Raw genomic sequence first — 70,881 nt, 5'->3', positions numbered from 1 at the left:
GACCTAACTGCATCATGTGGGGAAACCCACTTCACATTCCCAAGACCTAGACCAAGATTCCTGTTATAAAGTGATGCCTAAGAGATGCTTCTGTGGTCGGAGAGATAGTACACTGTGTAGGGTGTTCACCTTGTACGCTACTGACCCGGGTCCATTTCCCTATATCCCATATGCTCCCCACGAGCAATGCCAGGAGGAATTCCTGAATACAAGGCCAGGAGTAACCCCTGTGCATCACAGGTGTGACAAAAAAAGCAAATAAATAAATAAGAAGTTAAAAAAGAAAGTAAGCTTCTGCTCAACTCCTCAGACCCCAGAGACTCGCTGCTCAGACAGATAATTCTGGGCGACCTGCAGGATTTCCTGAAGGCCTGGGGAGATCCTGCTGTCTGTCAATGTAGCATCAAGGGGCCTAACAAAGGCCTCCAGGAAGACTTGCTTATGGGGCAGGAGCAATGGCAGAGTGGGAAGGGCGCTGGCATTGCAATGCTCCAACCAGGTTCTATCTCCAACATCCCATTAAGTCCCCCAGGACCCCCTGCCGAGATCCCTGAGCTCAGAGTCAGGTGTCATTCTGATGTAGGTGGGCAGGCAGATAGGGAAGGCCCCTCCCCAGGTGATGACAGTAACTTTCCTGGGAAGTAATAGCTTTGAAGTTGCAAAGGCAAACCTTGCAGAGAAAAAGAACTAAGGCTTGATAAGACCCTCACCTATCTATATCAACAGACCCAGAGAAGGCCTGAAAGACACAAAAAGCCAGGAAAGGAATTTGAAATAAGACCACCATCACTCCCAAGTCCTTGGCAAATTTCTTAGCAATGGACTTTTACCTAGGTTGAAGCCCCACCTGGGGACAGTTTGGAAAATCTCCATAGAGGCCACCTTGTACAAAGGAAGAGAGTTCATAGGATGCCAGAGCCCACGTGCTGCCTGCCCCCACTTGCCCAAGCACACTCGGTGCCTGAGCACATGTGTCACCAGCATCTCCCCTCTTGAGATGTGGATTTTCATGCTTTTCTGTGTAATGCTGGGATGTGTGTAGGGGCTCTCTCTGTCTTTGGAGAAGCCCGGGTTCTCTCTTGAGCGCTGTTTCTCTCGCTCTCTCCCACTTTCTCTCCCTCCTCCCTTTAGAAACCTCCAAATAAAAACTGTAATTTCACTGAACTGCTACTTTTGAAATTCCTCTCTACAAGATGAGACAGGAATCCCGAAACCCTGGGTCCCGGGTAGCAAACGGGGATGGGGGAAATAGTGACCGTCTTTCTTCTCCCCACTTCACATAAGTCACCCGTGGGGCACACCAACAGCAATCCCTAAAGACTTCTTTGGCTAAATTTACATAACCACAAAACACTAATGATTCGACCTTTCTGTCTGCATCATTAAAGTCCCCATAAGAACACCCAAGGCAGGGCAGGAACAACTTCTGGGTAAAATCTCTGGACTTAACCTTGAGAACAGACTCCACCTACTGTCCTCAGGCTTATTCTCTCTTGCCTCTTTCTCCTCAGCTGCCTGCCATCACACCTTAGGAGCAGAACTCAAGGGGTTCAAATTGTGGTGGGGGGGTCACTACAGAGGTGAAACCCACCCATAGGCTGACTGGCATGGAAATCTCAGCCACTAACCAGTATAAAAGCTGGGAAAAGAGAGGAAGGGCAGATAGGACAGAGGGGATGCGCTTACCTTGCATGAGGCCAAACCAAGTTCCATATCTGCCATCCCATATAGGCACTTGGACCCCCCAGAGGTGATCCCTGATCACAGAGCCTGGAGTCAGCCCTGAGCACTCACCGTATGAGGCCCAAAAGACACAATTATCATCATCATTATCATCATCATAATAAAAAAGAAATAAGCCCAAACTCACCATCTTACTTGAGAAGGTCCCAAGTCAGGGGACAGTGGATCTGGGCATATGAAGAAGCTACATGGGGAAGCTTCCAGACTTGCTGCAAGACAAATAACGAGTATGTTAGTACCATGGGGGTTCACTCCAGAGTGGGTGGGTTCTTCAGAACTGATCTGCAGACAAAATTCAGATGCTTAAAAGTTCATCAATTTTGGGCTGGAGCAATAGCATAGAGGATAGGGTGTTTGCATTGCACGCATCCAACCCAGGTTCAATTCCCAGCATCCCATATAATCCCCCTGCACTGCCAGGAGTAATTCCTGACTGCAGTACCAGAAGTAACACCTGTGCATCCTCAGGTGTAACCCTACAAGGAAAAACAAAAGTTCATCAGGCCTGAGCCAGAGTAGAGCGAGGAGGGTGTGGTCACCGGTTTGATTCCCACATCCTATAGGTCACCTGAGCACCACCAGGAGTAATTCCTGAGTACAGACCCAGGAGTAACCTCTAAGCATTACCAAGTGTGGCCGAAGCAAAATGAAACAATCCAAAAGAAGTTGTTTACTCTTAAGTACCCTGAAACAGGTTAATGGTATTGTCTTGCAGACAAATGGGGAGCGTTCGATTCCCATCACCCTACTGGGTTCCCATAGCCCTGCCAGAAGTGATCCCGGACTACAGAGTCAGAAAGAAGTTCTGAGCATTGCTGGTGTGACCTCCCCCGACTCCCCCACCCCCGTGCCCCAAAGTATGAAAGTTCATTAGGGTGCCGGAGCAACATCACAGTGGGTAGGGCGTTTGCTTTGCGTGCGGCTGACCCAGGTTCAATCCGCAGCATCCCAGAGGTCCCCCAAGCACCGCAAGGAGTAATTTCTGAGTAATGCCTAAGCATCGCTGGGCGTGAGCCCCCACCCCCAAAAAGTAACTTCATTAAACTGTTCAGTTGTTGGGTTCAGAAGCCTCGGCTATGACGTCACTCATCCCTCCCTTTCCCCGTTTCCCACTCCAAGACTCCACTCTCCCTCACCTGGTCCTGATTGCTTCTTCCTGACCGCCTGGTCTAATACGTAGGCCGTGTTCGCGATCCGGGAAGTGCTTCTGGATCTGGAATCTATTTGCCTTATCGCTCCTCCCCAGGAGCTTGGGAACCCACGGGTCCAGCGCCACGCTTGGCCGAGTTCAGGGAGCCTAGGGTCCGTTCAGTGCTGGGGCCTCTTCAGCAGCGGTTATTTCCCCGCCCCCGTCGCCGATTCTCTACCTCTGATTGGATGACGGTGAGAGCGGCTGAGATAGGAAGGGCCAATCAGATGCATTTTAGATTACCTGGCGCCCCGCCTTTCCGCTTTCACAGGCTCACATCCTTCCAAGTCCTTTCAGATATAAGGTAGGATAAGGCTTAAGGAGTAATGCTTAAGGTCCAGAAAAAGATCCAAACAGGCTGTCCTAGATGCTGCTGAGATCCCACACCACAGCCAGGGGGCCTTTCCCCTTGTTGGACACGGAGCAGGGCAGGAGCAACTCCATCGTGCCTGGTTCCTGTTTCACGTTTTATTTTACTTAAACCTTTTTGTTTTTCTTAAAACCTCTCCTCAACCCCAGCTCCCATCTTCAAGAGAAGTAGAACAAATGGCCTGCAAACTCTCCTTGGCAAATAGTTTATAACCGCTATTCACTGTCTATGGAAGCCAGCAAGACACAAGCAGGGTGGGTAGCTGCCAGAATGTTCTGAAAACGTGTCTAGATCACCTATCTGTAACTCCTTGTTTGTACTATTTGAAAGTAGGTTTTCTTCTGAATTATGAAATTTACATTTTCATTTATGTTTTTGAAAAAATTTATCAGTGTAGGCTATGATATAAGCACTGACTAAAATATGCGACTTTTTCCTTGTTCAGGGTCTTGCTCGGGCCTGCGTGCCTAAATCTTGACCTCAGCTAGCCGACTTAATAAACTCCGCTTCTGTGTTACATTACTCACTGAACTCTTTGTGTGGGTTCCCAGTGTTAGGGCACGGTCTGGATCTCCAACCACCGAGAAGGACCATGCAGGAATGCAATCAGCAAGCGGGTGTGAGGAATTGGCCAGAACAGACCGTAGGAATTAGTTTAGCTTTCTCAATGTGAAGGAGTGGCCCAGGACAGACCACAGGACTCTTTTTACAGGAGCCCGCCTTGCAGAATAACTTGTTTTTCTGCCCCTGAGCAAGGAATTCGGATACAGCTGCCCCGGGTAGCAAGAAGGGTGGTGGTCAGACCAGATAACCAGATGCCTGTCACAAGACCATGTCACTAGACCCATGACTGCCCCCAGAGCCAGGACATTCTTGAATATTGGCGCAAAAGCAGATCTCTAAAACCATAGGCTAAGGAGTTATGTCTTTTTAAATGGATTGGTTAAGAGTATGTATTATTACAAATCTATTGGGTATGAAAGGTGCGGGCTCTGCTGTAATGGCCGGTGAAGGCCTAAATAAGATCTCTTAGAGAAGCTCGGGGTCTTGCCTCGCACACAGGACCTGCATGTCGCTGTGTGAGTATGCACAATCCTGGCTAACCACCTTAATAAGCTATTGATGTAGGCAGGTAGATAAGGAAAGGCCCTTAGCAATGAACAGATTAACAAAGTCTCTGGAAGAAGAATCCTGAGACTGACCCACCCTGTGGATACAGAAAACAGACCTGATAAGACCTTCAGCGGACCCTGAGGAGGTTGGACCCCTCCCCAAGAAGTTCCCGAATTCTACGGACCTCTCCCTTAATCTGATTAAAATGTGATCCAGCCTAAAGAAGACCCAGCCTCCCTGGTAACCTCCTCAGCAACGGACTTTTACCTGGGAAGAAGCCCCATGTGGGGGGCATGTTGAAGAAACCCTATAAAGGCCACCTTGAACAAAGGAAGAGCGCGCATATGCTACCTGAGCCCATGTGCTGCTTGTGCCCACGTGGCCGAGCACATGTGGTGTCCGAGCACATGTGTCACCCGCATCTCCCCCCTTGAGATGTGTATTTTCATGCTTTCATGTCCAGTGCTAGGATGTGTGTAGAGCTTCCTCCACCCTTGGAGAAGCCCACGTTCTCTCTTGAGCGCGTTACTCCTACTGTTTTTTCTTTTCCACTTATCCCTCCCTCCTTCCCTCAGAAACCTCTGAATAAAATCTGTTACTTCACTGCTTGTCTACTCTGAAATTCTTTTCCAAGAGCCAAGACAAGAACCCAGTAACTCTGGGTCCCGAGTGGTAGAGGCAGCTGGGAAGAAAGTGACGTCTTTCTCCTCCCCGCTTCACGGAAGTCACCTGTGGCGCCCACCGACATCACTACCTGCTTGCTAATTGCATTCCTGGGTGGTCCTTGTCTGTGGTTGGAGATCCAGAAACGTGCCCTAACAGTGAAGAATCAGTTTCCTCACACATTGTTCTGGGATGGGAGCTGGGTCAAGTGGGAACCTAAGACACTTCTCAGAATTCTCTGGGGGAGAGGGGGTCACACTAGGCAGTGCTCAGGGTTTACTCCTAGCTCTGCTCTCAGGAATCACTCTAGGACCAAGGGACTAGATGGGATTCCACGCATTAAAACCAGGTCCGCTGCCTTCAGGGCAAGCACCCCGTCTCCCCCAAGTCACTATTACTCCAGCCCTGAATTTTAAATCACTGGGAGCAAAGGGTTGCTTGCAGAGAATACAGTAGCACACTCCTCTTCACCATAAACTGTTGCATGAAGGTTCCTGCAGTCGCAGGTGCTGAGACAAGGAACGCGGGAGAAATGTATGTCATGGTGGGTCCAGGTTCTCTCTGACTCTGTGACCAAGGTAGAGAGCTCAGTAATCTCCTTTTATTGATCATGGTACCTCTAAATGGCGCAATACAGTGATGTCATCAATGGCATCAAGAGAAGTTACAGAAAGGACATTGAGGCAGCAAAACATGCCTTGTTTCCTTGCATCTGCAGGCCAGTAATTTTGGCCTCTGGAAAGAAGATACAAAACCAAAACCTTTCTTGGGGGATAAGCACTTGGATTTACATCCCAAATACAAGGCTGGGCAGGCACCTGAAATCTACATCTCAAACACTAGGCTGGGCCAGAACCAGCAACCTACAATGTCAAGGATTAGGCCTAGGTGATCAGGTCAAAGATCAGGCAGGAGATCTGCATGTCAAAGACCAGCCAGGCTTCTCTGAGAAAAGGAAAACTGCCCCTTTCAATGTACTGAAATTATTTTCTGAAGGCAGCTTGAAGGGTGAAAATGTTCAGCTTCATGCAAACCAGTCAGGACACAGGAGAAATCTTGCCCATTTTTATGGGTCCCTCTGTTCCTGTCCATAGTATGGTACAGTCTACATGGGCTCGCCCTGATAGCTCAGTCCAGCCCCAACGTCTCCCCCTTTTTGTTTAGGACAGATTTTAACCATCATTGTGTAAACATAAAGAAGGGGCACAGGGCAAAGGCGCTCTATCTCTCTCACTGCTGCCACCCACATTCGGGAGTCTCACGCAGCTTCTCGCACCCCGGGAAGGCCAATGATGATGGTCAGGCGAAGGAAGGAATGAGGGCCAGGCTGGTTGGTCTCAGTTGCAGTTTATTCCATTCCCATCTCCATTATCCTCTGCTTCTCTCCTGCTTCTTCCTCCTCCATGCTACTTCATTCTCCTTGGTCCAACAAGCACACATTTATAATATTAGTCATTTTGTACAGACACAGTAAGAGATACATTAGCTTATAGAATTGCTCTCCTGGGGCCATCTCGATCTCAGACTACAGTGCTCAGGCAAGATTAGTCTTTCCTATCCCTAGCAGGGTCCTAGTCTCGTCGTTGGTTTTGGGTCATGACAGCACTTGTCCATGATCAAGCTCTTCACTTATAATTAAGAATCGTGGCACTTTGGCCTGGCCCATATTGATGCCAGGGTAGCTCACAGCTTGTCCTGAGTCCCTTCAGTCCTCATCGGGACCCTGCTTTTGGGGTACTAGGAGCTAAGGGCAACTGAGGCTTAAGTCGAGAAAGCAGATGCCCGGGAGTGAATAATATTCAAAGTCAATTAAACAACCCCAAATTATAAAGCATAATATTAAATGTCTTCCTTTGTCCATACAAAAAGGACATTGCTTTAAACTAAACTATTCAGGGGGCTGGAGAGATAGCACAGCGGGTAGGGCGTTTGCCTTGCACGCGGCCGACCTGGGTTCAAATCCCAGCATCCCACATGGCCCCCTGAGCACGGCCGGGGTTAATTCCTGAATGCAGAGCCAGGAGTAACCCCTGTGCATCGCCAGGTATGACCCAAAAAGCAAAAAAAAAAATAAAAAATAAATAAATAAAAATAAACTAAACTATTCAAAAGACATAAAGGTAGAAGAAAGACAATATTTCACTCATGCATATGAAATCATAGATTTCTGAGGAATCTGACCAAAGAAGTTAACAGCGTCTGATCAGGGGAAAGGTGATAGACTGGTTGGGGAAGAAAGCATGGAGAGGAGTTTACAGATAAACTCAGTGGAGTGGAAGTGCCTCAGGTGCACTGTGATTGTTAGGACCGCGACCACCCCTCAGTATTCAGAGAGACAGAGTCCAGCAGGACTGCAAAACGCACACCGAGACTTTATTATTCGAGCTAGCTGGGGCCGAGCTGTCCTGCCGAAGCAGGAGGCCAGAGCTCAACCCCGAGGGCTTACAGCAGAGGGTTTATATAGCCATCCTGGGCACACAGGCTGCAGGAGTTGGCACAAAGTTAAACAACTCCAGAGGCAGAAATGGCTTTAAACATCTCATAAGTGAACAAAAGCATACAGGAACAATATATCAAGAAGACATTCCCAATTAGGGGGTCATTCCCAATTCCCATATATCAGCTAAGCATCTTATCAGTTAGATACTTATTAGTTAGACACAGGATACAAGACACAGATGTCTTAACCTTCCAGCTCCCTGTCGGCGTAAACACAAGTTAGTACCTTTAGTTCAATTCTATCTAGTTGAGCCTTATTTACAATTTTCTCAATTCATTCCAATTCGCCTTCAGCTGCAGAGCTGAGTTGCCTCGGGCTCTTAGGAGAAGAATCACCTTCCAATGTATGGACCAAGTTTTGTAAGGCATAGGTCGGCATGCCTAGAGCAGGCCATAGCCAATTTATATTTCCAAATAGTTCCTGAAAATCATTTAAGGTGTTGAACTTATCGCTCCAAATTTCGACCTTTGAGGCATCAATTTACTCTCCATATTACTTGTCCTAAAAATTCCCAACGAACTTGGCGTTGAATTTTATCCTGTGCAACTTTTAAACCCATGACTCTAATTCATAAATTACAGCTTCATAATCCTTCTGCAAATTTGTCTGAGGTGCAGCAGTAATTAGAATATCATCCATATGATGGATATTTTTAATCTCAGGGTACTGTGTCCTTACGGCATCCAATGGTTGATTAACAAAATATTGGCACATTGTCGGTCTGTTCATCACCCCTTGTGGCACAACAGTTCACTGACATCTTTCTCAGTAGGATGCTCATTATTTAAAGAAGGCACAGTAAAAGCAAATTTCTCTCTATCCTCTTCCCTTAAAGGGATGTTAGAGAAACAATCTTTGAAATCAATTATAATAATATTCCACTGTAAGAAACATCTGCCAGGGGGCGACCTGGGGAAGAGCCCCGGCGGCTCTCGGCATCGGCCGCCCCCGGGTGTTCAGGGGGTTTGGTCCTGGGTCGCTCGCCCAGCCGGAGCGGTCCGGGTCATGGGACAGACAGAAGAGGAAACGAGGGCCAAGCCGGTTGATTGATCAGTTGCTGTTTACTCCATTCTCTCCAGTCTCTCCAGTCTCTCTCCTTCTCTCCCGGCTCACGATCTCTCCTCTCTCTGGATTCTACTGCTCAATTCTCCTTCACTCCTCTCTCCCCCTACTTGTCTCTCCCACCTGGCCCTCTGGGCTACACGCAGTCAGGTAGCAAAAGCAACACAAGAAAGCCCTTCCTGAGAGCCGGGCATTCCAAAGCCCTTCCTGACTGTCAGCAGGAAAATACCTCTTAAGGTTTTTCTCCTTTCCTTAGTCCAAGAACTTATTCACTTCTTAATACTAGTTATTTTTGTATGGACACATTTAAGAAATACATTGAGGCTTGTAGGCCAGCTCTCCTGTTAACATCTTGCAGACTCAGACTGTAGCACTCAGGCCAGAGTAATCATTCCTCACCCTAGCAGGGTCCGAATCTCGTTATTACTTTTTGGATCATGACAGCATTTGTCCATGACCAAGCTCTTAACTTAGAGTTAAGCATAAGGCACTTTGGCCAGGCCCATCTCGATGCCAGGGTAGCACATAACTCACCACTTGCCCTGGGTCCTTCCCATCCCTTGTCGGGACCCTGCTTTTGGGGGTGCTAGGAAGTAAGGGCAGCTTAGGTTTAGGTCTAGAGAACAGATGCCCAGGAGGAAAACATCACGTAGAGTCAAATTACTCCCAGGTTACCAAAGAATAACATTTGTTACAGTTTTCCTGTGCCCATACAAAAGGACTTGGCTTTGGATAAACTAGGTAAAGGACTCAAGTAGAAGAGAAAAACAGTATTTACAAGTCAACAGAACAGAGGGCTGGAGCGATAGCACAGCGGGTAGGGCGTTTGCCTTACACGCGGCCGACCCGGGTTCGAAGCATCCCATATGGTCCCCTGAGCACCGCCAGGGGTGATTCCTGAGTGCATGAGCCAGGAGTGACCCCTGTGCATCGCCGGGTGTGACCCAAAAAGCAAAAAAAAAAAAAAAAAAAAAAAAAACCCAAGTCAACAGAACACAAAGAAAGAAGTACAAATAAACACAGAGGAATGGGAGCACTGGGATGGGAGTAATCCAATAAACCTAAACTACCTGAGCCTATGTTATCCTACACTCACCAGTCCTTTGTCACTTTTTGTTTTTGGGGTCACAACCAACTATATACAGGGGTTACTCCTGGCTCTGCACTCAGGTGGTACTCAGGGGACCATATACGAAGCTGGGAATCGAACCCGGGTCAGCTTGTGTGCAAGGCAAATGCCCTACCCGCTGTGGTATTGCTCCAGCCCCACCTTTGTCACTGTTTTCGGGGCAGAAGGCCTGTTCCCAGTTGTCCACAGGTGTCTGGGTGGGGTGTGTCTGGGAGGTGGGGATATGGCTCCCTGCACTTGCCACTGTAATATTCCCATGGACCCGGGGGTGGGGGGGTTGAGCTATATTCCATGGCACTACTTTTGCCCCCCCGAGTGCCTCTGCCGCCTGTGGATGTAGAGGGGGCCTGCTTATTGGCATCTGTGTGTGTCTCAGGAGTCGGTATCCTTTGAGGACGTGGCTGTGAAATTCACCCGGGCTGAGTGGGCTTTGCTGGACCCTGCCCAGAGGCGCCTGTACAGAGACGTGATCCTGGAGGCCTGCAGGCACCTGGCCTTCGTGGGTGAGGCTCAGGCTTGACCTCTCCCTGGGGCTGAGGACACGGAGCCCGCTGCCCACTTTCTCATGGGGGCCACGAAATGGGGCTGCCAGGAAGGTGGGGCCTGTCTCTGGGCACCCTGGCCCAGGCTCGGGGCTTAGCCGGGCAGGCAGACGGGTCCATGGTTAAATGCCTTTTCCCTGATTTGGGGCCACACCTGGATAAAGCTGGGTGTGAGGGCCACTGCCAGCACCTCTAGCTCTAGCTGTGACCCTCACAGTTCCGGTTGTTCCCCCCAGTGTTCGAGGCCCCAGGCTGCACCCAGCAGTGCAGGGTGAGGGAGGAGGTTCCCAGGATTATATTCTGGGCCACAAGCATGCCAGGCACTGTGCTACCTTGGAGCTTCTTCATGAGGGCCCGGGGCCCACATCTGAAGGTGCTCGGGGCTGACTCCTGACTCTGTGCTCAGGGCATGCCATGAGGTGCAGGAATCTGACCTGCCTCGTTCAAGGCAGCTGCTTTCGTTTCTGTTGAAGCAAACCAGCAGCATAAGGCCTATTCCAGTTCTGTTTTGGTCCCGCAGAGAATCTGTTTTCTTTGGTTTACACACCTGGCGATGCTTAGGGCTGATGCCTGGCATTGTTCAGAAGGGCCTGTAGGGTCCCGGGGAGTGACCCGGGTCAGCTGTGTCCAAGGCAAGTGCCCTTGCTCCCGTACTATTACTCAGCTCCGCCCGAGTCTCACTCTGGGACTGAATTGTCTTCCTGCTTATTCCAGAAGGTGTTTCTCAACAAAAAGCGAGTGGTGCTCTTGGATGTGTCTTGGAGAATAAGTTGTTCAGTGAAGACAGCACTGTGAGATTCATAAGCAATGATTCCTGGAATGGATTTGGAGAGAAACAAATGTTCCCTGATGCTAGTGACCAGCAGCCACTGCAGAAGCGACGACAGAAGTGAGTGACCTGGCCAGGGGTGGGCGGGAGGAGGGTGGTGCTGGGGGAAATTTCGGGAGTCTGAATATCTTCAGAATGAAAACCAGTGTGTCAAACTAGTGCAGGACTGAGTAGTGTCGCCTTCACACTCTCTCTCTTGGGCGTCCTTCATTTACCACACCCGTGATGCTCATGGTGACTTATGGCTCTGCACTCAGAAATTCCTCCTGGCTGGCCTATGGGGTTCGAAATGACCCTGAGTCAGCATCATGCAAGGTGAGGGTCCTGCGGGCAAGGCGCTGGCTTCTTCTTTTTTTTTTCTTGCTGGGTCACACCCAGCGATTCTCAGGGCTTACTCCTGGCTCTGAACTCAGGAATTACTCCTGGTGCTCAGGGGACCATATGGGATGCTGGGAATCTAACCCGGGTCGGCAGCGTGCAAGGCAAACGCCCCACCTGCTGTGCTATTGCTCCAGCCCCGGTGCTGATTTCTTAAGTGGCTTCCAATCAGGACCCTCCTTGGTGAGAAGTCCCTTCTCCAGGCCCCCCCACCATGCCACCCCACCTTTTGTAGTCTTAAAACAGGGGCCTTCGTGTAAGTCTGACGAATGATGAATCAAGCATTTATTAAGAGGAATATTAAAAAAGCCCCACAGTCAGGACTGAGGGTATCGAGCAGTGCTTAGTGTCTAATCTCCAGCATGGTTTTGGGCTTCCAAAGCCTCGCTTCTGAGTGATTCCTGAGTCCACAGCCAGGTGTAAACCCTGAGCACTTCAAGTGTGGCCCCAAAGTAGGAGGGAAAAAAATCAAACCCAAACCAAAAAAACAAAACAAAACATGATCAAGGGTGCTGATTGATTGTTGATATTCATTTATTATTTTTTGTTTGAACATCATCTAGTCCTGATTCCTGGTCCTATGCGCAGAGATCGCCCCTGGGGGGACTCAGGGGACCTGATGGGGTGCAGGGGATGGATGCTGGGCTGCCTCATGAATGGTCCCCGCCCTCCCGCTGTCCTGTGGCGGCAGTAGTTGGGCTGATCTTGCTTTATCTGCTCAGTGTGTCTTATCATTTTTTTTTTTGCTTTTGGGTCACTCCCGGCATTGCACAGGGGTTACTCCTGCCTCATGCTCTCAGGAATTACTCGTGGCAGTGCTCGGGGGACCATATGGGATGCTGGGATTTGAACCTGGGTCGACAGCGTGCAAGGCAAACGCCCTACCTACTGTGCTATCGCTCCAGCCCCAAAGTGTGTCATATCTTTGGTAGATGCCTCCTGCTGGACAGTCTCGGAGATGGTCACAGAGCTCCCACAGGAGCCAGAGGAACCCCGAGGCGGACTCGAAGCCTCCCTACACCCCAAAGTCCTGTTGCTGCCTCTTATGCGGAATGTTCTTCCCTTCAGCACCCCCAGCACTTCCCCACAGCTCTCCTCCAGGTGACCTGGCTCAAGGGCTTCTTGGCTGCCCAGCCGCCCAGAGAACCTCCTCTCTCAACCCGGGTTCCCTCAGGCGATGCCCTCAGCGGACCGCTGTCACCTGGAGCCCAACATCCCAAGAACCAAAGTGTGTGGGGAGACCTTCAGTGCCGCCAACCTGCTGACGCGTCACATCAGGGAGCATCACGAGGAGACGCCGTACGTGTGCGAGCTCTTCGGGAAGGGCTTCCGCATCCCCTCGTACCTGCAGGCTCACGCAAAGACCCACTCTGACCTCGGGGAGCCCTTTAAGTGCCCCAAGTGCCCCCTGAGGTTCAGGTACGCCTGTAAGCTGCGCGCCCACGCTCAGGTGCACTCGGGAGTCAGGCCTTTCGCCTGCGAACAGTGTGGGGAAAGTTTCAGGACTCGCTCAGAGTTGTGTCAGCACAGCCGGACCCACACCAGGGAGACTGCCCCGAGTATGACTGCCCCGAGTGCGGGAAGGCGTTCCGGGAGAGCAGCGCAAGGACCAAGCACATGCACATTCCACACGGACGAGCAGCCCTACACGTGCCCACAGTGCAGGAAAGGTTTCCGAAGCCCGGACACCCTCCAGGTCCACCTGGTGACCCACACAACCCAGAGTCCCTTCCAGTGTCCTGAGTGTGGCAAGGCCTACCGCTTCCACTCCTACTTCAGAAGCCACCTGCAGACTCACCAGACGACCCAGCCCCTCACCTGCGGGGAGTGTGGCAGAGTCTTCAGTCATCCCCAGAACTTCTGCCGACATGTCAGGAGGCATTTTGAGGAGCAGCCGTTCGTGTGCCACTGTGCGCAGAAGTTTGGCCAGGATTCAGCCCTTCATGAGCACGTCCGCCAAACCCACGCCAGGGAGAAGCGCTAAACCCATCTCCCGCCCTATTCTGGGATAGTCACCTGGTCTTCTACCAACTTGTAGGGAAAGAAACCTCGGGGTTTCAAGACTGTGTGGGGTGCAACCCCGTGCCTCTATTTCCTATCTCCTCAAAACTCAGTTCAAAGCCATTTCTTTCTCTTCTTTTCCCCTTTTTTTTTTGCTTTTTGGCTCACACCCGGTGATGCACAGGGGTTACTCCTGGCGCTGCACTCAGAAATTACTCCTGGCGGTGCTCAGGGTACCATATGGGATGCTGGGAATCGAACCCTGGTCCGCAGCATGCAAGGCAAACGCACTGCCCTCTGTGCTATCACTCCAGCCCAAACCATTTGTTTCTTAAATCATACTGGGGCTACAACTGATGATTCTAAGGAAGAATGTGAGGTTCTGCTCCCAGGAATCAGTCCTGGTGGTTCTCAGGGGATCCTGTGGGATGCCCGAATCAAACCTGGGTCAGCCACATGTAAAGCTAGTGTCCTACCTGCTGTGCTATTGTGATAGCCCCCGGAAACTGTAATCTCGGCTACTGTGAGATCATTTGTGACTTGTGGATCCTCAGGAGAGAGCCTAGTGGGGAATTATATTTGAGTGACCTTATGTTACTTGTGTTTATATTTGTTTGGAGCCAACATCCAGTGCTGCTCCAGGTGGATTCCTGGCTCTGCTCTCAGGGATAAATCCTGCGGACCACGGGGGACCCTGTGATATGTCCCAGGTCCCATTCGGGTCAGCTGCTGCATGGCCAGCGCTTTCCTCTTTACTATGGCTCCGGCTCTGAAATTCTATTTTATTTTAGCTGCTGTGTGATTTCCATGACTATTTCAGGTAGCGTTTACAATCATCAAGTAATTCAGGGATTTTCCTTCTTCCTTCCTTCCTTCCTTCCTTCCTTCCTTCCTTCCTTCCTTCCTTCCTTCCTTCCTTTCTTTCTTTCTTTCTTTCTTTCTTTCTTTCTTTCTTTCTTTCCTTTATTATTATTATTATTTTTTTTATTGGCATGGGTTGATATTCAGGGCTTCCTACTGGGTCTGCAGTCCGGGATCACTCTGACGGTGCTTGGGGATCCTACAGGGTGCTGCGTATCGAAATTCGGTTGGCTGTGTACAAGCTTGGCTTCCTGCCCCTGTCTTATTGCTCTGGCAACACTAATCAAGGCAAAACCGGCACTGACCACAATGACGATGCCCGCGGCACAGCCGACCATAAAGCAGCCCTGAGAGGCCAGGATGATGTTCTGCCGTGGGACCCAGATAAGGAGAAATGCTGGCAGCAGAGGCAGACAGACAGATCGTGCAGATTGGTGTTGATTCCACAACCTGAGTGCGATCTCTTCACAGATCGGGGCTTCGAAGAAGCTTGTTTTTCTTCGATCACAATCTTTGTTAAGTCAGAGTGTCCTATTAGCTTTGGTCACTGTGGTAAACATTGGTGGCTGGTCAATTGGACAATAATCTCTTAGCTGCTTAGACCTGTGCATCTGCTTAACCTACTGTGTGAACATTTAGAGACCTTAGTAACTCTACAATAAATGTCCGTTCATAATGAATGTTGAGGAATCGAAAGAGCTATGCTGGGAATATCATGTCTCACTCAAGTGAGAGAAGGAATCTGCAGTTCTGACCTCCGTTGACGGTCAAAAATCAGGGATGCTGTCTCGTTTGCCAAGGCATCAAAAATCAGATGGGCCGGTCATGTAATGCGATTCAGAGACGACCACTGGACTAGAGCTGTTACCGACTGGATTCCACGGGATGTCAGAAGACCTTGTGGCCGCCCACCAACTAGATGGTCAGATTTCTTCATCAAATCTCTGAATGAACGATTTGAGGCTCTTCCTGTTCCTGGAGCTAGCAGATATCATTGGGCTGCACTAGCACTCGACAGGGACAAATGGAGACGTTACTGGCGCCACTGGAGCAAATCAAAGATCAACGGGACTACAAGTGATACAAGTGAAGAATGAATATCAGTGTTTTCATTTCCCAGGGGAAACATCTTTGTTTATTCTCCCACCCCTGGTTACAGGAGAAGAGAATCTCTCTCCCTCCGGAGCTAGAGAGACCCCTTCATTGCGCTATGTGTGTTGAACCCAGCGAAGGTTCCATGTGTGAGAAATGGAGTGGGTCGCTGTGCCATGGGGATAACCTGCCCTCTTGGCAAGAGTAGTAGGAGTTTCTTCATTGGGCAGAAGAGTAGGGAGGGTGCTGGCCTGGCAGGCGGCACCTCGTTTCTGATCCATGGAATTTCATGGGACCCACCCTGAGCAACTGGATGTGACCCAAAATCAAAACGCAGAGTTGGGGGCTGGAGCGATAGCACAGCAGGTAGGGTGTTTGCCTTGCACGCGGCCGACCCGGGTTCAATTCCCAGCATCCCATGTGGTCCCCTGAGCAGCGCCAAAAGTAATTCCTGAGTGCAGAGCCAGGAGTAACCCCTGTGCATTCCCGGGTGTGACCTAAAAAGCAAAAAAAAAAACCAAAAAAAACCCAAAAAATGCAGAGTCCCCCAGCTTCTGTTCTCTGTGGGTCTCCACGAAAGAACTTGCTTCCTGTTCCATATTCCATGTAGCGCTCGGAACTGTGGTTAAACCCCTTTCAGTGTTTCCTGGATGCTGGCTAATTCAGGTGAGTGTTGCAGTGAAATGATGGCCACATTGAGTTACACATAGGTTTGTGGGGTCGGAGGTCCTAGGAAAACATGAGCCCAGACCTTCTGATTAGGGTGGGGTGGCCTGATTGAGTGCTGGGGTTTCTTTTCTTTTTTTTTTTTTTGGAGGGGCGGGAGTTTCACACCCACTGTTTTCAGGGCTAACTCCTGGTTTGAGTTCAAGGATCACTCTAGGTGGAATGGGGGTGCTTTATGGGATACCAGGGATTAAATTGGGGTCAGCCACATGCAGGATAGGTTCCCTAACCACTGTACTATCATCCCAGCTCCCTGGGGTTTCTAAAAACAACTTTGAGGGTTTTTTTTAATCAGGGGTTGTGGGGGACCCACACCTGGCGATGCTCAGGGATCACTCCTGACAGTGGTCAGGGAACCCTATGGGTGCCGGGGATCTACCTTAGAATGGCCGCCTGCCAGGCCAGTGCTCCTCCACTGCTCTTTCCCGATTCCTGTTGTGCCTAGTGAGGGGTGACTCTGGGTTGTTAAAATGCCTCATCTCACACCTGGGTCCTGATGCTGCTATTTCTGTTTCTTGTGGGGAGTGGTTGCTGGAGGTCAGGCCTTCCAGCACTTTCTAATCTGCATTCATTTGGTCAAAGCCAGAGTAACTTAGTCTAACAAACATGTTTGTTTAGTTTTAGGTTACACCCAGAGTGCTCAGGTATTATTCCTAGCTTTTTGCTCAGGACTTGAAAGGCCGCCTTGGCATGCTGTAGGATCTCATCAGTCTCTGGGAGAGCCTGTTTGGATGTTTTCCTGAGCCTTCTGCTACCTGAGGTCAGAAAGGACTTGGAAGAATGTGAGCCAGAGGGAGCAGAAGGGTGGAGCACCAGGTCATCTAGGTCCATTTGATTGGCCCTTTTTCTCTCACCCACCCTCACCGTTATCCAATCAGAGGTATAAAATGGGCGACTGGGGGCAGGGAGATAGCATCAGGCAGAAGAAGGCCCCAGGCCTGAACCTGCTCTTGGCTCCCAGGGCTCTGCCCACCGTGGCTCCTAGACCCACAGGGCCGTCAGCTCCTGGGCAGAGGCTCTACACTAGACAGAGATTAGGAAGCACTGCTCGGAGCATGAAGACGGACTAGGAATTAGACCTTAGACCAGGCGACCAGGAAAAAACAATCGGGACCTGGTGAGGGTGGAGGCTATGGAGTGAGGAAAGGGGAGGGGAAGGATGATTTTTTTTTTCTTTTTTGCTTGGGTCACACCCAGGGAAGCTTGGTGGTTACTGCTCACTCTGCACCTAGGAGTTACTCCTGGTGGTTCTTGGGGGACCTATGGGATGCCAGAGATTGAACCTGACTCAGCTGCATGCAAGGCAAATGCCCTCCACACTGTACTAGTGCCCTGGCTCCTTCATTTGGAATCTTTGTTAAGTCAGAGGGTCAGTGTACCTTTAGCAAGCTGCCACAAGTATGGTAAAACATCGGTGGCTGGTCAACTGGACAATAATCCTAAACTGCTTAGACCTGTGTATCCGCTATTGTGTCAAAGTTTAGAGACACTAATGAATCTACAATAAATGTCCATTCATAATGAATGTCAGGGTTTTCATTTCCCAGAGGAAAGCATCTTTGTTTATTTTCTCACCCCTGGATAGGGGAAAAGTGAATCTCTCTGCCTCGGGCACTAGGGTGACCTTTTGTTGCTGATAACAATGTTGAACATTGCTGCCTGACCCCCATTCCTCATAGCCCTGGGGTCTGTAATAAACATCTTTCAATTTTTCCTGGAGGTTGTTTAACTCAGGTGAGTTTTGCAGTGAAAATGATGGCCACGTTGAGTTACACATAGATGTGGTCAGGAACATGTGGGTGACTCCTCCCCAGTTGAATGCTTACTTTTTTGTAGTCAAGAATATCATGATCCACTGGTGAAGTACTAGTACAGTGGGAAAAGCACTTGCCTTTCACATGGCTGACCCGGGTTTGATCTCTGGCATCGCTTTTGGTCTCTCAGCACTGCCAGGAGTGATTTCCTGAGCCCAGAGCTAGGAGGAATCCCAGAGCATTGCTGAGTGAGGCCCCAAAACAAAAATAGGAGAATATCACTTATGATATTCAAATATGATAGAATATCCGTATGCTTAAACAGAATTAGGGCAACATGTCAGCAGGAGTTAAGGTTGTTGTAGCTGGAAAGCATTTTCAGGTACCTCTATAGCAAAGTTAGGAAAATAAACTTAGGGGACAAGGTATAGTATTTTCAAATCGAGTGCTGATTATGGAAGGGAAACTAGGGGAAATCCTTGGGCATGAGAAGAAGGGTGTGCTAAAACATATCAGCTGCCAGTGAAAGAGTGCAACCTCTCTTGATCCAAAGCTTGGAAAATCACTTTGGGGAATACCTCAAACTGGATGGTTAAAAAACTGTGCCTGTGGGGCCAGTGCAAGTAAGACACTTCTCTTGCACATAGCTGACCTGGGTTCTAAGCCTGACATCCCACAGTGTCCACAAAGCCCTGCCAGGAGTGATTCTTGAATGCAGAGCCAGGAGTCAGCCCTGAGCATCGCTGCGTGTGGCCCGCAAATTTTTGCATCAGAGCAGAAGTTTAATAAAGTGAACTTGGGCTGGAACAGCAGGAAAGGCTCTTGTCTTGCACAAGGCTGACCTGGGTTCAATCCCTGGCATCCTACTACGGTCTACAGCCCTGCCAGGGGTCAGCCCTGAGTGCAGAGTCAGAAGTCAGCATTGCCAGGTATACTCCCCAACGCTAGATTTAAAAAAAAAAAAACAAAAAACAAGAGGGGCTGGAGTGATAGCACAGTGGGTAGGGCTTTTGCCTTGCACGTGGCTGACCCGATTTCTATTCCCAGCAACCCATATGGTCCCCTGAGCACCACCAGGAGTAATTCCTGAGCGAAAAGCCAGGAGTGACCACTGTGCATCATCAGGTGTGACCCCCCCCAAAAAAAGCGAAAAAAAATGAGCTATTGAGTTTGTACAGAAGTCATTCCAAGAAAACGAACCTTCTCGGAGTTCCAGAATGAAATTCTAAAGATCAGATGGGAGGAGACCAATTTCCTGCCTCTGCATCTTGTCATCACTGGCCTTTCAGGCACTCGCTGTGCCAAAGATTCTTCTTAGAGCCCTCTTTAAGTCTTAGTTCCAGAGGCTGTAGATGAAGGAGTTCAGCATGGGGGTGTCCACCGTGTACATCACCGAGGCGTTGCCGCTGTCGCTGGAGCTGCAGGAAGCGGCAGAGCTGTTTCATGCAAATGCACGTGCAGTGGAAGAGGGACACCACGGCAGGTGGGATGCACAGGTGGAAAACACCTTAGACTTGCCCTGAGCCGACGCCATGCCGTGGATGGAAGACAACGTCGTAGTGTAAGAGTAAAGGATGCCCGCATGGGGTCCACCACCCAGCACCCTAATGGCAGCGTACGGCACAATGTCATTCAACAGAGTGTCAGAACAAGCCACTTGAGCCACTCCGTTGATTTCACAGAAAAAGTAGGGGATTTCCAGAACCATGAAGAAGGATAGTCGCAGCATCATGAAACTTTGCAGTAAGGAGTTCAGGCACTCGTGATCCAGCAGCCTAGAACAAGCAGCTCACAGAGCTGGGGGTTCATGATGACCGTGCAGTACGGGGGGTGGCAGATGGCCACGAAGCAGTTGTAGGCCATCATGGCCAGCAAGAAGTTGTCCAGTATGGCAAAGGTGATGAAAAAGTGCATCTGGGTGATGCACTCATAGATGGCTTGGCTTTTCGTCTGGACGTTCTGTAGCATCTTGGGGACGGTGGTGGAGAGGAAGCAGATGCCCAACAAGGACAGGTTGGAGAGAAAGAATTACATGGGCATGTGGAGGTGGGGGTGTATGTTGACGGCCATTATGATGAGGAGGTTCCCCAAGATCGTAACCAGGTACATGGACAGAAAAAGCCAAAGATGAGGTGCTGCAATTCTGCCTCTCTTGATAATCCCAGAAGGAAGAATTGTGAAATTCTGGTATAATTCACTTTTTTCATGTGTAGGTAACTACCAGGAAATGGGAAAATTAAAAACATGATGACTAGTTTTCTCCAAACAAAACATGGCTAACGTAAGTTGAAATATTTCAAACCGAGTTTGACCCTCCCCCCCAAAAAAAAGATGCTGGTCAGAGGCACCCAGAGCCTGTGCTCACTGACACACTGTGTCCCTCAAATGACACTGGCCTCCTGGTCCAGGCAGAAGCCAGGAAGCTGGTCCAGCTCCTTCCTACGTGGGGAGAAGGTCAGTCATGGTGTTGGGACGCAGGTGGGCCGGGATGAGAGAGGCTGGATCCTGGGAGAGGGCAAGGGACTCACAGGCATGGTGGGAGTTTTGGCTTAGGGATTTCAGGGACAAGGTGTAGCCTGACTAAGGACTGAGATCTAAGCAATGACTAAGGTCAGTGACTAAAACAGAGACAATTGTGCCAGTGGCAGGAACAGACTCTGCAGTAGTTCAGAGTCGAGAATGCCTTAGTCAGCTGGATTTTTTTTTTTTTTTGAGAGAGAGAGAGAGAGAGAGAGAGAGAGAGAGAGAGAGAGAGAGAGAGAGAGAGAGAGAGAAACAAGATCATTTTCTTTTTTCTTTTTGGTTTTGGGCTACACCCATGATACTCAGGGCTGATTCCTGGCTCTGCATCCGGGAGTTACTCCTGACTGTGCTGAAGGGGACCCTATGGGATGCCGGGAATCAAACCCGGGTCTGCTGTGTGCAAGGCTGTGTGACCTCCCCACTGTACCGTGGCACGGGCCCCAACAAAATAGTTTTCATAGAAACTTATTTAGAAAGGTGTAGAGAGTAGTACGCGCTGTGGAGAGAGCACAGGCATCTCTAGAGGGAAAGAGGCTCAGTTGGGCCACAGCGATGTCCAGCAGAGATGCGCTGGCCTTGCACTCGTCGATCGGGGTTTGATCCCAGGCACCCCATAGTGTCCCATGAGCCCCGGCAGGAGTCATCCCTGAGCAGCGCCAGGTGTGCAGAAACAAACACAAAGTGCAAACAGAAGGAAGAGCCAGGGCTGGCCAACCTGACCCTGGCATCCCGCTGGCCCCTGACTCCTGCCTGGGCACCAGCAGTTCTCCTGCGTGGACGTGGAAGATGCTCCGGTTAGCCACATAAAGCCGACCTTCCTGTCTCTGCTGAGCGCTGGCCACCGCCTGCAGGCAGACCTTCTCTTGCCATGCCAGAATTCGGCCACCAGGCTGGACGCGGTGCAGGGTGCCAGGGCCTCGCGCTTCGCTTCCAGGGGGCCTTACGCCAGGAGCTGGGCCTCAACCAGATGGCGGCGGACAGGCTTCGGGACCCCCCAGGACGACGGCCAGGTCCGCAGAGCGGGCGGCGGGAGGGCGCAGTGGGATCCTCGAGTCCAAGAACTGTACCCCTGACCCGCTCTGCCTGTAACCCGCAGTTCTGGTAGGGCCAGGCTGAGACCCTGCTGGAATTCAGCGCCGCCAGGGACGCATCCTGCAGCTGCTCCACAAGGCATCCGCGGGCTTCAGACAGGACAGCCCGACCAGAAGTTCCCTTCCAGCTGGAGCCCCTCTGCTTTGGTAGGAATCTCCTTCCTTCTTCAGCCCCAGGGGGACCCCAAACCTCTCCCCTCCTCTCTTGTGGGGCACAGCAGAAGTTTAGCTAAAAATTTAGCATCTCTGTATCCCATACAAAGGACTTTCAGCTCGCAGATGGTACAGGCCCCCCTTAACGTGCCTCCTGCCCTGTCCCCCCAAAACTCTGCTGCTTCCGGACCTCCTTGTTGACCACTAGATTCCCTCTTGTTGGACAGAGACTGCTCGTTGGCTTTTCCTGACATTTGGGGGAGCTGGACAGATGGGGCGGTCCATGAGTGAAGAACCAAAGTCGAACCCCAGAAGGAACTGGGTCCACTGGCGGAGCTGTGCGCCCCCAACTGCCTCAGCTCAACTCTGGACACTGCCGCACCCCTGCCTCTCACCCCTTCCCCTGAATCAGCTGGCCAGATCAGGAGGTGTGCACCGGGTGGGGTGGAGTGGGGGTTCAGGTGTTACCCCGGATCCCAGTAGTGCTGCCTTCATTCCTGAGGGATCTGTGTGCCAGGGGAAGCCACCTCTAGTGGATTCGACTCGCTTATACCCGCCAAGGGCTGGAAGGGAAGAGAGAGTCCAGCAACCAGGTGGTGGTGCCCATATTATATTCTGGGCCACAAGCATGTTAGGCACTGTGCTACCTTGGAGCTTCTTCATGGGGGCACAGGGCCCACACAGTCATTGAGTGCTGGGGTTTCTTTTCTTTTTTTTTTTTGGAATGGGGGTTTTCACACCCACTGTTTTCAGGGCTAACTCCTGGCTTGAGCTCAGGGATCACTCAAAGTTGGATGGGGGGCTTTATGGGATACCAGGGATTAAATTGTGGATTAAATTGTTTTGTTTTAGGTTATACCCAGAAGTGCTCAGTTGTTATTCCTAGCTTTTTGCTCAGGACTTGAAAGGCCGCCTTGGCATGCTGTAGGATCTCATCAGTCTCTAGGAGAGCCTGTTTGGATGTTTTCCTGAGCCCTCTGCTACCTGAGGTCAGAAAGGACTTGGAAGGATGTGAGCCAGTTGGAGCAGAGGGTGAAGCGCCAGGTCATCTAGGTCCATCTGATTGGCCCTTTTTCTCTCACCGCCCTCACTGTCATCCAATCAGAGGTAGAGAATGGGCGACTGGGGGAGGGGAGATAACAGTGCTCTGAAGAAGGCCCCAGGCCTGAACCTGCTCTTGGCTCCCAGGACTCTGCCCAGCGTGGCTCCTGGACCCACTGCGCTGTCAGCTCCTAGGCAGAGGCTCTAAACTAGACAGATTCCAGATTGGGAAGCACTTGGGGAGCACGAAGATGGCCTAGGAATTAGAACAGGTGACCAGGAAAAAGTAATCAGGACCTGGTGAGGGTGGAGGCTATGGAGTGCAGAAAAGGGTAAGGGAGAAATGATGTTTTTTGCTTTTTTGCTTGGGTCACGCCAAGGGAAGCGCAGTGGTTACTGCTCGCTCTGCACTCAGCAGTTTCTCCTGGTGGTGCTTGGGGGACCTATGGGATGCCAGAGATTGAACCTGGCTCAGCTGCGTGCAAGGCAAATGCCCTACCTGCTGTACTATTGCTCCAAACCCTTAATGGATATTTTCTCTCTTTTTATTTTGTCTTTGTCTTGGGTCACACCCAGAAATGCTCAGAGCTTCCACCAGGCTCTGTAGTCCAGGATCACTCCTGGCAGGACTTTATTTTTTTAATTATTATTATTTTAATTTTTTAAAATTTTATTGAATCGTCGTGAGATAGTTACAAGCTTTCATGTTTGGGTTACAATCTCACAATGATAAAACACCCATCCCTCCCCCGTGCACATTCCCCACCACCAATATCCCGGGTATATCCTCCTTTCCCACCCTTCCCCTGCCTCTAAGGCAGACAATATTCCCCATACTCTCTCTCTACTTTTGGGCATTATAGCTTGCAACACAGACACTGAGAAGTCATCATGTTTGGTCCATTATCTACTTTTGGCATGCATCTGCCATCCCAACTGGTTCTTCCAGCCATCATTTTCTTAGTGATCTCTTCTTTATTCCATCAGCCTTCTCCCCTCCGCTCATGAAGCAGTCATCCAGCTATGGGGCATTCCCCCAGGCCCTTGTATCTACTGTCCTTGCGTGTCAGCCTCATGTGATGCTACCCTATGCTCCACAAATGAGTGCAGTCTCTCTATGTCTGTCCCTCTCTTTCTGACTCATTTCACTTAGTATGATACTCTCCATGTTTATCTGTGGGGTCCCATGTCATGACCAGCAGGGAGGACCCTTCCTGGGGCTAAGAAGGGGCCATAGCAGAATGAACAGAGGCAGACACAGAAAGCAGCAAGGAGAAAGAGAGAGAGTTTATTCTACTAGCAGCTACTACTTATACCTTTTCCACTGGGGGGAAATGGTGTCTGGACCCACATACAAATGCAGATTGACATGTCCTTTTGTTACAGGCATAGGCTATTGAGAAACAAATGACCATAGTGGCAACCTTGCTACAAGCCTCTGTTAGAATCAGAGAGCCAGGCTGTCTGACTAGGAAAGTGGCTCCCTACATTTATCCATTTATAAGAAGACAATCACTTTAACGGGTTTCAGGGCCTCTAAAACTGAACAACTTTTGTTTGTGGGCCACACTGGTCATGCTCAGGAGTTACTTCTGGCTCCCAACTGAGGAATTACTCTTGGCAAAGTTTGGGGCACCCTATGGGATGCCAGAGACTGAGCCTGGGTTTGCAGAGTGCAAGGCAAATGTCCTCCACACATATCACTGCTCTGGTTCCTTCATTTGGAATCTTTGTTACGTCAGAGGGTGTGTGTACCTTCAGCAAGTTGCCGCAAGTATGGTAAAACATCGGTGGCTGGTCAACTGGACAATAATCCTCTTAGCTGCTTAGACCTGTGCATCCACTATTGTGTCAAAGTTTAGAGACATTAATGAATTTACAATAAATGTCCATTGATAATGAATGTCAGTGTTTTCATTTCCCAGAGGAAAGCATTTTGTTTATTCTCTCGCCCCTGGGCTGAAATTCTGGCCCCCTTGATAATCCCAGAAGGAAGAATTGTGAAATTCTGGTATAATTCTCTTTTTCCATGTGTAGGTAAATACCAGAAAATGGGAAAATTAAAAACAAATGACTAGTTTTCTCCAAATTAAACATGACTAATGTAAGTTGAAATTTCCCAAACCGAGTTTGACCCTCCCCCCCACAAAAAAAAGATGCTGGTGGGAGGCACCCAGAGCCTGCTCACTGACACACTGTGTCCCTCAAATGAAACTGGCCTCATGGTCCAGGCAGAAGCCAGGAAGCTGGTCCAGCTCCTTCCTACGAGGGGAGAAGGTCAGTCATGGTGTTGGGACGCAGGTGGGCCGGGATGAGAGAGGCTGGCTCCCGGGAGAGGGCAGGGGACCCACAGGCATGGTGAAAGTTTTGGCTTAGGGATTTCAGGGACAAGGTGTAGCCTGACCGAGGACTGAGATCTAAGCAATGACTAAGGTCAGTGACTCAAACAGGGACAATTGTGCCAGTGGCAGGAACAAACTCTGCAGAAGTTCAGAGTTGAGAAAGGCTCAGCTGGATTTTTTTGAGTATGTTTGTGTGTGTGTGTGTAAGTGTGTGTGTGTGTGTGTGTGTGTGTGTGTGTGTGTGTGTGTGTGTGAAGCAAGATCATTTTCTTTTTCTTTCCTTTTTGGGTTACATCCACGGTGCTCAGGGCTGACTCCTGACTCTGCATCCGGAAGTTACTCCTGACTATGCTGAAGGGGACCCTGTGGGATGCCGGGAATCAGACCCGGGTCTGCTGTGTGCAAGGCTGTGTGCCCTCCCCACTGTAGCACAGGCGTCTCTACAGGGAAAGAGGCTCAGTTGGGCCGCAGCGATGTCCAGCAGGGATGCACTGGCCTTGCACTCGTCGATCAGGGTTCGATCCCAGGCACCCCATAGTGTCCCCTGAGCCCCGCCAGGAGTCATCCCTGAGCAGCGCCAGGTGTGCAAAAACAAACACAAAGTGCAAACAGAAGGAAGAGCCAGGGCTGGCTGACCTGAGCATGGCAGCGCGCTGGCCCCTGACTCCTGCCTGGGCACCAGCAGTTCTGCGAGGACGCAGAGGGCACCTGGTGAGCACTGTGCGGGTGACCTTCCTGTCCCTGCTGAGCGCCGGCCACTGGCTCCAGGCAGACCTTCTCCTGCCAGTGCCAGAACTCGGCCACCAGGCTGGACGCGGTGTGGGGTGCCAGGGCCTCGGGCTTGGCTTCCAGGGGGCCTTATGCCAGGAGCTGGGCCTCAACCAGATGGCGGCGGCCGGGCTTCGGGACCTCAGGACGAGTGCCAGGTCCACACAGCGGGCGGCGGGAGGGCGCAGTGGGGTCCTCGCTTCCATGCACTGTACCCCTGACCCGCTCTGCCCGCAACCCTGCATTCCGGTAGGACCAGGTGGAAACCCTGTTGGAATTCAGTGCCGCCAGGGTCGCATCCTGCCGCTGCTCGACCTGGTGGCCGCCGGTCCGGACAGCCTGAGCCTGACCCTGCTGGAATTCAGCGCCACGAGGGAAGCGTCCTGCAGCTGCTACACAAGGCTCAAGTCGCCCCATTTATCTTCTCCTGCAACTGCCTCACAGTCAGGCAAGAGGAATCTCCTTCCTGCTTCAGCCCCCAGGGAGACCCCAAACCTCTCCACTCCTTTCTTGTGGGGCACAGCAGAAGGTTAGCTAGAAATTTAGCATCTCTGTACCCCATACAAAGGAAGTTCAGCTCGCAGATGATACAGGCCTCCCATAACCTGCCACCTGCCCTGTCCCCCCAAAACTCTGGTGCTTCCGGACCTCCTTGTTGACCACTGGATTCCCTCCTGTTCGATAGAGACTGCTCGTTGGCTTCTCATGACATTTGGGGGAGCTGGACAGATGGGGCGGTACCCGAGTGAAGGAACAAAGTCGAACCCCAGAAGGAACCAGGTCCCCTGGCGGAGCTGTGTGCCCCCAACAGCCTCACCTCAACTCTGGATGCTCCCGCACCCTTGCCTCCGGCCCACACTTCCCTGAATCACCTGGCCATATCACGAGGTGTGCACCGGGTGGGGTGGAGTGGGGGTTCAGGGGTTACCCCGGATGCCAGTGGTGCTGCCTTCATTCCTGAGGGATCCGTGTGCCAGAGGAAGCTGCCTCTGGTGGATTCGACTCGCTTACACCCGCCAAGGGTTGGAAGGGATGAGAGAGTCCAGCAACTTCCGGCCCTGCCCGAGCCCTGCTGGGCCTCACATCAAAGAATAAACTGGTGAACTGTGTCCAGGTGTCCATGCTGCCTGGGGCTCACCCCAGTCAAACTCAGCATGGAGGGACACCCAGTGAGCAGTGCTCCAGAGCCAGCTGCCTGAGAATGAACAGGGGGACACAAGAAATTCTAAATATGTCACTTCTGCCTAGGATGTTTTTTTCTTTTTGATCACATCCAGTGATGCTCAAGATTTACTTCAGGCTCTGCACTCAGGAAGGACTCCTGGCGGTGCTTGGGGGACCCTATGGGATGGCATGGGTTGAACCTGGGTCAGTTGAGTGTAGGGCAAATGCCCTACCCGCTGTACTTTAGCTCTGGGACCGAGGATTTTTTTTGGGGGGGGATATTCGTGTGGGCCCACAGGGTTCTGGGGAGCATTGAGTACCTGGGATTGAACCTGGTCAGCCACAACCAGGGCAAGATTCTTTTGTTGTTCTCTTCTCTTTGAACAAGCAGAGTTCTGAACCCGCTTTGCTCTGTTTGACTCAGCCCTTTGGAAAGGATTCCTATTATAGTCAACCCTACAGACCACCACCTCATGTTCTGAGGGTGCCCCAACGCTCCTCTACAAGGAAGAGGCATGAATATAGCAAGATACAGCTCAGAACATTCCAAGATAGCAGCCGCGCGGACTCAAAGTCTTCACTCTTAGGAATGAAGAGAAATTATTAGATGATGCCTATTTAGCAGGCCTGATTGTTGGGGAAAATTTCCAATCAATAACAGTGAGTTCTGTATGGAAATATGGAATGTACTCAAGGTATATAGAGAATAATGGGAATATCATTAGCTACTTAGATGGGGGGTGGGTTGGGAGGGGGGTGTATTGGGGTTCTTGGTGGTGGAACCGGTGCACTGGTGAAGGGATGGTGGTTTAATCAGTATTTGACTGTGACTTAAACCTGAAATCTTTGTATTTTTTTTCTTTTTTTCACGGTGGTTCAATAAAATATTTCTTAAAATAAAATAAAATAAAATGGGCTTTGAAAAGAAATCTTGGCACTGTGAGTGCCTGAAAGGCCCCTTATCCCAGAGAGTGGAATGGCCTGTGATGACAAGACAGAGGCAGGAAATTGCTCTCCTCCCACCTGATCTTCATTATAAGTTGATTCTGGATGTCCAGGAAGGTTCATTCACTTGGAATGACTTCTGTACAAACTCAATAGTTTACTTTGTTCGTTTTTTTTTTTTATTAAAAATATCTGGGCTTGGGGCCGGAGCAATAGCACAGCGGGTAGGGCATTTGCCTTGCATGCGGCCGACCCGGGTTCGATCCCCGGCATCCCATATGGTCCCCCAAGCACTGCCAGGAGTAATTCCTGAGTGCAGAACCAGGAGTAACCCCTGAGCATCGCTGGGTGTGACCCAAAAAGCAAAAAAAATATATATATATCTGGGCTTGAGTCATAGCACAGTGGGTAGGGCATTAGCCTTGCTCGAAGCTGACGTGAGTTCCATTCCCAGCATCCCATAGGGTTCCCTGGGCACCACCAGGGCTAATTCCTAAGTACAGAACCAGGAGTAATCCCTAAAAATCGCCGGGTATGACATAAAAGAAATATATATATAATATATATATGTATATATATACATATATATATTTCTGGGGGGCATAACTGGCTTTGCTCAGGGCTGACTTCTGCCCCTGCACTCAGAGCTGACTCCCGGCAGGGCTCTGTGGACCGTAATAGGATGCCGAGGATTGAACCCAGGCTGGCCTTGTGCAAGCCAAGAGCCTTTCCTGCTGTTCCAGGCCACATTCACTTTATTAAGCATCTGCTCTTATGCAAAAATTTGGGGGTCACACCCAGCAATGCTCACGGCTGACTCTTGGCTATGCACTCAGGGATCACTCTTGGCCGGAATCCGTGGATCCTGTGGGATGCCAGGCTTTGAACCCACGTCAGCCATGTGCAAGATAAGTAACCTACTTGCTCTGGGCCCACAGGAACATTTTTTTTACCATCCGGTTCGGGGTATTTCCCAAAGTTACTTTCCAAGCTTTGGATCAAGAGAGGTTGGACTCTTTCACAGACACCTGAGATTTTGTAACACTCCCTCCTCATGCCAAATGATTTCCCTTTATTTCCCTCAAATAATTATTACTTGATTTGAAAATATTACACCATGGCACCTAAGTGTATGTCTTTAACTTTCCAGTAGGTGTGTAAACAGTAGGTGTGTAAACCGCCTCAAAAAAAAAGTAAGAAACACTAGCACTCAATGACTTGGGTCAGTCTGCTCCACCCTAATCAGAGGATCTGGGCTCAGGTTTACCCAGGCCTCCCATCCCCCACAAACCTATATGGAACTCAATGTGGCCATTATTTCACTGAAACCAACCTGAATTAGTCAACATCCAGGAAAAACTGTAAAAGATTTATCACCATTCCGAGGGCTCCATGGAATACGGGACACACAGCAAGTTCTTTGGTGGAAACTCACACAGAACCTAGCGGCTGTGTGCCAGGCCAGAATGCTCTCCACTGTTCTGTCTTTCGATGTGGAAACTCCTACCACAATTGCCGAGAGAGCAAGTAGTCCCCATGGCACAGCGAACCACTCCATTTCTCATATATGGAAACTTCACTTCGTTCAACAACAGAGCACAATGAAGGGTCTGGCTATGGAGAGAGGGAGATTCTTTTCTCACATTGATAGGGTCGGGCGAATAAACCAAAATGCTTCCCCTGGGAAATGAAAAAACTGACATTCATTATGAATGGACATTTATTGTAGAGTCACTAACGTCTCTAAATGTTCACACAATAGGGTAAGCAGATGCACAGGTCTAAGCAGCTAGGAGGATTACTGTCCAACTGACCAGACACCAATGTTCATCATAGTGACCAAAGCTCATCTGACATGATGTACCTATGAGTGTGATTGAAGAAAAATTATCTTCTTTGAAGCCCAGATCTGTGAAGAGATTCCACTCTGGGTGTTGAATCAACACAAACTCGTGCCACCGACTGTGCCTCTGGTGCCAGCATTTCTCTTTCTCCGGGTCCTGAGGCAGAACATCGTACAGTCCCCAAGCACTGATGGAGTGATCCCTGACTCCAGAACAGGATGAAACACTGAGTACCAACCTGTGTCCATCTAAAAAAAAAAAATCTTTGAAATACCTGATGCTTGTAAACTCTACCTGAAACAGTCGTGGAAATCATGCAGCAGCTAAAATAAAATAGAATTTCAGCGCTGAGCCATAGTAAAGACGAAGGTGCTGTCCATGCAGCAATTGACCCAGGTGGGACCTGGGACATATCATAGGGACCACCAAGGCACACAGGATTCATCCCTGAGAGCAGAGCCAGGAATCTGCCTGGAGCAGCAGCAGGTGTGGGCTCCAAAGAAATATAAACAGAAAAAACATCACATCACTCTACTATAATTCCCCAGTAGACTCTCTCCTGAGGCTCCACAAGTCATAAATGACTTCACAGCAGCTGAGATTACAGTTTCCGGGGGCTATCACAATAGCACAGCAGGTAGGGCACTGGCCTTTTATGTGGATGTCCCAGGTTTCGATCCCAGGATCCCAAAGGATCCCCTGATAATCACGAGGACTAATTTGCTGGGAACAGAACTTCAAAGCCATTCCTGAGCATCATCAGTTGTAGTTCCAACATAATTATAAAAAGAAATAGATTTACCCTGAGCTTTGGGGTATGGGGGGAAACTGAGGCACAGAGTTGTACCCCACATGCTATTCCAACATCAAATTTTCTTTCCCCACAGATTGGTAGAAAACAGGGGACTATCCTGGCATCGGGCAGAAGATTCGTTCAGAGCTTCTCCCCAGTGTGGGAACGGCAGACGTGCGTGTGCAGAGTTTCAGCCTGGCCAAAACCCTGCCCGCAGTGGCACACAAATGGTTGCTCCTCAAAATGCCTCCTGACGTGCTGGTGGAGGTGCTGGTGGAGGTGCTGGGGGAGGGTGGGTGGATGAGGACTCTGCCACACTCCCCGCAGCTGAGGACCAGGGTCGACTGCTGAGTCTGCAGGTGGCCTCTGAAGTAGGATTGGCAGCCGTAGGCCTTGCTGCACTAAGGACACTACAAAGGACTGTGGTTTGAGTGCGCCACCAGATGGAATAGGAGGGTGTCTGGGCTTCGAAAATATTTCTCGCAATGTGGGCACGTGTATGCCGCTCGCCTGTGGATAAGCATGTGCTCAGTCCTTGCGCCACTCTACCGGAACGCCTTCCCGCACTACAGGCAGACATAAGGCCTCTTTCCAGTGTGGGTCCATCTGTGCCTACGCACCGCTGAGCTAGTACTGAAGCTTTTCCCACACTGCTTGCAGTCATACGGCCTCTCCCCAGTGTGGGTCCGGCTGTGAATATGCAGGCCCGAGCAAGTACTAAAGATTTTCCCACACTGCTTGCAGGCATATGGCCTCTCCCCAGTTTGGGTCCGGCTGTGCTTAAGTAGGTCTGAGCGAGTCCCGAAGCTTTTCCCACATTGCTCGCAGGCATATGGCCTCTCCCTGTTGTGGGTCCGGCTGTGCTCACACAGGTTTGAGCTAGTACTGAAGCTTTTCCCACACTGCTCGCAGTCATATGGCCTCTCCCCGGTGTGGGTCCGGCTGTGAATATGCAGGCCCGAGCAAGTACTAAAGCTTTTCCCACACTGCTCGCAGGCATACGGCCTCTCCCCAGTGTGGGTCCGGCTGTGCTTAAGCAGGTTCGAGCGAGTCCCGAAGCTTTTCCCACACTGCTTGCAGGCATAAGGCCTCTCCCCGGTGTGGGTCCGGCTGTGCTTAAGTAGGTCCGATCGACTCCCGTAGCTTTTCCCACATTGCTCGCACTCATACAGTCTCTCCCTGGTGTGCGTTCGAATGTGCCGAAGTAGACATGAGCGAGTCCTGAAGCTATTCCCACACTGATTGCAGTCATATGACCTCTCCCCAGTGTGAGTCCGGCTGTGCTCACGCAGAACACAGTGAGTCCAGAAGCTCTTCCCACACTTTTCGCAGTCATACGGCCTCTTCCTAGTATTGGTCCGGCTGTGCTTAAGCAGCTGCGAGTGAGTCCTGAAGCTTTCCCCACACGGCTCACAGGTGAATGGCCTGATCCCAGAATGCACTTTACCGTGGTCGAGCAGCATACAGGGATACTGGAACCTCTGTGCGCACTCAGGGCACTTAAAGGGCCTCTTGAGGTCAACATGGATTTCGGCATGAGCCTGCAGGTATGTGGGGTAGCAGGAGCCCTTCCCGCAGAGCTCACACATATAAGGCATCTCCTCATGGCGCTCCCTGTTGTGACGCGTCAGCAGGTTGGTGACACTGAAGGTCTCCCCACACACTTTGCATTCTTGGGATGTTGGGCTCCAGGTGCCAGCACCCCACAGAGGGCATCGCCTGAGGTCACCCGAGTTGGGAGAAGGGGTGCCCTCAGTGGCCGGGCAGCAGATGCCCTCCTGAACGAGGTCACGTGGAAGAGAGCTGTGGGGAAGTGTTGGGGGGTGCCGGGGGGGAAGAACATTCTGAAGAAGTAGCAGGATTTGGGGGTTCAGTGATGCTTTGAATTCGCCTCGAATTTCCTCTGGCTTGTGCAGGAGCATCATGATCATAACCGAGACTGTTTGGCAAGAGGTATCTGCCAATGATGAGACACAATGAGTAGAAAAGCAAGATCATCGCGACAGCTGAGGCCACAGGACAGTGGGAGAGCGGGAACCGTGCATCATGCTGCCCCGAACCCATCCCCTGCACACCATCAGGTCCCCTGAGCGCCCCCAGGAATTATTCCTAAGCGTAAGACAAGGATTCAGGACTAGGCAATGCTCACTACACAAAATAATAAATAAATATCAGCAATCAATCACCAGCCTTGATCATGTTTTGTTTTGGTTTTTTGGTTAGGGGTTTATTTTTTTCCTCCTATCTTGGGGCCACACTCTGCAATGCTATGAATAAATCCTTGATTTATCATTCATCAAAGCCTTACATGCAGGGCCCTGTTTTAAGCTGTAAATGGTGGGGTGGCATGAGGGGAGTTGGAGCAGGAACTTCTCTCCATGAAAGAAGGGTCCTGGGTGGAAACCAGTTAAGTAGCCAGCGGAGGCTGCCAGCCTTGCCCCAGGACCCTCACCTTGCATGACTCAGGTCAATTCGGACCCCAGAGTCCGGCCAGGAGGGATTCCTGAGTGCAGAGCCAGGAGTCAGTCATGCTCATCACAGGTGTGGTAAATAGAGGAGGCCCAAGAGGGACAGTGTGAAGGGAACACTACTCCGTCCTGCACTAGTTTGACACACTGGTTTTTCTTTGAAAGACATTGGAGACTCCCAATATGTACCCCACCACCCCCCCTCCTCGCCAACAACACCGTCCTCCCTTCCCCCCTCAGCCACTTCACTCACTTCTGTTGTCGCTTCTGCGTTTGCTGCTGGTCACTAGCATCAGGGAACATCTGCTTCTCTCCTAAATGATTGCAGGACTCATTGCTCATGAACCCCACAGTCCTGTCTTCATTGAACAACTTATTCTCCAAGACACGCCCAAGAGCACCACTGTCTTTTCCTGGAGAGAAACCCTCTGGAACAAGCAGGAAGACAATTCAGACCCCCAGGGAAGGCTCTGGGGAGGGGCAGAGGAATAGGACAGCCGGGATGGCACTTGCCTTGGACACAACTGACCTGGGTCACTCCCCAGCACCCCCCGATAGGCTCCTCCAAGCAATGCCAGGCATCAGCCCTGAGCATCACCAGGTGTGTATATCAAAGAAAAAAGATGCTCTGAGGGAACAAAAAAGAACTGGAATAGGACTGATGCAACTGGTTTGCTTCAACAGACATGAAAGCAGCTGCCTTGAATGACGTGGGTCAGACTCCCGCACCCCACAGTTTCCCTTGACCATGAACAAGAGCATCCCTGGAACTCCAGGTGTGGGGCCTGTGCCCCCAGGAAGAAGCTCCAAGGTAGCACAATGCCTGGCATGTTCCTGGCCTCGAATATAATCGTGGGAACCAGCTCCCTCACCCAGCATTACGGGGTTTAGCCCAGCCCCCCTCGATCACTGGGGAAACCAACCAGTAAGACTGAGATCACAGCAGGAGCCAGAGGTGGAGGCGCTGGCCCTGACACCCCACTCTACCCAGTGTGGCCCTGAATCAGAGAAAAGGCAGTTAGGCTGAATCCATCTACCTGCCCGGGAATGCCCCGTGCCTGGGCTAGAGTGCCCACAGACAGGCCCCTCCTTCCCTGCAGCCCTGTTCCATGGCCCCATCAGGAATATGGGCAGCGGACTCCGTGCCCTGAGCTGTGGGAAAGGGTCGTGCCTGAACCTCACCCACGAAGGCCAGGTGCCTGCAGGCCTCCAGCATCACGTCTCTGTACAGGCACCTCTGGGCAGGATTCAGCAGAGACCACTCGGCCCGGGTGAAGATCACAGCCACGTCCTCAAAGGATACTGACTCCTGAAACACACACAGATGCCAGTCAGCCAGGGTCTCTCTGCATCGTAGTGGGGGGATGACATTAGGATCCTGGGTTTTACTTTAATCTACTTTATTTATTTATTTATTTATTTATGGTTTCTGGGTCACACCCAGTGATGCACAGGGATTACTCCTGGCTCCTGCACTCAGGAATCACTTCTGACAGTGCTCAGGTGTTGGATATCATTGGTTTGTCCTTTCCCCCCTGCCACTAGGAGCTTAGGTTTATCAGTCACACCCATCAAAGTGCTCCCAAGTCACTCCCATTCCTTTGTTTATCTGTAACCAATTCTACCAGTTTATCTGCTCTTCCTCTAATCAAACTCTGTTAATTGATAAGGTCAGAACTTCCTAGGACACTGAATATTATAACATTGCCTTTCTCTCCTCTTTATGCCTTTTGAATAATTTACTTTAAAGCTATGTCTTTTTTGTATAGACACAAGAAGACAATATTATGTTTTTATAACTTAAGACTTAATTGGCCTCGTTATTCCCTTCTGGGCATCTGCTTTCTCCACTTAAGCCTCAGTTGCCCTCAGTTCCTAGCACCCCAAAGTAGGGTCCCCGACGTGGGACGGGAAGGATCCAGGGCAAGCGGTGAGTTATGTGCTACCCTGGCATCGAGATGGGCCTGGCCAAAGTGCCTAATTCTTAACTATAAGTTAAGAGCTTGATCATAGACAAATGCTGTCATGATCCAATAGTAATTATGAGACTGGGACACTGCCAGGGATAGGAAAGACTGATCTGGCCTGAGCACTGTAGTCTGAGATTGAGATGGCCCCAGGAGAGCAATTCTATAAGCTTTAATGCATCTCTTATTGTGTCCATACAAAATAATTAATATTATGAATTCTTATATGTTTGCTGGCTGAGGAGAAGAGAAACACATTCATGGGACTCCGCCCTTGGGTGGATCCTCTGCTGATAGAGAATTAAGTCCTAGGAGAAGCATCCCCTGAGGGAAAAGAACCTTACCCTATGGCTGACCACACCTATGTGTATGCCCCAACCCCCTGATGCTGTGGAGATTTAACTAGGCTGTAAGAGTGGGTTGGGGGCCAGAGCCAGACCCACGGAGCCAGATCCACCGGGGCCAGATCCATCGGGGCAGATCCACGGAGCCAGATTTATGGGGGCCAGATCCACGGGGGCCAGATCCACTGATCGAGAGAGAGACCGAGAGCCGGGAGAGAGGCAGAGAGAGAGAGAATGAAGTAGGATGGGGGAGAAAGAAGCAGGAGGAGAATCAGAGGAGAATGGAGATGGACATGAAATAAACCGATCGAGCAACCAGTTTGGCCTTCTTCCTTCCTTCGCCTGCCTCGCCGCCTGCGCGCCCTTTCTTTTTATTTTTATTTTTACACACTCAGGGAACAATATGGGATGCTGGGAATCAAACCTGGATCAGCTGCATGCAAGGCGCCCTACCCACTGTGCTATTGCTCCAACCCCTACTTTAATCTACTTTAAACAATCAAGGTCCCCAAGGGGAACACCAGGATGTGTGCAGAACGCCGAGCTCAGTAGCAAGTGCTGGGAGCCATGAACCATGACAGCACCTGGCGAAGACACATAGGGAAATTCTGAGGAGTCTTCCAAAAAGAGTGACAAAGGTATGGGGCTGGAGCAAAAACACAGCACGAACAACACTTGCCTTGCACATGGCTGCCATATATTTGATCTGTGGCATCCTTAACGGTCCCTGAGCACTGCTAGGAGTGATCCTTGAATGCAGAACGAGGAGAAAGTCCTGAGCATCTTTGCATGTGACCCCAAAAGCAAAAGCGGGAGTGACAAAGAAAATCTTTGTTCAAAGAATGTGGAAACTGACAGTGGCCTGGTGACTAGCCCTTCCCTTTCACCCCCAAGAATTGGTGGGTGACCTAACTGCATCATGTGGGGAAACCCACTTCACATTCCCAAGACCTAGACCAAGATTCCTGTTATAAAGTGATGCCTAAGAGATGCTTCTGTGGTCGGAGAGATAGTACACTGTGTAGGGTGTTCACCTTCCACGCTGCTGACCCGGGTCCAATTCCCAGTATCCCATATAGTCCCCACGAGCACTGCCAGGAGTAATTCCTGAAGGGAAGGCCAGGAGTAACCCCTGTGTATCACAGGTGTGACAAAAAAAGCAAATAAATAAATAAGAAGTTACAAAAAAAAAAAGGAAGCTTCTGCTCAACTCCTCAGACCCCAGAGACTTGCTGCTCAGACAGATAATTCTTGGCCACTTGCAGGATTCCCTAAAGGCCTGGAGAGATCCTGCTGTCTGTCAATGTAGCTTCAAGGGGCCTAACAAAGGCCTCCAGGAAGACTTGCTTATGGGGCAGGATAATGCCCTACGCACTGTGCTATGACTCAAGCCCAGATACTTTTAATTTAAAAAAAAAAATAGGGCTGGAATGATAGCATAGCGGGTAGGCGTTTGCCTTGCACGCGGCCGACCCGGGTTCAAATCCCAGCATCCCATATGGTCCCCTGGGCACCACCAGGGGTAATTCCTGAGTACAGAACCAGGAGTAACCCCTGTGAATCGCTGGGTATGACATAAATGCCCTACCCGAAGATAACCGCGCCATCTGTCCAGCTCCCTCAAATGTCAACGAGCAGTCTCTGTCGAACAGGAGGGAATCCAGTGGTCAACAAGGAGATCGAGAAGCAGCAGAGTTTTGGGGGGCCAGGGCTGGAGGCAGGTTGAGGGGGGCCTGTACCATCTGCCAGCTGAAAGTCCTTTGTATGGGGAACAGAGATGCTAAACTTCTAGCTAAACTTCCACTGTGCCCCACAAGAGAGGAGAGGAGAGGTTTGGCGTCTCCCTGGGGGCTGAAGCAGGAAGGAGATTCCTCTTGTCTGACCATGAGGCAGTGGCAGGAGAAGATAAATGGGGCGACTTGATCCTTAGCTCCATGTGTGCCCACCTGGGGGTGTCCCATCTGTCCCCCCCCCTCCAGCTCCTGCAACCCCTGAGACTCAACTACCAAAGCGGAGGGGCTCCAGCTGGAAGCGAACTTCTGGTCGGGCTGTCCTGTCTCAAGCCCGCGGCTGCCTTGTCGAGCAGCTGCAGGACGCTTTCCTGGTGGCGCTGAATTCCAGCAGGGTCTCAGCCTGGCCCTACCGGATCCGAGGGGTTGCGGGCAGAGCAGGTCAGGGGTACAGTGCATGGACGCGAGGACCCCACTGTGCCCTCCCGTCGCCCGCTCTGCGGACCTGGCACTCGTCCTGGGGGTCCCGAAGCCCGGCCACTGCCATCTGGTTGAGGCCCAGCTCCTGGCGTAAGGCCCCCTGGAAGCGAAGCATGAGGCCCTGGCACCCCACACCGCGTCCAGCCTGGTGGCCGAGTTCTGGCACTGGCAGGAGAAGGTCTGCCTGGAGCCGGCAGGCGGCGCTCAGCAGGGACAGGAAGGTCACCCGCACGGTGTTCACCACGGTGCGTCCATGCAGGAGAACAGCTGGTACCCCGGCAGGAGTCAGGGGCCAGCGGGCTGCCAGGGTCAGGTCGGCCAGCCCTGGCTCTTCCTTCTGTTTGCACTTTGTGTTTGTTTCTGCACACCTGGTGGTGCTCAGGGATGACTCCTGGCGGGGCTCATGGGACACTATGGGGTGCCTGGGATCGAACCCCGATAGACGAGTACAAGGCCAGCGCATCCCTGCTGGACATCGTTGCGGCCCAACCCAGCCACTTTTCCTCTAGAGACGCCTGTGCTCTCTCCACAGCGCGTACTACTCTCTACACCTTTCTAAATAAGTTTCTATAGAAACTGTTTTGTTGGGGCCCCCACCATGGTACAGTGGGGAGGGCACACAGCCTTGCACACAGCAGACCCGGGTTTGATTCCCGGCATCCCATAGGGTCCCCTTCAGCATAGTCAGGAGTAACTTCCGGATGCAGAGTCAGGAGTCAGCTCTGAGCACCGTGGGTGTAGCCCCAATAGAAAAGTGATAATGATCTTGCTACACACACAACACACACACACACACACACACAAACACATTCTTAAAAATATTCAGCTGAGGGGGCTGGAGTGATAGCACAGCGGGTAGGGCGTTTGCCTTGCACGCGGCCGACCCGGGTTCTAATCCCAGCATCCCATATGGTCCCCTGAGCACCGCCAGGGCTAATTCCTGAGTGAAGAGCCAGGAGTAACCCCTGTGCATCGCCGGGTGTGACCCAAAAACCAAAAAAAAAAAAAAAAATTCAGCTGAGCCTTTCTCAACTGTGAACTTCTGCAGAGTCTGTTCCTTCCACTGGCACATTTGTCTCTGTTTGAGTCACTGACCTTAGTCTTGCTTCGATCTCAGTCCTCGGTCAGGCTACACCTTGTCCCTGAAATCCCTAAGCCAAAACTCCCACCATGCCTGTGGGTCCCCTGCCCTCTCCCGGGAGCCAGCCTCTCTCATCCCAGCCCACTTGAGTCCGAAAACCATGACTGACCTTCTCCCCTCGTAGGAAGGAGCTGGACCAGCTTCCTGGCTTCTGCCTGAACCATGAGGCCAGTGTCATTTGAGTGACACAGTGTGTCAGTGAGCACAGGCTCTGGGTGCCTCCGACCAGCATCTTTTTTTTGGTGGGGAGGGTCAAACTGGTTTTGGGGAATTTCAACTTACATTAGTCATGTTTAGTTTGGAGAAAACTAGTCATCGTGTTTTTAATTTTCCCATTTCCTGGTAGTAACCTACACATGGAAAAAGAGAATTATACCAGAATTTCACGGTTTTGGGTTTCTGTATAAAGTCCAGGGAAAGTACAACCAGAAATAACATCACTATAAATTTTTACCCTTTTATGGTGCTCATAAGATGGAGAAACCTAGAGACAGCTGGCTCGGCATCTCCATTTTGTGCTCAGAAAGCGGTCGAACCTGTGCTGTGCTCAGGAGGAAGGGGTTGAGAGAGAGAGGTTAAAAAAATTGGGGAATGCCCGGCTTCCACTGTCGCATCCCGGCGTGGGGTCTCCGTTCCCATGCTGGAATTCGTTCAGTGGGCTGCTTGGAGTCCAAGGGCGCTCTTTTGGGCTCTTCTATCATGCTCGATCGGCAGCCACGCCAAAAGGGTTAATTTATTTTTTAATTTTTACTGAAACACCGTGAGAGCAGTTACAAAGTCTTTGGTTTAAGTCTCAGTCATACAATGATGAAACACTCGACCCTTCACCAGTGCACATTTTCCACCACCAAAAACCCCAATATCCCCTCCCATCCCAGACCGTCCCCCTCCCTGAGTGGCATACAATTTCCATGTTACTTTCTCTCTACTTTGATTACATTCCACATTTCAACACCAAACCCACCATTATTATTTTTTTTTAATTTTTTATTATATCACCATGTGGAAAGTTACAAAGTTTTCAGGTTTATGTCTCAGTTATACAATATTCAAACACCATCCCTTCACCAGTGCCCATATTCCACCACCAAAATCCCCACGCAACAGCCCCCCCCCTCAACTGTATGACCGATGAATTTCACTTCATTTTCTCTCTACCTTGATTACATTCCATATTGCAAAACAAAACTCACTATTGTTGTTGGAGTTTCCCCCCAAGGTAGACAGCCCTACTAAGGAAGCATTTGATAATTGGTTTGTCATTAAAAGATTGTATGTTTTCAGTTTTTAAAAAAGGTCGCGAGGCCGCAATAGGAGCCTCGAGGCTCGGATGTGTTCCAGTTCCGCAACCCGGAGCCGTATTAGTTGCTGCTCAGTGTCGCCAGGGCTCCATCCGGAGAAGGTGTGCCAGCTGTACCTCCTCCGTCTGGATCCCTGGTGTTGTAGGCACAGATTCAGGTCCGGAGCATTTCTCCGGCCGCGTTGCTCACCAGACTGCCTGTCCTCTTCTCTGTTGAAGGTGGGAAGATGGCGCCGAGGGTAAACCCACCATTATTATTTGGGATTTTCCCCCAACACTCAGATCTGCCAAAAAGGCAACATTAGACAATTTGTTTTCTATTGCTGATTATGCATTGCATATGATGATGCGGGGCTGCTATTGCAGTTGCACGATTTTGGAATTCCGAACTTTTTATAATTAAATCTAGAGGGATTTCTGCTAAAAGCCACTGTGTTCCGAGCTTTGTTTCTGAGTCTCTGGGATCATGGCTGATAAGAAGCTCCATCAGCAGCCAAAGGGCTCCTTCGTGGGTAGTAACTTGGGGTCTCATAGGGGTGGGGTGGGGGAATGGACTGGCTCTGGCCCCATCCCATGAGGCTTCACATTGTCATCACTGCGGGCCCCTTCCTGGTTGTCCCTAGGCCTCTGGAAGATGGTGGGGGCAACCGAGCCGCCAGGGGAAACAGGCCAAGGCACGGAAACCATTCCCACCTGGGGTGGTACGGTGCGGGAAACCTAATGCGTAGTCCGGACACATTTCTGCCAAAAGCCACTGGGTTCTGAGTCTCTGAGATCATGGCCGATAAACAGCTTGATCAGCAGCCAGAAGGGCGGCAACTCGGGACTCGGGTTTCCTAGGGGCGGAGGTATGGAAAGTGAGGGGGGGTGGGGAATACTGGGGATTTGGGTGGTGGAAAATGTGCACTGGTGAAGGAATGGGTGTTGGATGACCGTATGATTGAAGTTCAAACATGAAATTTTTGTTACTGTATCTCACCGGGAATAAATTAAAAAATAAAAATATTTTAAAAAGAAAGGTTTAGAGAGAAGCACGCGCTAGGGAGAGAGCACAGGCATCTCTAGAGGAAAAGAGGCGCAGCCGGACCGCTGCGATGTCCAGCAGGGACGTGCTGGCCTTGCACGCATTGACCATGGTTCGATCCTGGGCACCTCATATGTCCCCCGACCCCGCCAGGAGTCATCCCTGAGCATGCCAGGTATTCAAAGAGAATAATAAGTGCAAACTGGAGGAAGAGCCTGGGCTTGCCGGCTCTTGCCCCTGGCGGCCAGGTGGCCCTTTCTCCTGCCAGACACAGGCAGTTCTCCTAAGGGGACGAGGACGGCGCCCCACTGAGCAGCATGAAGCTGACCTTCCTGTCCCTGCTGAGGCTCAACACTGGCACCAGGCAGACCTTCACCTGCCTGTGCCAGAACTCAGCCACCAGGCGGGAGGCGGCCTCGGGGGGCCAGGGCCCCACACTGTGCTTGCAGGGGGCCGAAGGCTAGGAGCTGGGCCTCAACCAGATGACGGCTGCTGCATTCAGGGCCCCCCAGGACGGCTGCTGGGTCCACGAGCAGGCAACGGGAGGGTGCAGGGGGATCCCTGTGTCAGTGCTCTGCGCCCTTGACCCGCCCTGCCTGCACCCCCGCAGTTCTGGAAGGGCCAGGCCGAGAGCCTGCTGGAATTCAGTGCCACCCAAGGAAGCGTCCTGCAGCTGCTGGAAGTGGCAGACACCTGCTTCGGACAGTTCTACCAGAAGTTCGGCTTCCAGTGGGGCCAGTCTGCTTCAGTAGCTGAGAGTCTCGGGGGTCGTGGGAGGGAGGACAGACGGGAAGACCCCACGGGGTCACTGATGGTGCTGAGGCCTCCAGACTCTGTATTTATTTTCTGTTACTGCCTCAGGGTCAGACAAGAGGAATCTTCTTCCTTCATCAGCCCCAGGGAAACACCAAACCTCTTCCCTCCTCTCGTGGGGGGGGCACAGCTAAAATTTAGCTGGAAGTTTAGCACCCCTAGAGCCCATACAAAGACTTCCAGCTCTGAGCTGATACAGGGCCCCCAAACCTGCCTCCCTGCCCTGTCCCCCCAAAACTCTGATGCTTCAGGACCTCCTTGTTGACCACTGGATTCACTCCTGGTCAGCCCAAGATGGCTGGAGGCTTCCCCTGGCATTTAGGGAAGCAGAGCAGGTGGGGGTTCCCCGAGTGTCGGAACCAAAGTCAAAATCCAGAAGGAACTGGGGACCCCTGCAAAGCTGTGTGCCCCCCTCCCCCACTGCCTCGGCCCCATTCCAGATGCTGCCCCACCCCTGCTTCTAACCCCCTCCCCCAATCACCCAGCCAGGTCAGGAGGTGTGGCCTGGGGAGGGGTGGAGTGGGGATTGGGAAGTGACCCTGGATCCCACGTGCCACTATCATTCTTGAGGGATCCCTGGGCCAAGAGGAGGCCTCCTCTGGTGGATTCAACTCACTTACACCCGCCAAGTGCTGGAGGGGATGAGAGAGTCCGGCATCTTCCAGCCCTGCCCGCGCCCTGCTGGGCCTTGGGTCAGAGAATAAACTGGTGAACTGTGTCCGGGTGTCCATGCTGCATGAGGATCGCCCCACTCACTCTCTGCGTGGAGGGACACCCAGTGAGCAGTGCTCCAGAGCCAGCTGCCAGAGAGAGAACAGGGTAACACAGGAGAGGCTGTGCCCTGCCGCAGGACCATCCCTTCAAACAAACCAGTTCACAAGGTCTCCAACCCCTCAGCCCCACACCCCAGCAGCCCATATTTAGAGAATGCCATCTCCTTCCTGGGAGTTTTGGGGTTCCTAGACATATGAAAAATCCTAAGCCCTTTGATCTCGGTGGAGGAGGGTGACAGAGGCCAGATTCAACTCCAGCATCTCCAGATGTCTGGGGTGAGGGTAACAGTGGTCAGAGGAACTGGGGGTGGGTTAAGAAGAATTTTAATTAACACAGTAATAATGAGCCTAAGACTGGGCAATTTCCTTCCATGGAAATTCTAAAAACATTATTTCTGCCTGCGGAGGATAACGATGCTCAGGGATTACTCCAGTATCTACACAAAGGAATGACTCCTGGCAGTGCTTGGGGAACCTATGAGATGGCGGGGATTGAACATGGGTCAGCTGCATGCAAGGCAAACGCCCTATTCGCTCTACTAGAACTCTGGCACTGAGGATTTTTGTTGTGGGGGAGGAAGGTGTGGACCCACAAGGTTCAGCGAGCCATTGAGTATCTGGGATTGAACCTTGTTGGCCACAATCAGGGCTAGATTATTTTGTTGTTGTTCTCTTTGCTTTGAACAAGAAGAGTTCTGAACCCACTTTGCTCTGTCTGACCCAGCCCTTTGGAAAGATTTCCTGTTAAATTCAACCCCACATGCTGTCTCCTCACGTTCTGACGGTGACCCAACACACTTCTACAAGGAAGAGGGGACATGGATACAGCAAGATACAGCTCAGAACACACCAAATTGGGGTGAGGGAATCTGCCATCAAGGCTCTGACATTGTTTTGCTTTTATTTGCTTTGTTTATGGTTTGGGGGTACACAAATCCAGCAACACTCAGGGGTTCTCTTGGCTCTGACTCAGGAATCACGCTGGCATGATGGTGGGACCGTATGGAGAGACAAAGAAAGAACCAGGGTCCTGTGACTTAAGGCAAGAGCCCTAACTGCTCTACTCCCACTGCATAGTCCCAAGGGCCTTTTTTTTTTTTCTCTTTGGGTTACACATGGCAATGCACAGGGGTTACTCCTGAATCAGGAATCACTCAAGAATCAACCCTGGCAGTGCTCAGAGGCCCATATGGGATACTGGGAATCGAACTCAGGTCTGCCGCATGCAAGGCACACACCCTACCCGCTGTACCATTGCTCCAGCCCCCAAAAAGGGCTTTCTTAAGGAAATCTTGAGCGTGGGAAAATTCGGGCTCCGGTAGTTCTGGTGAAACACCACAAGATGGTGCTGTGGGAGTTTCGGTCCGTCCCCAGGCTCGTTTCTCTAAGAATTTTCCACTCTTGGTTTTGCTTCAATGTTAAGTATGTGGTCATTAAGGATCCAGCACACAGCGTAGGGCCATGAATTGAATACTGACCCGGAAAGGGGCTTGCCTTGTATGGGGTGACCCGGGTTCTATCCCTGTAGCCCATACGCTCCCCCAAGCACCATCAGGAGTGATTCCTTAGTGCGGGGGCAGAGGTCACCCTTGAATATCGCCGGCTGTGGTCCCCGAAACTCAAACCAAAGGCTACCATGGTGGATTCCTTCACGCCAAACTTGGAGATGCTAAGCTGAGTCTTGCTTCCACCACCTTCCTCCACGGAAAACTGCAAAGGTGTGGGGATGACCGGTACAGGAACCAAGTCCTCTGTTTTCTGTGGAGGAGGGTGGCAGAGGCCAGACTCAACTCTGGTATCTCTAAAAGTTTGGACTGAAACTACCATAAGAGAAATCAGGAGCAGGTTGAAAAGAACTTTGGTTAAAACAGTCATAATGAGCCTAAGACCAGGCAATCTCCATATCTGGAAATTCTAAATACACCATTTTTGGGGTTGGTATGAGCCCGTGGGGTTCTGCAGACCCTTATGAGTACTTGGGACGGAACCTAGTCATCCATGAACAAAATAAGGCTATTCTGGGTATTATTTTTTTATTTTTTTATTTTTTTGCTTTTTGGGTCACACCCACCGATGCTCAGGGGTTACTCCTGGCTCTGCACTCAGGAATTACTCCTGGCGGTGCTTCGGGGACCATATGGGATGCCGGGGATCGAACCCGGGTCGGCCGCATGCAAGGCAAACGCCCTACCCGCTGTGCTATCGCTCCGGCCCAATTCTGGGTATTATTGTCATGGCTATTCTCTTCGCTATGAGCACGAAAAGTTCCGACCGCACTTTGCTCTGTGACCCAGCCCTTTGGAGAGGTTTCCTGTTATAGTCAACCCACATGCCATCATCCCACCTTCTGAGGGTGCCCCCAAATTTTTCTACAAGGAGGAGGGAACATAAATACAGCCAGATACCGCTCAGAACCCCCCAAGTTGGAGTGAGAGGTCTGCCATCACGGTACTGAGGCTGCTTTGGTTTTATTTGGTTTGTTTATGGTTTGGGGGCCACAAACCCAGCAAAGCTCAGTGGCTTTGCACTCAGGAATCACACCAGCAAGACTGGAGAACCCTATGGGGAGCCTACGAATGGACCCGGGTCCTATGAATGCAAGGCAAGAGCCCTAAAGGCTCTCCTCCGGCTGCAGAGACCCAAGCGACTTGCTTGATCCTTAATGACCCTATACTTAATATTGAAGCAATGAAAAGGGCTGGAAGTCTTCAGCCTGGGAAAATTGAGTCGCGGTAGTTACGCTGCAATGCCACAAGATGGCTCGGTGGGCGTTTCTGTCCCTCCCCAGGCTCATTTCTCTAAGAATTTTCCACCCTTGGCTTTGCTTCAATGTTATCTATAGAGTAATTAAGGATCAAGCACACAACTTCCACAGGTGCAGCTGAACTCTCAAAGTGGGGTGAGGGAATTCGCCATCAAGGGACTGAGGGGGCCTTGTTTTCATTTTCTTGTTTGTTTGTTTGGTTACGGTTCGGGCCACACCCAGAGGTGCTCAGGGGACACTCCTGACTCTGCCTTCAGGAATCCCCCTAGGCACGACTGGGGCACCATATGGGGAGCCAACGGACTGATGACGGTCCTGTGGAGGCAACGGCAAGGGTTCTAACCTCTCAGCTCCCGCTGCACTGGATGAAGCTGTGTGCTTGATCCTTAATTACCCCATACCTAACATTGAAGCAAACCCAAGGGAGAAAGTTTTTAGAGAAATGTCCCTGGGGAGGGACGGAAACGCCCTTAGCGCCATCTCCTGGCATTTTGGCAGAACTGCCGCAGCCCGTTTTCCCAAGTTTAAGATTTCCAGCCCTTTGCTTTGCTTTAGTGTTAGGTATAGGATCATTAAGGACCAAGCCAGCCGTTTGGGCTGCTGCAGAGGGAGCAAGGCAGTTAGGGCTCTTGCCTGCAGTTACAGGACCCCGGTTCTTTCTTTGACTCCCCACACAGTCCCATAAAGACTCTCCATGCAGGAGTGATTATGAGTCAGAGCTAGGTGAACCCCTGAGTGTTGCTGGGTTTGTGGCCCCCAAACTATGAACAAATCAAATACAAGCAAAACAGCCTCAGAGCCTTGATGGTGGATTCCCTCACCCCGTCTTGGGATGTTCTGAGTTGTATCTCCTTGTAGAGGAGTGTTGGGGCACCCTCAGAACGTGAGTTGGAGGTAAGTGGGGTTGACTATAACAGGAATCCTTTCCGAAGGGCTGAGTCAAACAGAGCAAAGCGGGTTCAGAACTCTTCTTGTTCAAAGCGAAGAGAACAACAAAATTATCTTGCCCTGGTCATGGATGACCAGGTTCAATCCCAGGTATTCAATGCTCCCCAGAACCCTGTGGGCCCACACCAAAGCCTCCAACCCCCCGCAAAAATCCTTGGTGAAACAGCTGAAGTACAGTGGGTAGGGCATTTGTCTTGCACACAGCTGACCCAGGTTCAACCCCGGCCATCTCTTAGGGTCCCCCAAGTACCGCCAGGACTCATTCCTGAGTGCAGAGCCTGGAGTAACCCTTGAGCATCGCTAGATGTGAACAAAAAGGAAAAAAAAAAAACATCCTAGGCAGAAGTGATGTATTTCGAATTTCCTGTGCTTCTCTGTTCATTCTCAGGCAGCTGGCTCTGGAGTACAACTCACTGGGTGTCCCTCCACGCTGAGGTTGAGTGGGGTGAGCCCCAGGCAGCATGGACTCCTGGACACAGTTCACCAGTTTATTCTTTGATGTGAGGCCCAGCAGGGCGCGGGCAAGGCCTGAAGTTGCTGGACTCTCTCATGCCTTCCAGACCTTGGCGGGTATAAGCAAGTTGAATCCACCAGAGGCAGCTTCCTCTGGCACACAGATCCCTCAGGAATGAAGGCAGCACCACTGGGATCTGGGGTAACCCCTGAACACCCACTCTTCTGGGGTCCGACTTTGTTCCGTCACTCAGGTACCGTCCCAACTGTCCAGCTCCCCCAAATGTCAGGAGAAGCCAACGAGCAGTCTCTGTTGAACAGGAGGGAATCTAGTGGTCAATAAGGAGGTCCGGAAGCAGCAGAGTTTTGGGGGACAGGGCAGGAGGCAGGTTATGGGGGGCCTGTACCATCTGTGAGCTGAAAGTCCTTTGTATGGGGTACAGAGATGCTAAATTTCTAGCTAAACTTCTGCTGTGCCCCACAAGAGAGGAGGGGAGAGGTTTGGGGTCCCCCTGAGGGCTGAAGCAGGAAGGAGATTCCTACCCAAGCAGAGGGGCTCCAGCTGGAAGCAAACTTCTGGTCGAGCTGTCCTGTCTGAAGTTCGAGGCTGCCTTGTGGAGCAGCTGCAGGACGCTTCCCTGGTGGCGCTGAATTCCAGCAGGGTCTTGGCCTGGCCCTACCGGAACCGAGGGGTTGCGGGCAGAGCGGGTCGGGGTACAGTGCAGGACGCGAGGACCCCACTGTGCCCTCCCGCCGCCCGCTCTGTGGACCTGGCACTCGTCCTGGGGGTCCCAAAGCCCGGCCCTGCCATCTGGTTGAGGCCCAGCTCCTGGCATAAGGCCCCCTGGAAGGGAAGTGCGAGGCTCTGGCACCCCGCACCGCGTCCAGCCTGGTGGCCGAGTTCTGGCACTGGCAGGAGAAGGTCTGCCTGGAGCCGGCGGGCGGCGCTCAGCAGGGACAGGAAGGTCACCCGCACGGTGCTCAACAGGTGCCTTCTGCGTCCACGCAGGAGAACAGCTGGTGCCCCGGCAGGAGTCAGGGGCCAGCGGGCTGCCAGGGTCAGGTCGGCCAGCCCTGGCTCTTCCTTCTGTTTGCACTTTGTGTTTGTTTCTGCACACCTGGTGGGGCTCAGGGATGACTCCTGGCTGGGCTCAGGGGACACTATGGGGTGCCTGGGATCGAACCCCGATAGACAAGTACAAGGCCAGCGCATCCCTGCTGGACATCGCTGTGGCCAAACTGAGCCTCTTTCCCTGTAGAGACGCCTGTGCTCTCTCCACAGCGCGTACTACTCTCTACCCCTTTCTAAAGAATTTTCTATAAAAACTATTTTGTTGGGGCCCCCACCATGGTACAGTGGGGAGGGCATACAGCCTTGCACACAGCAGACCCAGGTTTGATTCCCAGAATCCCATAGGGTCCCCTTCAGCACAGTCAGGAGTAACTCCCGGATGCAGAGCCAGGAATCAGCCCCGAGCACTGTGGGTGTAGCCCAAAAAGATAAACAAAAAGAAAATGATCTTGCTTCTCTCTCTCTCTCTCTCTCTCTCTCTCTCTCTCTCTCTCTCTCTCTCTCTCTCTCTCTCTCTCTCTCTTAAAAAAAATCCAGCTGAGCCTTTCCCACTGAACTTCTGCAGAGTCTGTTCCTGACACTGGCACATTTGTCTCTGTTTGAGTCACTGACCTTAGTCGTTGCTTAGATCTCAGTCCTTAGTCAGGCTACACATTGTCCCTGAAATCCCTAAGCCAAAACTCCCACCATGCCTGTGAGTCCCTTGCCCTCTCCCAGGATCCAGCCTCTCTCATCCCGGCCCACCTGCGTCCCAACACCATGACTGACCTTCTCCCCTCGTAGGAAGGAGCTGGACCAGCCTCTTGGCTTTTGACTGGACCATGAGGCCAATTTCATGTGAGGGACACAGGGGGTCAGTGAGCACAGGCTCTGGGTGCCTCCTACCAGCATCTTTTTTTGGGGGGGAGGGTCAAACTGGGTTTGGGGAGTTTCAACTTATGTTAGTCATGTTTTGTTTGGAGAAAACTAGTCATCGTGTTTTTAATTTTCCCATTTCCTGGTAGTTACCTACACATGGAAAAAGATTATTATACTAGAGTTTCACAATTCTTCCTTCTGGGATTATCAAGAGAGCCAGAATTGCAGCCTCTCATCTTCGGCTTTTTTTGTCCATGTACCTGGGCACGATCTTGGGGAACCTCCTCATCATAATGGCCGTCAACATACACCTCCACCTCCACACGCCCATGTAATTCTTTCTCTCTAACCTGTCCTTGGTGGACATCTGCTTCATCTCCACCACTGTCCCCAAGATGCTACAGAACATCCAGACGAAAAGCCAAGCCATCTATGAGGGCTGCATCACCCAGACGCACTTTTTCATCATCTTCGCCATACTGGACAACTTCTTGCTGTCTGTGATGGCCTACAACCACTTTGTGGCCCTCTGCCACCCCCACACTACACGGTCATCATGAACCCCCAGATCTGTGGGCTGCTGGTTCTGGGCTGCTGGATCACGAGTGCCTGAACTCCTTACTGCAAAGTTTCATGATGCTGCGACTGTCCTTCTGCATGGTTCTGGAAATCCCCAACTTTTTCTGTGAAATCAACTGAGTGGCTCAAGTGGCTTGTTCTGACACTCTGCTGAATGACATCGTGCCATACGCTGCCATTAGGGTGCTGGGTGGCGGACCCCATTCGGGCATCCTTTACTCTTACACTAAGAGCGTGTCTTCCATCCACGGCATAGCGTTGGCTCAGGGCAAGTCTAAGGTGTTTTCCACCTACACATCCCACCTGTCCATGGTGTCCCTCTGCCACTGCACGTGCATTTGCATGAATCTGAGCTCTGCCGCCTCCCGCAGCTCCTGTGACAGTGCCAACGCCTCGGTGATGTACACGGTAGTCACCCCCATGCTGAACCCCTTCATCTACAGTCTCTGGAACAAAGACTTAAAGAGGGCTCTAAGAAGCACAGCGAGTGCCTGAAAGGCCAGTGATGACAAGATGAAGAGGCAGGAAATTGGTCTCCTCCCATCTGATCTTCTTTAGAATTTCATTCTGGAACTCTGAGAAGGTTCGTTTTCTTGGAATGACTTCTGTACAAACTCAATAGCTCATTTTTCTTTTCGCTTTATATTTGGGGGGAGTCACACCTGGCGATTCACAGGGGTCACTCCGGGCTTCTCACTCAGGAATTACTCCTGGAGGTGCTCAGGGGACCATATGGGTTGCTGGGATTCGAACCCGGGTCGGCCACGTTTCAAGGCAAACGTTCTACCTGCTGTGCTATCACTCCAGCCTCTTTTTTTTTTTTTTCACTAAATAAAATCTAGGGTGGGGGGAGCATACCTGGCAATGCTCAGGGCTGACTTCTGGCTCTGCACTAAGGGCTGACTCCTGGCAGGGCTGTAGACCATAATGGGATGCCGGGGATTGAACCCAGGTCAGCCTTGTGCAAGACAAGAGCCTTTCCTGTTGTTCCAGCCCAAGTTCACTTTATTAAGCTTCTGCTCTGATGCAAAAATTTCGGGCCACACACAGTGATGCTCAGGGCTGACTCCTGTCTCTGCATTCAAGAATCACTCCTGGCAGGGCTTTGTGGACCCTGTGGGATGCCAGGCTCTGAACCCAGGTCAGCCATGTGCAAGAGAAGTGTCTTACTTGCACTGGCCCCACAGGCACAGTTTTTTAACCATCCAGTTTGAGGTATTCCCCAAAGTGATTTTCCAAGATTTGGATCAAGAGACGTTACACTCTTTCACTGGCAGCTGATAAGTTGTAGCACACCCTTCTCATGCCAAAGGATTTCCCCTTGTTTCCCTTCAATAATCATCACTTGATTTGAAAATACTATACCTTGGCACCTAAGTTTGTTTTCCTAACTTTGCTATAGAGGTACCTGAAAATGCTTTTCAGCTACAACAACCTTAACTCCTGCTGTGACATGTTGCCCTAATTCTTTTTAAGCATACGGATATTCTATCATATTTGAATATCATAAGTGATATTTTCCTATTTTTGTTTTTGGGCCTCACTCAGCAATGCTCTGGGATTTCTCTTAGCCCTGGACTCAGGAAATCACTCCTGGCAGTGCTCAGAGACCAAAAGCGATGCCAGAGATCAAACCCGGGTCAGCCATGTGAAAGGCAAGAGCTTTCCCCGCTGTACTACTACTTCACCAGTGGATCATGATATTCTTGACTACAAACAAGGAACCATTCACCTGGGAAGGAGTCACCCACATGTTCTTGACCAAATCTATGTGTAACTCAATGTGACCATCATTTTCACTGCAACACTCACCTGAGTTAACCAACCTCCAGGAAAAATTGAAAGATGTTTATTACAGATCCTAGGGCTATGAGGAATGGGAGTCAGGCAGCAATGTTCAACATTGTTGTCAGCAATGAAAGGTCACCTAGTGCCTGAGGCAGAGAGATTCACTTTTCCACTATCCAGGGGCGAGAGAATAAACAAAGATGCTTTCCTCTGGGAAATGAAAACCCTGACATTCATTATGAATGGACATTTATTGTAGATTCATCAGTGTCTCTAAACTTTGACACAATAGCGGATACACAGGTCTAAGCAGCTAAGAGGATTATTGTCCAGTTGACCAGCCACCGATGTTTTACCATACTTGTGGCAGCTTGCTAAAGGTACACTGACCCTCTGACTTAACAAAGATTCCAAATGAAGGAGCCAGGGCACTAGTACAGTGTGGAGAGCATTTGCCTTGCACTCCGCAAACCCAGGTTCAGTCCCTGGCATCCAATAGGGTACTCCAAACTCTGCCAAGAGTAATTCCTGAGTGCAGAGCCAGAAGTAACTCCTGAGCATGACCAGTGTGGCCCACAAACAAAAGTTGTTCACTTTTAGAGGCCCTGAAACCCGTTAAAGTGATTGTCTTACAGAAATATGACCTGGGTTTGGGGCTGGAGAGATAGCACAGCGGGTAGGGCGTTTGCCTTGCACGCGGCCGACCCAGGTTCAAATCCCAGCATCCCATATGGTCCCCTGAGCATGGCCAGGGGTAATTCCTGAGTGCAGAGCCAGGAGTAACCCCTGTGCAGAGCCAGGTGTGACCCAAAAAGAAAAAAAAAAAAAAACAAGAAATATGACCTGGGTTTGATCCCCAGCACCCCACCGGGGCCCCATAGCCATAGTCCTGCCAGGAGTGATCCCGGACTACAGAGCCTGGGGGAAGCTCTGAGCATTTCTGGGTGTGACCCAAGACAAAAAAAAAAAAAAAAACCAGAAAGAAAATATCCATTAAGGGTTTGGAGCAATAGTACAGCAGGTAGGGCATTTGCCCTGCATGCAGCTGAGCCACGTTCAATCTCTGGCATCCCATAGATCCCCCAAGCACCACGAGAAGTAACTCCTCTTTTTTTTTTTTGCTTTTTGGATCACACCCAGCGATGCTCAGGGGTTACTCCTGGCTTTGCACTCAGGAATTACTCCTGGTAGTGCTTGGGGGACCATATGGGATGCCGGGGATTGAACCCGGGTTGGCCGCATGCAAGGCAAACACCCTACCCGCTGTGCTATCGCTCCGGCCCCACGAGGAGTAACTCCTGAGTGCAGATCGAGCAGTAACCACTAGCTTCCCTGGTGTGATCCAAGCAAAAAAGCAAAAAAAAAAAAAATCATCCCATCCCTCCCCTTTTTCGCACTCCATAGTCTCCACCCTCACCAAGTCCCGATTACTTTTTCCTGGTCACCTAGTCTAATTCCTAGGCCATCTTCTGGCTCCGTGCAGTGCTTCCTAATCTGGAATCTGTCTAGTTTAGAGCCATTGCCTAGGAGCTGATGGCCCTGGGGGTCCAGGAGCCAAGCTGGGCAGAGCCCTGGGAGCTAAGGCAGGTTCAGGCCTGGGGCCTTCTCTAGGCCCACTGTTATCTCCCCGCCCCCAGTCGCCATTCTCTACCTCTGATTGGATGACGGTGAGGGCTGATGAGAACAAAAGGGTTAATCAGATAGACCTAGATGACCTGGTGCTCCACCCTTCTGCTCCCACTAGCTCACATCCTTCTAAGTCCTTTCTGACCTCAGGTAGCAGAAGGCTCAGGAAAACATCCAAACAGGCTCTCCTAGGTACTGATGAGATCCTACAGCATGCCAAGGCGGCCTTTCAAGTCCTGAGCAAAAAGCTAGGAATAACAACTGAGCACTGCTGGGTGTAACCTAAAACTAAACAAACAAGTTTGTTAGACTGAGTTCCTCTGGCTTTGACTCAATGGATGCAGATTAGAAAGTGCTAGAAGGTCTGACCTCCAGCAACCACTCCCCATAAGAAACAGAAACAGCAGCATCAGGACCCAGGTGTGAGATGAGGCATTTTGACAACCCAGGGACACCCCTCACTAGGCACAAGAGGAATCGGGAAAGAGCGGGGACCGGGAAGAAAGGCCAGCGGAGGAGCACTGGCCTGGCAGGCGGCCATTCTAAGCTAGATCCCCGGCACCCTGGTCAGGGAACCATGGGGTTCCCTGACGACTGTCATAAGTGATCCCTGAGCATCGCCGAGTATGGGTTCCCCAAAACCCCAGATAAAAAAAACCCTCAAAGTTGTTTTCAGAAACCCTAGGGAGCGGGGATGATAATACAGTGGTTAGGGAACCTCACCTGCACGTGGCTGACCCCAATTTAATCCCTGGTATCCCATAAAGCACCCCCATCCCACCTCGAGTGATCCCTTTGCTCAAGCCAGGAGTTAGCCCTGAAAACAGTGGGTGTGAAAACCCCCCCTCCAAAAAAAAACAAAGAAAGCCCAGCACTCAATGACTGTGTGGGCCCTGTGCCCCCATGAAGAAGCTCCAAGTTAGCACAGTGCCTGGCATGCTTGTGGCCCACAATAAAATCCTGGGCACCACCTCCCTCACCCAGAACTGCTGGGTGCAGCCTGGGGCCTTGAACACTGGGGGGAACAACCAGAACTGTTCGGGTCACAGCTAGAGCTGGAGGTACTGGCAGTGGCCCTCACACCCAGCTTTATCCAGGTGTGGCCCCGAATCAGGGAAAAGGCATTTAATCATGGACCCGTCTGCCTGCCCGGCTAAGCCCCGCGCCTTGGCCAGGGTGCCCAGACACCCTCTTTCCCCGAGCCCCATTTTGTGGCCCCCTTGGGAAAGTGGGTAGCAGGCTCTGTGTCCTCAGCCCCAGGGAGAGGTCACGCCTGAGCCTCACCCACGAAGGCCAGGTGCCTGCAGGCCTCCAGCATCACGTCTCTGTACAGGCGCCCCTGGGCAGATTTCAGCAATGACCACTCGGCCCGGGTGAAGTTCATAGCCACGTCCTCAAAGGATACCGACTCCTGAAACACCCACAGATGCCAATAGGCAGGTCCCCTTACATCCACAGGCAGCAGAGGCACTCAGGGGGATAAAAGTAGTGCCTTGGATCTAGCTCAACACCCTCCCCCTGCCCCGTTTCCTGGGAAGTGCTGGGAGCCATATCCCCACCTCCCAGACAACGCCCCACCCAGACACCTGTGGATAACTGGGAACAGGCCTTCTACCCGGAAAAGAATGACAAAGGTGGGGCTGGAGCAATACTACAGATGGGTGGGCATTTGCCTCGCACACAAGCTGAACCGGGTTCGAATCCCAGCTTCCCATATGGTCCCCTGAGTACCACCTGAATGCAGAGCCAGAAGTAACTCCTGTACATTGCTGGGTATGACCCAAAAATAAAAAAAAAAAGTGACAAAGGACCTGTGAGTGTAGGATAACATAGCCTCAGGTAGATTAGGTTTATTGGGTTACTCCCATGACAGTGCTCCCATTCCTCTGAGTTTATTTTTACTTCTTTCTTTGTGTTCTGTTGACTTGGAAATATTGTTTTTCTCTTCTTCTTGAGTCCTTTACATAGTTTGCCTTGCTGGCAGCCGGCCAGGTTGGATACCCAGCATCCCATATGGTCCCCTGAGCACCGCCAGGAGTAATTCCTGAGTGCAGAGCCAGGAGTAACCCCTGTGCATCATCGGGTGTGAACCAAAAAAAAAAAAAAAACACTTTCCCCCATCAAGGTGTCTTCAGAAAATAATCTCAGTATATTGAAAGGGGCAGTTTTCCTTTTCTCAGAGAAGCCTGGCCGGTCGTTGACATAAAGATCTCCTGTCTGACCTTTGACCTGATCACCTAGGCCTAATCCTTGACATTGTAGATTGCTGGCTCTGGCCCAGACTAGGGTTTGAGATGTAGATGTCAGGTGCCTGCACAGCCTTGTATTTGGGATGTAAATCCAAGTGCTTATCCCCCAAGAAAGGTTTTGAGGTTTTGGTTTTGTATCTTCTTTCCAGAGGCCAATATTACTGGCCTTCAGATGCAAGGAAATAATGCATGTTTTGCTACCTCAATGTTCCTTCTGTAACTTCTCTTGATACCATTGATGAAATCACTGTATTGTGCCATTTAGAGGTACCATGATCAAAAAAAGGAGATTACTGAGCTTTCTACCTTGGTCACAGAGTCAGAGAGCACCTGGACCCACCATGACATACATTTCTTCCGCGTTCCTTGTCTCAGCACCTGTGACTGCACGAACGTTCACGCAACAGTTTATGGTGAAGAGGAGTGTGCTACCGTATTCTCTGCAAGCAATCCTTTGCTCCCAGATATTTAAAATTTAGGGCTGGAGTAATAGTGACTTGGGGGAGAGGGGGTAGTTGCCCTGAAGGCGGCGAACCTGGGTTTGATGCGTGGAATCCCATCTAGTCCCTTGGTCCTAGAGTGATTCCTGAGAGCAGAGCTAGAAGTAAACCCTGAGCACTGCCTAGTGTGACCCCCTCTCCCCCAGAGAATTCTGAGAAGTGTCTTAGGTTCCCACTTGACCCAGCTCCCATCCCAGAACAATGTGTGAGGAATCTGATTCTTTACTGTTAGGGCACGGTTCTGGATCTCCGACCGCAGATAAGGACCACACAGGAATGCAATTAGCAAGCAGGTAGTTTATTAAGCTGGCAGGTCCCGGGTGCGAGGCAAGGCCCCGAGCTTCTTCAAAGGAGATCTTATATAGGCCTTCACCAGCCGTTACAGCAGAGCCCGCATCTTTCATAGCCAATAGATTGTAATGATATATATTTTCCCAACCAATCCATTTAGAAGGACATCACTCCTTAGTCTATAGATTTAGACATCAGCATTTGTATCAATGTTCAGGAATGTCCTGGGTTTTAGGGCAGTCATGGGTCTAGTGGCATGGGTTTTGTAGGAGGCATCTAAGAGGCATCTGGTTATCTGGTCTGACTTGCAAGCTGGGGCGCCTGTATCTGAGTTCCTTGCTCAGTGGCAGAAAAAGAAGTTATTCTGCAATGTGGGCTCCTGTGAAAAGAACCTTGAGAAATCTAAACTAATTCCTATATCTGTTCTGGGCTAATTCCTCACATTCACATTCACATTCACACTTGGAGACCAGGAGCTGGAGGGATTTTCTCCCTAATGGGCTGGACGTCTAGATTCTCCCAGACACCACTGATTAAGAGAGCAGGGACTCTGATTTTCTTATGTTTTGGGGGCACACCTGGTTCTGTGCTCTCAGATCACTCCTGGTATGATTCTCATGGGGAGAGGTGAGAACTAAGGTCAGCCGTGTGCAAGGTGTTAGGGTCTGGAGTTGATTATTTCCCCCTCTCCTGTTAGGGCAGATCTGCCCTGGGTGGGGCCAAAGACAATGAAAACCGTGTATTTCCACTCAAGCCTCTGCTATCTGCTTGCTCCAAGAGGAATGTGCGGGCTCCTGAGCTACAACCATATGAGGGTATAATCTAGACAGACAGCCTCCCGGGCCCGGCTCAGCCCTTGGACCCGTGTAGGTGTTTATGCAATTGTGACTTATAAATCTATAGACTGGACAACTGGACAAGTAGATGGGCCTAAAGGGATTGGGGGGAGAGGCATGTCGAATTATGAACTTACTGGCTAGGGAAGGCACGGGCTTTCGCCCTTTCCCTGTAACAGCCGACATGGGCCTATCTAAGTAACCCCTTCACCCTGGGTCGGGGCCTTGCCTCGCACATGGGACCTGTGTGTCGCTGTGTGTGTGTGCATGACCCTGGCTAGCCAGCTTAATCAACTACCCGCTGTTAGGGCGAGGATTGAGATCTCCCTTACCGACAAAGAGACTCCAGAGACTGCTAACAGCAAGCAGGGTTTATTGTAAGACTGGCTAGCCAGGGTCCTGCTGCCTAAGCAGACACACAGGTCCAGTAGGTTGGGCAAAAGACCCCGAGCTTCTCCAAAGGAGATCTTATATAGGCCTTCCCCGGCCTTACAGCAGAGCCCGCACCTTTCATAGCCAATAGATTTGTAATAATACATACTTTCTTAATCAATCCATTTAAAAAGACTTCACCCCATAGTCTATGGTTTTAGAGATCAGCATTCGCGCCTATATTCAGGAATGTCCCGGCTCTGGGGGCAGTCATGGGTCCAGTGACATGGTCTTATGAGAGGCATCTGGTTATTTGGTCTGATCACCACCTTTCTTGTGACCCAGGGCACCTGTATCCGAATTCCTTACTGAGGGTCAGAAAAACAAGTTCTGCCATGCAGAACTTGTTCTGCATGAACTTATTCTGCCATGCACGCTCCTTTAAAAAGAGTCCTGTGGTCTGTCCTGGGCCAGTCCTTCACACTGAGAAAGCTAAACTAATTCCTACGGTCTGTTCTGGGCCAATTCCTCACACCCGCTTGCTGATTGCATTCCTGCGTGTTTTTTGTTGGCAGTCGGAGATCCAGGACCGTGCACTAACACTCCAAACCCACACAAAAAGTTCAGTGGGTAATGTAACACTGAAGCAGAGTTTATTAAGCCGGGTAGCTGAGGTCAAGATTCTAGGCACACAGGCCCAAGCAAGACCCTGAACAAGGAAAAAGTCGCATATTTAACATATTTAAGTCAGTGCTTATATCATAGCCTACACTGATGAATTTTTTCGAAAACATAAATGAAAATGCAAGTTTCATAATTCAGAAGAAAACCTACTTTCAAATAGTACAAACAAGGAGTTACAGATAGGTGATCTAGACACGATTTCAGAATATTCTGGCAGGTATCCAACCTGCTTTTGTGTTGGTGGCTTCTATAGACATTGAATAGCGGTTATAAACTCTTTGCCAAAGAGAGTTTGCAGGTCATTTATTCTACTTCTCTTGCAGATGTGTGTGTGTGGGGGTGGGGTGGGGGTGAAGCAGGGGTTTTAAGAAAAACAAAAAGGTTTTGTTGGTTTTTTTTTAAGGTTTTTATTTATTTAGTTATTTACTTATTTTTTGCTTTTTGGGTCAGACGCAGAGATGCACAGGGGTTACTCCTGGCTCATGCACTCAGGAATCACTTCTGGTGGTGCTTGGGGGACTATATGGGATGCTGGGAATCAAACCCTGGTTGGCTGAGTTCAAGGCAAATGCCCTACCCACTGTGCTATTGCTCCAACCCCCAAAAACAAAAAGGTTTAAGTAAAACAAAAGGTGAAACAGGAACCAGGCAGGATGGAGTTGCTCCTGCCCTGTTCTGTGTCCAACAAAGGGAAAGGCCCCCTGGCTGTGGTGTGGGATCTCAGCAGCATCTGGGACAGCCTGTTTGGATGTTTTCCTGGACATCCTTATGCCTTTAAAGGCATTAGTCCTTATGCCTTTTCCTACTTGATATCTGAAAGGACTTGGAAGGATGTAAGCCTGTGAAAGCGGAAAGGTGGGGCGCCAGGTAATCTAAAATGCATCTGATTGGCCCTTTCCATCTCACCAGGTCTCACTGTTATCCAATCAGAGGTAGAGAATCGGCGGTGGGGGCGGGGAAATAACCGCTGCTGAAGAGGCCCCAGCCCTGAGCCGGCTCTTGGCTACCTGAACGCGGCCAAGCATAGCGCTGTACCCGCGGGGCCACCGGCTCCTGGGGAGGATCGATAAGTCAGACAGATTCCAGATCCAGAAGCACTGCCCGGAGCCCGAAGACCGGCCTAGGTATTAGACCAGGCGGTCAGGAGGAAGCAATCGGGACCAGGTGAGGGAGAGTGGAGTCTTGGAGTGGGAAACGGGGAAGGGAGGGATGAGTGACATCACACCCGAGGCTTCTGATCCCAACAACTAAACAGTTTAATGAAGTTACTTTCTAGGGGGTGGGGGGCTCACACCCAGCGATGCTTAGGCATTACTCAGAAATTACTCCTTGTGGTGCTAGGGGGACCTCTGGGATGCAGGGGATTGAACCTGGGTTAGCTGCACACAAAGGGAGCGCCCTACCCTCTCTGATGTTGCTCCAGCACTTTAATGAACTTTTCTACTTTTGGGTGTTGGGGGAAGGGTCACACCAGCAATGCTCAAACCTTTCTGACTCTGTAGTCCGGGATCACTTCTGGCAGGGCTATGGGAACCCAGTGAGGTGATGGAATTCAAACCCTCCGCATTTGTCTGCAAGACAATTCCATTAACCTGTTTCAGGGTACTTAAGAGTGAACAACTTTTTTTGGATTGTTTCATTTTGCTTGGGCCACACTTGGTAATGCTCAGAGGTTACTCCTGGCTCTGTACTCAGGAATTACTCCTGGTGGTGCTCAGGTGACCTATAGGATGTGGTAATCAAACTGGTGGCCACACCCTCCTCACACTACTCTCGCTCAGGCCTCATGAACTTTTTTTTTTTCCTTGTAGGGTTGTACCTGACGATGCATAGGTGTTACTCCTGGTACTAAGATCTCAGGAATTACTCCTGGTGGTGTGGGGAGATTATATGGGATGCTGGGAATCGAACCTGGGTTGTATCCGTGCAATGCAAACACCCTATCCTCTATGCTATCACTCCAGCCCAAAACTGATGAACTTTTAAGCATCTGAATTTTGTCTGCAGATCAGTTCTGAAGAACCCACCCACTCTGGAGTGAACCCTCCGTGGTACTAACATACTCGTTATTTTTCTTGCAGCAAGTCTGGAAGCTTCCCCATGTAGCTTCTTCATATGCCCAGATCCACTGTCCCCTGACTTCCGACCTGCTGAAGTAAGATGGTGAGTTTGGGCTTATTTCATTTTTATGAGTATGATGATAATGATGATGATAATTGTGTCTTTTGGGCCTCACACGGTGGGTGCTCAGGGCTGACTCCAGGCTCTGTGATCAGGGATCACGTCTGGCGGGTCCTAGTGCCTCTATGGGATGGCAGATATGGAACTTGGTTTGGCCTCATGCAAGGTAAGTGCCTCCCCACTGTCCTATCTGCCCTTCCTCTCTTTTCCCAGCTTTTATACTGGTTAGTGGCTGAGATTTCCATGCCAGTCAGCCTATAGGTGGGTTTCACCTCTGTGGTGACCCCCCAATGAACCCCTTGAGTTCTGATGCTAAGGTGTGATGGCAGGCAGATGAGGAGAAAGAGGCAAGAGAGGACAAGCCTGAGGAAAGTAGATGGAGTCTGTTCTCAAGGTTAAGTCCAGAGGTCTTACCCAGAAGCTGTTCCTGCCCTGCCTTGAGGGTTGTTATGGGGACTTTCATGATGCAGACAGAAAGGTCAAATCATTAGTGCTTTCTGTTTATATAAATTTAGCCAAAGAAGTCTTTAGGATTGCTGTCAGTGTGTTCCACAAGGAACTAATGTGAAGTGGGGAGGAGAAAGACGGTCACTATCTCCCCCATCCACCTTTGCCACCTGGGACCTAGGGATTCAGGATTCCTCTCTCATCTTGCAGAAAGGAATTTCAGGAGTAGTAGTTCAGTGAAATTACAGTTTTTATTTGGAGGTTTCTAAAGCGAGGAGGAAGAGAGAGTCAGAGAGAGCGGAGAGAAACAGCTCAAGAGTGAACCCAGGTTTCTCCAAAGCCAGAGAGAGCCCCTACACACATCCCAGCATTAGACAGGAAAGCATGAAAATCCACATCTCAAGAGGGGAGATGCTGGGAACACATGTGCTCAGGCACCTCGTGTGCTTGGCCAAGTGCGGGCAGGCAGCTTTTGCACTCAGGCATCCTATGAACTCCCTTCCTTTGTACAAGGTGGCCTCTATGGAGATTTTCCAAACTGTCCCCAAGTGTGGCTTCAACCTAGGTAAAAATCCATTGCTAAGAAGTTTGCCAAGGAGTTGGGAGTGGTGGTGGTCTTTTCTGAAATTCCTTTCCTGGCTTTTTGTGTCTTTCAGGCCTTCTCTGGGTCTGTTGCTATAGATAGATGAGGGTCTTATCAAGCCTTAGTTCCTGTTTCTCTGCAAGGTTGGCCTTTGCAACTTCAAAGCTATTACTTCCCAGGAAATTTACTGTCATCACCTGGGGAGGGGCCTTCCCTATCTGCCTGCCCACCTACATCAGAATGACCCCTGACTCTGAGCTCAGGGATCTCGGCTGGGGATCCTGGGGGACCTAATGGGATGTTGGAGATAGAACCTGGTTGGAGCATGCAATGCCAGCGCCCTTCCCACTCTGCCATTGCTCCTGCCCCATAAGCAAGTCTTCCTGGAGGCCTTTGTTAGGCCCCTTGAAGCTACAATGACAGATAGCAGGATCTCTCCAGGCCTTTAGGGAATCCTGCAGGTCGCCCAGAATTATCTATATGAGCAACGAGTCTCTGGGGTCTGAGGAGTTGAGCAGAAGCTTCCTTTTTTGTTAACTCGTTATTTATTTATTTGCTTTTTGTGTCACAACTGTGATGCACAGGAGTTACTCCTGGCCTTGCATTCAGGAATTACTTCTGGCAGTGCTCGTGGGGACCATATGGGATACTGGGAATTGGACCCGGGTCGCAGTGTGCAAGGTGAACACCCTAAAGAGTGTACTATCTCTCCGACCACAGAAGCGTCTCTTAGGCATCACTTTATAACAGGAATCTTGGTCTAGGTGTTGGGAATGTGAAGTGGTTTTCCCCACATGATGCAGTTAGGTAACCCACCAATTCTTGGGGGTGAATGGGAAGGGCTAGTCACCAGGCCCTGTCAGTTTCCACATTCTTTGAACAAAGATTCTCTTTGTCAGTCCCACTTTTGCTTTTGGGGTCACTCGCAGAGATGCTCAGGACTTACTCCTTTCTCTCCATTCAAGGATCAGCTCAAGGACCTTTAAGGATGCCAGAGATCAAATATACGTCCGCCATGTGCAAGGCAAATGTTGTCCTTCCTGTGCTTGTGCTGCAGCCCCGTCCCTTTGTCACTCTTTTTGAAAGACCCCTCAGAGATTCCATACGTGTCTTGGCCGGGTGCTGTCATGGTTTGTGCCTCGCAGCACTTGCTACTGAGCTCTGCATTCTGCACACATCCTGGTGTTCCCCGTGGGGACCATGATTGTTTAAAGGAGATTAAAGTAGGGGTTGGAGTAATAGCACAGTGGGAAGGGCGTTTGCCTTGCACGCGGCTGACCCGGGTTTGATTCCCAGCCTCCCATATGGTCCCCTGAGCACCGCCAGGAGTGATTCCTGAGTGCATGAGCCAGGATTAATCCCTGTGCATTGCTGGGTGTGACCCAGATACCAAAAATAAATTAATAAATAAATAAATGAAGTAGATTAAAGTAAAACCCAGGATCCTAATGTCGCCCACCTAAATCTCGCTGCTCCCCACTCCCCCGCGATGCAGAGGGACCTGGCTGACTGGCATCTGTGTGTGTTTCAGGAGTCGGTATCCTTTGAGGACGTGGCTGTGATCTTCACCCGGGCCGAGTGGTCTTTGCTGAATCCTGCTCAGAGGTGCCTGTACAGAGACGTGATGCTGGAGGCCTGCAGGCACCTGACCTTCGTGGGTGAGGCTCAGGCACGACCCTTTCCCACTGCTCAGGGCACGGAGTCTGCTGCCCACATTCCCGATGGGGTCATGGAACAGGGCTGCTGGGAAGGAGGGGCCTGTCTATAGGCACCCTAGCCCAGGCGCGGGGCATTCCTGGGCAGGCAGACGGATTCAGCCTAACTGCCTTTTCTCTGATTCAGGGCCACACTGGGTAGAGCGGGGTGTCAGGGCCACCGCCTGCACCTCTGGCTCTTGCTGTGATCCTAATGTTGCTGGTTGGTCCCCCCAATGATTGGGGGTCCCTGGGCTGAACCCCATAGTGCTGGGTGAGGGAGCTGGTGCCCACGATTATATTCGGGGCCAGGAGCATGCCAGGCATTGTGCTACCTTGGAGCTTCTTCCTGGGGGCACAGGCCCCACACCTGGCGTTGCAGGGACACTCTTGTTCATGCTCAAGGGACACTGTGGGGTGCGGGAATCTGACCCACCTCATTCAAGGCAGCTGCTTCCATGTCTGTTGAAGCAAACCAGTTGCATCAGTCCTATTCCAGTTCTTTTTTGTTCCCGCAGAGCATCTTTTTTCTTTGATATACACACCTGGTGATGCTCAGGGCTGGGGCTTGGCATTGCTTGGAGCAGCCTATTGGGTGCTGGGGAGTGAACCGGGTCAGTTGTGTCCAAGGCAAGTGCCATCCCGGCTGTCCTATTCCTCTACCCCTCCCCACAGTCTTCCTTGGGGACTGAATTGTCTTCCTGCTTGTTCCAGACGGTTTCTCTCCAGGAAAAGACAGTGGTGCTCTTGGGCGTGTCTTGTCTTGGAGAATAAGTTGTTCAGTGAAGAGAGCACTGTGGAGTTCATGAGCAATGATTCCTGCAATCATTTGGGAGAGAAGCAGATGTTCCCGATGCTAGTGACCAGCAGCACACACAGAAACGACAACAGAAGTGAGTGAAGTGGCCGAGGGGGGAAGGGAGGAGTGTGTTGTTGTTGGGGAGGGGGGTGGCTGGAAACATCTTGGGAGTCTCCATTGTCTTTCGAAGTAAAACCAGTGTGTCAAACTAGTGCAGGACGGAGTAGTGTCCCCTTCACACTGTCCCTCGTGGGGGCCTCCTCTATTTACCACATCCATGATGAGCATGGCTGACTCCTGGCTCTGCACTCAGGAATCCCTCCTGGCCAGAGTATGGGGTCCGAATTGACCTGAGTCATGCAAGGTGAGGGTCCTGGGGCAAGGCTGGCAGCCTCTGCTGGCTTCTTAAGTGGTTTCCACCCAGGACCCTTCTCGGAGAGAAGTTCCTTCTCCAAGTCCCCATATGCCACCTCACCATTTACAGGCTTAAAATTGGGCCCTGCATGTAAGGCTTTGATGAATGATTAATCAAGCATTTATTCAGAGGAATATTCAAGAAGCCCTAGAGTCATTCCTGAGGCTATAGTACAGTGCTTAGGGTCTAATCTCCAACATGGTTTTGGGCTTCCAAGGCTTTGCTTCTGAGTGATTCCTGTGTCCACAGCTAGGAGTAGACCCTGAAACTGAGCACAGCAGAGTGAGGCCCCAAGTAGGAGGAAAAAAATAAATCCCAATCGAAAAAACGAAAACAAAACATGATGGAGGCTGGTGATTGATTGTTGATATTCATTTATTATTTCATGTTGTAAGCATTTCGTATTCCTGACTCCTGGTTCTATGATCTGGAATCAATACTGGGGCGCTAGGGGACCTGATGGTGTGCAGGGGATGGGTCCGGGGCAGCATGAAGCACAGTTCCCGCTCTCTCTCTCTCCTGTGGCCTCAGCCCTTGGGATGATCTTGCTTTTCTACTCATTGTGTCTCATCATTGGCAGATACCTCTTGCCAAACAGTCTCGGTTATGATTACGAAGCTCCTGCACAAGCCAGAGGAACCTCGAGACAAACTCAAAGCCTAACTGCACCCCAAAATCCTGCTACTTCTTCTGCAGAATGTTCTTCTCCCAGGCACCCCCCAACACTTTCCCATAGCTCTCTTCCACGTGACCTCGTTCAGAAGGGCATCTGCTGCCCGGCCGCTGAGGGGACCCCCTCTCCCACCTTTGGTGCCCTCAGGCAATGCCCTCTGTGGGGTGCTGGCTCCTGGAGCCCAACATCCCAAGAAGGCAAAGTGTGTGGGGAGACTTTCAGTGTCACCAACCTGCTGCCGCGTCACATCAGGGAGTGCCATGAGGAGATGCTTTATGTGTGTGAGCTCTGTGGGAAGGGCTCCTGCTACCCCACATACCTGCAGGGTCATGCCGAGATCCATGTTGACCTCAAGAGGCCCTTTAAATGCCCTGAGTGTCCACAGAAGTTCCAGTATCCCTGTATGCTGCGCGAACATGGTAAAGTGCACTCTGGGATCAGGCCATTCACCTGTGAACCGTGTGGGGAAAGCTTCAGGACTCACTCGCAGCTGCTTATGCACAGCTGGACCCACACTGGGGAGAGGCTGTATGACTGCGAAAAGTGTGGGAAGAGCTTCAGGACTCGCTGGGTTCTGCCTAAGCACAGCCGGACCCACACCGGGGAGAGGCCATATGACTGCAAGCAGTGCTGGAATAGCTTCAGGACTCGCTCATCTCTCCGTCCGCACAGTCGGACCCACACTGGGGATAGGCCGTATGACTGCGAGCAGTGTGGGAAAAGCTTCGGGACTCCCTCGGACCTGCGTAAGCACATTCGGACCCACACCGGGGAGAGGCCGTATGACTGTGAGCAGTGTGGGAAAACCTTCAGGACTTGCTCGGACCTACGTAAGCACAGCCGGACCCACAGCGGGGAGAGGCCCTATGACTGTGAGCAGTGTGGGAAAAGCTTCAGAACTAGCTCAAACCTGCATGAGCATGGCTGGACCCACACCGGTGAGAGGCCGTATGACTGCAAGCAGTGTGGGAAAAGCTTCAGGACTAGCTCGAATCTGTATGCGCACAGCCGGACCCACACCGGGTAGAGGCCGTATGACTGCAAGCTGTGTGCGAAAAGCTTCGGGACTCGCTTGGAACTGCGTAAGCACAGCTGGACCCACACTGGGGAGAGGCCGTATGACTGTAAGCAATGTGGGAAAAGCTTCAGAACTAGCTCAAACCTCATTAGCATGGCCGGACCCACACCGGTGAGAGGCCGTATGACTGCCAGCAGTGTGGGAAAAGCTTCGGGACTCGCTCGGAACTGCGTACACACAACCGGACCCACACCGGTGAGAGGCCGTATGACTGTAAGCAATGTGGGAAAAGCTTCAGAACTAGCTCAAACCTCATTAGCATGGCCGGACCCACACCGGTGAGAGGCCGTATGACTGCCAGCAGTGTGGGAAAAACTTCAGCACTAGCTCAGCGTTGCGTAGGCACAGATGGACCCACACTGGGGAGAGGCCGTATGTCTGCCCAGAGTGCGGAAGGGGTTCCTGGGGAGCTTTGCAAGGAACAAGCACATGCGTATCCATACAGGCGAGCGGCCCTACACGTGCCCACATTGTGAGAAATGTTTCCGCAGCCCAGACATCCTCCTGGTTCATCTGGTGGCGCACAGGAACCACAGTCCCTTCTAGTGTTCTGATTGTGGGAAGGCCTACCGCTTCCTCTCCTATTTCAGAGGCCACCTGCAGACTCACCAGACGACCCAGTCCCTCACCTGCATGGAGTGTGGCAGAGTCTTCAGTCACCCCCAGCACCTCTGCCGGCACGTCAGGAGGCCTTTTGAGGAACAACAATTTGTGCATCACTGCGGGCAGGGTTTTGGCCAGGCTGCAATCCTGCACACGCACGTCTGCTGTACCCACACTGGGGAGAAGCTCTTAACGAATCTTCTGCCCTATGCCAGGATATTCCTCTGTTTTCTAGCAACCTGTGGGGAAAGAAACTTTGGTGTTGCAAGAGCATGTGGGGTACAACTTTGTTCCTCAGTTTCCCCCATACCCCAAAGCTCAGGGTAAATCTATTTCTTTCTTAAATCATGTTGGAACTACAACTGATAATGCTCAGAAATGGCTTGAAGTTTTGTTCCCAGCAAATTAGTCCTGGTGATAATCAGGGGATCCTTTGGGATGCTGGGATCGAAACCTGGGTCAGCCACATGGAAGGCCAGTGCCTTACCTGCTGTGCTATTGTGATAGCTCCCGGAAACTGTAATCTAATGGACTGGTTCTGCCCCCGTCCCATGAGGCTCCGAATTCCTCATCACTGCGGGCCCCTTCCTGGTTGTCCCTAGGCCTCTGGAAGATGGTGGCAGCAACCTAGCCGCCAGGGGAAACAGGCCAAAGCACGAAACCCATTCCCACCTGGGGTGGTCCGGTGCCGGAAACCTAATGCATTGTCCGGACACATTTCTGCCAAAAGCCACTGGGTTCTGAGGTTTGTTTCTGAGTCTATGAGATCCTGGCCGATAAACAGCTTGATCAGCAGCCAGAAGGGCAGCAACTCGGGACTCGGGGTTTCCTAGAGGCGGAGGTATGGAAAGTGTGGGGGTTGGGGAATACTGGGGATTTGGGTGATGGAAAATGTGCACTGGTGAAGGAATGGGTGTTGGATGACCATATGATGGAAGTTCAAACATGAAATTTTTGTTACTTTATCTCACGGCCAATTAATAAAAAAATAAAAATATTTTAAAAAGAAAGGTTTAGAGAGAAGCACGCACTAGGGAGAAAGCACAGGCATCTCTAGAGGGAAAGAGGCACAGCAGTACCGCTGCGACGTACAGCAGGGACGCGCTGGCCTTGCACACATTGACCATGCTTCGATCCTGAGCACCCTATATATCTCCTGACCCCGCCAGGAGTCATCCCTGAGCACGCCAGGTATTCAAAGAGAATAGTAAGTGCAAACGGGAGGAAGAGCCTGGGCTTGCCGGCTCTTGCCCCTGGCGGCCCGCTGGCCCTTTCTCCTGCCAGACACAGGCAGTTCTCCTAAGGGGACGCTGACGGCGCCCCGCTGAGCAGCATGAAGCTGACCTTCCTGTCCCTGCTGAGGCTGAGCGCTGGCGCCAGGCAGACCTTCACCTGCCTGTGCCAGAACTCAACCACCAGGCGGGATGTGGCCTCGGGGTCCAGGGCCCCACGCTGTGCTTGCAGGGGGCTGAAGGCCAGGAGCTGGGCCTCAACCAGATGACTGCTTCTGCGCTCAGGACCCCCCAGGATGGTTGCTGGGTCCGAGGAGCAGGCAACGGGAGAGCACAGGGGGATCCCTGTGTCCTTGCTTTACGCCCCTGACCCGCCCTGCCTGCACCCCCGCAGTTCTGGAAGGGCCAGGCCGAGACCCTGCTGGAATTCAGCGCCACCCAGGGACGAGCCCTGCAGCTGTTCAAAGTGGCGGACACCTGCTTCGGACAGTCCGACCAGAAGTTTGGCTTCCAGTGGGGCCAGTCTGCTTCAGTAGCTGAGAGTCTCGGGGGTCGTGGGAGGGGGGACAGATGGGAAGACCCCACGGGGGCACTGATGGTGTTGAGGCCTCCAGCCGCCCTAATTATCTTCTGCAACTGCCTCAAGGTCAGAGAAGAGGAATCTTCTTCCTTCTTCAGCCCCTGGGGAAACCCTAAATTCTCCCCTCCTCTCTTGGGGGGGAGGTGGGCCTCAGCTAAAGGTTAGCTGGAAGTTTAGCACCCCTACACCCCATACAAAGGACTTCCAGCTCTGAGCTGATACAGGGCCCCCCAAACCTGCCTCTCTGTCCTGTCCCCCCAAAACTCTGGTGCTTCCGGACCTCCTTGTTGACCACCGGATTCCTTCCTGGTCAGCCCAAGATGGCTGGAGGCTTCCCCTGACATTTAGGGGAGCAGAGCAGGTGGGGGTTCCTCGAGTGTCGGAACCAAAGTCGAACTCCAGAAGTAACTGGGGACTCCTGCAAAGCTGTGTGCCCCCCTCCCCCACCGCCTCAGCCCCACTCCAGATGCTGCCCCACCCCTGCTTTTAACCCCCTCCCCCAATCACCCAGCCAGGTCAGGAGGTGTGGCCTGGGGAGGGGTGGAGTGGGGATTGGGAAGTGACCCTGGATCCCATGTGCCACTATCATTCTCGAGGGATCCCTGGGCCAAGAGGAGGCCTCCTCTGGTGGATTCAACTTGCTTACACCTGCCAAGAGCTGGAGGGGATGAGAGAGTCCAGCATCTTCCAGCCCTGCCCTCGGCCTGCTGGGCCTTGGGTCAGAGAATAAACTGGTGAACTGTGTCCGGGTGTCTGTGCTGCCTGGGGCTCGCCCCACTCTCTCTCTGCGTGGAGGGACACCCAGTGAGCAGTGCTCCAGAGCCAGCTGCCAGAGAGCGAACAGGGTGACACAGGAGAGGCTGTGCCCTGCTGCAGGACCATCCCTTCAAACCAACCGGTTCACAAGGTCTCCAACCCCTCAGCCCCATATCCTAGCAACCCACATTTCTGAGGATGCCATCTCCTTCCTGAGAGTTTTGGGGTTCCTAGACATATGAGAAGTCCCAAGTCCTTTGTTCTCCGTGGAGGAGTGTTTCAGAGGCCAGATTCACCTCCAGCATCTCCAGATGTCTGGGGTAAGGGTAATAGTGGTCAGAATAACAGGGGGTGGGTTAGAAGAATTTTAATTAACACTGTAATAATGAGTCTAAGACTGGGCAATCTCCTTCCATGGAAATTCTAAAAACATTATTTCTGCCTGCTGAGATTAACGATGCTCAGGGATTCCTCCAGGAATGACTCCTGATGGTGCTTGGGGAACCCTATGGGATGGCGGGGGTTGAACCCAGGTCGGCTGCATGCAAGGCAAACGCCCTACTCACTCTGGCATGGAGGATTTTTTTTGGTGGGGGGGAGGGTGTGGACCCAAAGGGTTCAGTGAGCCATAGAGTACCTGGGATTGAACCTTGGTGGCCATGATCAAGGTAGATTATTTTGTTGTTCCGGCTGCATAGTCCCAGGGGCTTTTTTTCTTTTTTTTTGCCTTTTTAGGTCACATCTGAGAATGCAGAGGGGGTACTCCTGAATCAGGAATCACTCCTGAATCACTCAGGGATCAACCAAGAATCAACCCTGGCAGTTCTCAGAGGCCCATATGGGATACTGGGAATCGAACCTGGGTCGGCTGCATGCAAGGCACGCCCTCCCAGCTGTACTATTGCTCCAGCCCCAAGAAAGGGCTTTCTTAAGGAAATCTTGAGCATGGGAAAATTCAGGCTCCGGTTGTTCTGGTGAAACGCCACAAGATGGTGCTGTGGGTGTTTCGGTCTCTCCCCAGGCTCATTTCTCTAAGAATTTTCCACCCTTGGCTTTGCTTCAATGTTAAGTATGTGGTCATTAAGGATTAAGCACACAGCCTAGGGCCATGAATCAAATACTGACCCGGAAAGGGGCTTGCCTTGTATGGGGTGACCCAGGGTCTATTCCTGTAGCCCATACGCTCCCCCAAGCACCGTCAGGAGTGATTCCATCGTGCAGGGGCAGGGGTCACCATTGAATATCGCCGGGTGTGGGCCCCGAAACTCAAACCAAAGGCTACCATGGTGGATTCCTTCACGCCAAACTTGGAGATGCTGAGCTGAGTCTTGCTTCCACCACCTTCCTCCACGGAAAACTGCGAAGGTGTTAGGATACCGGTACAGGAACCAAGTCCTCGGTTTTCTGTGGAGGAGGGTAGCAGAGGCCAGACTCAACTCCGGCATCTCTAAAAGTTTGGAGTGAAACTACCAGAAGAGAAATCAGGAGCGGGTTGAAAAGAACTTTGGCTAAAACAGTCATAAAGAGCCCAAGACCAGGCAATCTCCATACCTGGAAATTCTAAATACACCATTTGGGGGGTTGGTGTGAGCCTGCGGGGTTCTGGAGACCCTTATTAGTACTTGGGATGGAACCTAGTCAGCCATGAACAAAATAAGGCTATTCTGGGTGTTATTGTCATGGCTGTTCTCCTCGCAATGAGCATGAAAAGTTCCAACCCCACTCTGCTCTGTGACCCAGCCCTTTGCAGAAGTTTCCTGTTAGAGATGCCATCACCCCATCTTCTGAGGGTGCCCCAAAACTTTTCTAAAAGGAGGAGGGAACATGAATACGGCCAGATACCGCTCAGAACCCCCCAAGTTGGGGTGAGAGGTCTGCCATCACGGTACTGAGGCTGCTTTGGTTTTATTTGGTCTGTTCTTGTTTTGGGGGCCACAAACCCAGCAAAGCTCAGGGGTTCTAGTGACTCTGCACTCAGGAATCACACCAGCAAGACTGGAGAACCCTATGGGGAGCCTACGAATGGACCCGGGTCCTATGGATTCAAGGCAAGAGCCCTAAAGGCTCTGCTCAGGCTGCAGAGACTCAAGCGACTTGCTTAATCCTTAATGACCCTGTACTTACCATGGAAGCAATGAAAAGGGCTGGAAGGCTAAGCATGGGA

General features: G+C 51.2%; 1 protein-coding gene and 3 pseudogenes across 1 annotated transcript; 2 read left to right on the top strand and 2 right to left on the bottom strand.

Annotated features, from left to right (window-relative positions):
- Positions 1–19,285: 19,285 nt before the first annotated feature.
- On the bottom strand, positions 19,286–19,971 carry LOC101557200 (olfactory receptor 7A10-like; annotated as a pseudogene).
- Positions 19,972–31,182: 11,211 nt separating this feature from the next.
- On the bottom strand, positions 31,183–41,181 carry LOC129401812 (zinc finger protein OZF-like). Its single transcript, XM_055124684.1, has 5 exons — positions 41,082–41,181; positions 40,829–40,882; positions 37,631–37,872; positions 34,267–34,393; positions 31,183–32,288 (listed from the first exon to the last, which is right to left on the bottom strand). The coding sequence occupies exons 1-5, from the start codon at positions 41,179–41,181 to the stop codon at positions 31,183–31,185; spliced, it is 1,629 nt and encodes a 542-aa protein (XP_054980659.1).
- A 7,726-nt stretch (positions 41,182–48,907) lies between these two features.
- On the top strand, positions 48,908–49,825 carry LOC101549569 (olfactory receptor 7A10-like; annotated as a pseudogene).
- Positions 49,826–64,736: 14,911 nt separating this feature from the next.
- On the top strand, positions 64,737–68,302 carry LOC129401811 (zinc finger protein 433-like; annotated as a pseudogene).
- Positions 68,303–70,881: the final 2,579 nt, after the last annotated feature.

This window comes from Sorex araneus, chromosome 2 (assembly GCF_027595985.1).
Source record: "Sorex araneus isolate mSorAra2 chromosome 2, mSorAra2.pri, whole genome shotgun sequence".
Taxonomy (NCBI): domain Eukaryota; kingdom Metazoa; phylum Chordata; class Mammalia; order Eulipotyphla; family Soricidae; genus Sorex; species Sorex araneus.
Note: the sequence above shows the minus strand (reverse complement) of the source record. Positions and strands in the feature narration are given on the sequence as shown.

Coding starts and splice junctions, on each gene's coding strand:
- LOC129401812 (XM_055124684.1), bottom strand. CDS start 41,181: ATGGTCAATGCGTGCAAGGCCAGCACGTCCCTGCTGGACATCGCAGCG. Junction 40,883..41,081: donor CTGTGCTCTCTCCCTAGCGC/GTGCTTCTCTCT, acceptor CTCCGCCCCTAG/GAAACCCGAGTCCCGAGTTG. Junction 32,289..34,266: donor CAGGCACCTGGCCTTCGTGG/GTGAGGTTCAGG, acceptor CAACATCCCAAG/AATGCAAAGTGTGTGGGGAG.